At 36.4% G+C, this 72,089-nt stretch overlaps 3 protein-coding genes and 1 long non-coding RNA gene across 5 annotated transcripts; 2 read left to right on the top strand and 2 right to left on the bottom strand.

The window, feature by feature from the left end:
- Positions 1–20,160: 20,160 nt before the first annotated feature.
- LOC149076303 (uncharacterized) lies at positions 20,161–20,811 on the bottom strand. The gene is made up of 2 exons (XR_016194213.1): positions 20,671–20,811; positions 20,161–20,386 (listed from the first exon to the last, which is right to left on the bottom strand). It is a non-coding gene; the product is annotated as an uncharacterized LOC149076303 (long non-coding RNA).
- A 1,061-nt stretch (positions 20,812–21,872) lies between these two features.
- LOC149076302 (uncharacterized) lies at positions 21,873–41,109 on the bottom strand. 2 transcript variants are annotated; one of them, XM_089245521.1, is made up of 9 exons: positions 41,015–41,109; positions 34,163–34,241; positions 33,658–33,816; positions 31,612–31,728; positions 29,117–29,257; positions 27,979–28,116; positions 24,192–24,314; positions 22,208–22,333; positions 21,873–22,099 (listed from the first exon to the last, which is right to left on the bottom strand). In XM_089245521.1, the coding sequence occupies exons 1-9, from the start codon at positions 41,054–41,056 to the stop codon at positions 21,921–21,923; spliced, it is 1,104 nt and encodes a 367-aa protein (XP_089101647.1). In that variant the 5' UTR covers positions 41,057–41,109; the 3' UTR covers positions 21,873–21,920. The 2 variants fall into 2 exon arrangements, with proteins under 2 accessions (XP_089101647.1, XP_089101648.1); XM_089245522.1 differs by lacking the exon at positions 41,015–41,109 and adding an exon at positions 34,525–34,602.
- A 15,979-nt stretch (positions 41,110–57,088) lies between these two features.
- Positions 57,089–59,615, top strand: LOC149076301 (uncharacterized). The gene is made up of 3 exons (XM_089243859.1): positions 57,089–57,141; positions 57,308–57,420; positions 57,765–59,615. The coding sequence occupies exons 2-3, from the start codon at positions 57,372–57,374 to the stop codon at positions 59,462–59,464; spliced, it is 1,749 nt and encodes a 582-aa protein (XP_089099985.1). The 5' UTR covers positions 57,089–57,141; positions 57,308–57,371; the 3' UTR covers positions 59,465–59,615.
- A 9,437-nt stretch (positions 59,616–69,052) lies between these two features.
- On the top strand, positions 69,053–70,993 carry LOC149076300 (uncharacterized). The gene is made up of 3 exons (XM_089243860.1): positions 69,053–69,096; positions 69,262–69,374; positions 69,725–70,993. The coding sequence occupies exons 2-3, from the start codon at positions 69,326–69,328 to the stop codon at positions 70,843–70,845; spliced, it is 1,170 nt and encodes a 389-aa protein (XP_089099986.1). The 5' UTR covers positions 69,053–69,096; positions 69,262–69,325; the 3' UTR covers positions 70,846–70,993.
- The last annotated feature ends 1,096 nt before the right edge of the window (positions 70,994–72,089 follow it).

Genomic DNA, 72,089 nt, shown 5'->3' with positions numbered 1-72,089 from the left:
ACCAACGTTCACTCGTATGTCAGACCGAGTTCTATTCCATTGAAACTTGAGTATGGATTTACGAAATGAAGTAGTGTATATTTCTGGCTGCCCCGGGGCATCAAATCATATACATTCTGCCTCTCTGTTTCGGTTTACATTTCAACATATAAGTATAATGGTACGAATTTTACACCATTTCGCTGTCGAGTATTATCAACTGTCATACAATATTGAGTGTGTCATTAGCGAAGTACACTGAACGACCACTCTCTCTCTCTCTGTCATTAATTCCATTATTCAAAATACTTATTGTATAACGGCGAATTAAATTGCAAGTTTGATTCAAAAATTGACTCTTTCCATAAAGGATTTTGAAAGAGAAAATGAAAAGAAAAAATATAGAAGGAATATATTTCGACAGAAAATTCCGTATCTCCTTTCATACATAAATACGGAAATAATTAAATATTTCAAGTGTTGTCTACAAGCATAAATGATGATGAGAGACACGGCTCCTACAAGGGTGAAGGCTACTACTGCCACGTAACCGTACATGCACCTCGTACACTTTCGCACCTTCGCGGACTTTATAACGAATCGGTATATGCTGGAACGTGCTGTGCCGTGTGAGTGCAGGATCGTAACTAGAGGCGAGGGGGGCCAATGCTCCGGGCGGCAGTTTCAGGTGGGAACAAAGAACACACATGAAATTATATAATTTTAAATTTGTGGGAGCGGCAAAAATCCTAGTTACGGCCCTGTGTGAGTGTATGTATAAAATTGTGTTACTCCGTTTAATGTATGCATGGCCCAAACGTATTTATGTTGTAAGAATTGTGCTTATTTCGTATTTTTGCTGGTGCCACTATGTCTTCCATATTTTGAAGTAAAGAAGATTAATGCTCGAATTTTCATGTTATGTAAGTATCACGTGAAAGGTCTGCTTCTCTACGGTTGAACTTTTTCAAATGTGAGACCAGCTTCCATTTGCGCCTCAAAGTTGAAAAACCGCATAAAACCAACTTCAGCCGACCACCACTGTGCCGCGAAGGGGGTTCGAACCTGTATCTGCACGATGAGAGTCCTTCGTGATGCTCACATGCCCACGTAACCGTAGAGCGGCAAGCTTTGGTAGTGTGCTCCCTCTCTCTCTCTGTCTGTCTGTCTTTCTGATGTTTCTTTTCAATTTTCTCCTGCTATAAAAATGCAGTAGATGACAAGTATGGAAGTCAGATGGCAACACCAGCACGTGAACACGAAACAAGGATAGCTCTGGTAACATATATACGTTAAGGTCACAGATACACTCAGAACACACGTTCTAACATGTTCCAATTTGTTAGAAATTCTGCAAAGGAATATGTGTCTCGAGGTACATGTACGGTTAAGAAGTGGCAATAGACATAATGAGGCCATCATGTAGGTCTCTGCGGAAAAGCCTGGTGATCTGCTCAAGGAGGGTGGTGGGTCCTGCTCCCAATTACAATTTTGTGGAGGGGGGGGGGGGCTCGATTTTCGCACCATTCCACTTTCACAGCAAACATCGATATTTTTGTATGACCCGCAGGTTAAATCTCAAAGATGAACATGATGCAAACGATTAAAGCAATGTATCTACCGTAAAACCTTTTATACCCCGTCCGTATACACAAACGGGGGGGGGGGGTTGCTTTTGTCTCACTGTAGATATTATTTTTTTCACCTTAGGGAGTTTAGCCTATACCTTCTATAGATAGTCAATATGAGTGTTTATAGGAGCCCCCCCCCCCCCGTGTTTATAGGAGGTAATGGTTTAGCCCTGGAATATGGGTATTTTATCGTTGAAGTCAGAGCTGAACTTCCTGAGGTTAAAAAAGAATACCTACAGCGGGGAAAAAACACCCAAGTTTATGTGTACTGAGTCTGAAAGTGTTTAGAAAAGGAAAAAAAAGAAAAGATAAAAAAAAACCTTTCTCTTGATATCTTGATTTCACAGTCTTCAACATTATACAAGACTCCCGCTCAAAAAAATAGAAAAAGTAGGACGGAGGGGGGTAACCCCCCCTAGACAACATAATCATAGCATAATTTAAAAAAAATCCCTAAAACTTTTTTTTTCATAGCACTATTTCAGTATCCTGTAAGACTGACTCGAGTCAAAGCAAAGTGACAGAAATGATGATTACAAAAACAATTTTTGGCCAAAACATGGTGCTAGCAACCATAATAATTCTTTTCTATCTGTTCCACAATATATTTACATTCTTTTTTGGAGTCTTCCACAGTCCAGTTTGTCAACTCTCTTCGACAATGCACACAGAAAATTATATGAAGATATGTAAGTTTTTTTAAGAATATCCTCTTTCGAGACCACTTTTAAAAGCACAGTGCAAAATGTGTAAGTTACAAGGTCCGATGTAAATAAGTCAAGGTGGACCAGATGGTTTTACTGTTTCGTCCATCCCATATTTAAAAGGATTTGTTCAAAATTTTGCGCTCAACACCAGTGTAATCGTTTTTGACAAGTAAAGCATTTTCATTTCTAGGTCTTTGCTGAGCATTGTAAATATTGTATATGTCTCTGCATGCCCTAAAAATCCAGAAGACTATTGAATGGTATTGGGTATCATCAGAGTCATAAAGCCTAGAATGGGCCTATGTATCTAACTGTTTTGCTATGCAAACTGTTGTGCCACCTGTACACAAAATGTGCACCATGATTTTGAATGATGAGTGTTACTGCACAAGACCATAAAATAGTAAGTTTATGTTATAGTTAATACAAATTTTTCTACAAATTTGACTATTCTACTTGTAGACGCCTAAAACTAAGCAAATGAAAAATTAATAAACTTCCAAATGGTCCCCATAAACTCCCCCCCCCCACTTCAAATAACACTAAAAACGATACAATTCCTACTTTGGTAGAATCATTAATTGCAATCTACTGCATTTGCATTATTTGACATTATATTGACGATTCCCTCCTTAATTAAAATCAATTATACCAATTTTGTTGATAGATTTTGTTTAAAAAAAGTAGGAAAAGTAGGACAAAAACTAGAAAATAGGACAAAAGTGAGACATCTTACCAAAAAGTAGGAAATTTTACTAAAAAGTAGGAAAAGTAGGATGAAGAGGGAGTCCTGCATTTTAGTTTCGCATATATCCGGAAATTACCTCACCCTGAAATGCGTAGATTTATAGATATGCAAGTCATTCTTTAAATTATACTGCAGCCAGTTTGGAGATGAAAATTGAAAATTGTATATGCACGTAAGGTGAAGTTATATTTTTCTCATTTTTCATATAATTTGAATATGCTGGCAGATGTCACAATTACCAAATCTTTTTTCTTTTGTCGCAGAGCATATGTGGCTGTGATTTAGCTAATTTGTTATTAATGTTTTGAACTAATAATGTTTTGAATGGATTTTTTTCCTAGTTTTAACATAAAGTTTTCAATACAATTTTTTTTACTATAAATTTGAATCACAAAAAGGATAGTTTCATATATTGGTAAAATAATATTATTTTAATCCAATCATTATGCGAACGATGAATTATTTTTTGAATATTCTCTCCAGCTTTCTATAAGCTTCATTAACTATGAAAGAAATTATCACTTCGAAAAAAAAAACCACTCGTTTAAGGATGAAGGTGAAAAAAAACGCTATTTTATCGTAAAAAATAAATGTGTCCAAACAAAAATGATTAGTTTTAATATGATACAGTTAATCAGCTTTTCAAACCTGCAAGGTAATTAAATATAATAAAAAAACCAAACAGAAATTGAGACATGTCATCTATATGTCATTTAAAACTTTAAAACATCGACTTGGAAGAAAATCTTGAATAGACGATTAATGAGCATGTGACATCAATTATCTACAAGCCCTGGGGTAGCAGTTTCCGGTTTCATATCATGTACACTCAAAACAAAATCAAAGCACATTTATAAAATCAGAAGCGAAATATTCCCTTTTATATATAAAACTCTACTTTATAATTTTACACAGAATAAATATAAAACATATACTTTTTTTACTCGGAATATAAAAATATCAAAAATAAATCTTATGTAACAAAAACTAGAACGTAAAAGAAAGTTCGTTTTACACATAAATATAATACACATCAAAAATAAATGAATAAAAAGTAAAAAAAAAAATTTTTTCTTTTTAAAAAGAAGCAGTTGAAATTTTCGTGAAAATACAGCAATCTCTTTTTTTTTTTAAAGCAATGTTTCTTCACTGCGGTGATTTCCAAGAATTTTCCGCGGACAAAAGCGGAAGAAAAACTTAAGTATGTATTAAAAATTAAGATAAAATTTAAAAAAAACGTGTTTGATAAAAAAAAGACTCGAACATTCCTTTCTTCATATATATTTTGAGATTATTTTTTCGTTTAATGTTCTACTTTTTTTCTCTTTTTCTTGCTCATCACTCTTCTGTATGTTCGGTTCGGAAGTTTTCTTCAGTATAGTGAATTAAGTGCTAGTGAAAAGAAAAAATAATAATAATAAGTAGGTTTTCTCTTTTTCTCTGACAATAACGAGTGGAAAGAGAAGTGAAAAAAAAAATCTGGAAATCAGCAAAGGAAAGGGAAAAAAACGAATTTTTTTTTCCCCCGGAATAAAAACAAACAACTCGGGAACGAAAGTAAAACACAAACAATTTGCATCTTAGAAAAGAAATAAAGTAAAATAATAATAATAAAATACGAGCGGGAAGAATGAATTCATTAAACTGCGTTTCAATTTGCATTCAAAAGCGGCTTAGGTGACAAAAGAGCTAATTGCAAAAATTTAATTAGGAAACAGCAACTCTTCAACACAAACCTTAATTACCTAACTAATTATTGTGAGAATTCTCTTTTTTATGTATTTTATTTCTCTTTCAATATTTTATTTAGGATTTTTGCAAGTATATCTTAATGTTCTTGCGATGTTTTGGTTTCATTTTAAATTTTTTTTGCTCTGCAAATTTAGAGGGAAAAAAAAGTAATATGTTTCTAATTTTCAGCTGCCATTATATTCATTATGTTGATATGTGTATACAAAAAAAAAATTTTTTTTTCACATATGTAATTCGATTAAAATCTTCAGATGTTAATTTTGGATGAGAAATAAAAATTCTTTTTAGGGGGGTGATTTGTTTATTTTTTTCCGGAAGAATAATTTTCAGGCTCATTTGTTTCTTAATCAATGCAATTTTGTGAATAGTCTATAAAAAAGAATATTTTTTTTTAACTTTTCATTTACTTCTAAATAAGATTATTTCTGATGGATATTTTCAATAGATTTTTTCCTATGTTTCTAATCATTTACATGTTAGTGAATTCGGTTTTTATTTTCAATGGTTATTGATGTTATGAATACGCTATGTCCCAAAAGTTTATAGAATCTTGTTTTTTTTTTTCTGTGTAACTTTTGCGGTGTTGGAATGAATTGCAATTTTTTTTAAAGAAAACGAAAAGCGTTTTTTTCAACAATATAAAGAGCATTTTTCATAAAGTAGCAACAATTGCATATATAATTGACAATTTGTTAAAATTATGTGTCCGAAAAGTTTACGGAATAATCAAATACATTATAATTTCTGACAAACACGTGTAAATCAATAGCTCTTAGTTTTTTAATCATTTCGAACGACATCAAACAAGCAATCTGTCATTGAAAGAACTTAACTGTGTAGAAGTTTTTGATCCAAATTATATCATTTGGTTTGGCATGTTTCAAGGCATTCACTGAGCTGAGCTGTCACCCATTGGAAACCTGATAGACTTAATGAGTATATTGCTGAAATCAGGACTCATTGGTAGCCAGTCCTGTAGTCACATTTTTCATTTTGAAGTAGGTTTTCGAAACGTTGAACATATGCATGGAGCTGGAAAAACACCAGTTCTGACTCGTAAAATTTAACCAAAGAGAATAAAATGATTTTCAGGTGTCTATATATTTTTGTGTGCCCTGTCTCTTATCTAGGACTGAAAGTGGAATACCATCACAGAACCTCTACTCAGATGTCTGCTTAAGTATGAGCGTAGTTTTTACCCTCAAATGGTGATAATACCTTGTATATGCATCTGGACCATCTAAGTTACATTCCTTTTCATGAATGAAAATGGCACTAATCCATTTGTCTCCATAAGCTACGTGGTTTCGAACCCACTCTAAACTCTCGAAAAACGGCGCATTGTATGTTTGAATCTTGTGCCTTGAGAGAGCTAGTTGGCAGAGAAGTTTCATAAGAACCATAAAAACAGATTTTTTTAAATCCATCTTAAAGCAGTATCTCACGATATATTCGAATCAGAGGCCCAAGCAATTCAAGCATCACCTGGATAGACACCATTATCATTCTTTTTATCCACCTATCATCGTATAAAGTCGTATATCGAAGTTTTCACGAATGTGATTTTGGATGGTATGGCGACTTACTGTCCAAAGCGTGATATATTATGTTTTTCCAACAATTTAAGGCTATTGAAAAATATTCATTAGACTAACTTTGCAACCTCAATCTCAGTATATTGTTAATCATAATTTTTGTTACATTACATTATCACAGAAAGCTATGTCGCTTTTGCCGTCTTCTGAACGAAAGATTCTCTTGCATCTTACTGAATTTATAGTTTTCAAGCCTTGCGTCTCACGATTACGAATTTCAAATTTGCATGTATTCAGTAGTGTCCATACAATTTTGGGATACGTAATTTTAACAAATTAACGATTATAAATACAATTATCATAATTTTGTGAAAAACCCTTTTTAGCTTATGGTCTGAAATTCAAAAATAATATCCTGTAATATTAAATACATTCATCTCACGCATCTATCAAACATGTAAGTGTATTTGGTGAATTACATTTTTTGCCCATAGCTACATGCAGTATCCTTTTATTTCCCGCCGTTGGAAATTATTCAGCAAGTTTAGCAATATATAGCAACTTTACTTGCCTTTGAAAATTTTGACCGCAATTGGCAACTTTATTCGCTTCTGAATTTTTTTTTTTTTTTTTTTTTTTTTTTTTGGCTGTAAGTGGCAACTTGCCATGAATTGATTGGATTTGGTTTTACTTGCCTTTGACAATTTTTGACTGTGACCACACACCAACTTCGGTCATATCGCCTTACGAGAATCTCTAACTGATGGATTTGGGTGGTGCCATCTATTGGTAGCCAACCCGGGGTGGGTAGATAAAGAACTTGTTGGATGTTCTTCCGTAGTCTGCTTGTGACGTCAGTAAGTAGTCCATTTTCCCTCAGAATGTTCAGGGGGAAAAATTCCCTGCTCGTGCCAGTATCATCGCTGTGTGGAAAAAAAATGATCGAGCTCAGAATTGGTGATTTCTATGTCCCACATCAAATGACTATGCGGTATTTGTGAGGCAATCAGGAAGATTCTACGCCAAAATAAGAAGAAACGAAATTTGATGCTGTGTTTCAAAATGTGGAAAATTTGCTAGGTAGTTTGAATGACGTTTACGGGCAAACAGTGCAGGGGCCTTCTATCGTACCCGTGAACCCTGACGGAAACATTCATGGTGGAAGACGAGCATCTTACCACTTCACTACTCGGGTGCTGATTCTCTGGCTGTAACTAGCAACTTTACTTGCCTTTTAAAACTTTTTTGGCTGTAATTGGCAACTCGCCAAACCGCCAAAAACTTTGACAGTTTTTTAGTATTATTTGGTAACTTAACTTACCATTGACAATTTCTGATTTTTTTTTTTTTTTTTTTTTTTTGTGGTAACACTACTTGCTTATGACATTTTTTTATGATACTTGGCAACTTACTAGCATTTGACAATTTTTTTGCTATATTGGCGATATTCCGTATGAATCTATTTCATCTCGTATTCTTATGAAGGAAATACGATCAGGCTCATTTGTCGTGCTGTGTGTATTGATACATTATACATTTCTACCCGGAACATCTTTCGCGTTCCGAATGAAACCACTTGGCGGGACGCATCTGAACCAAAAGCCGGAGGTTGTGCATTCCTGATATTTGCATTTGGGGAGAAAAAGCGCATTTCATGTTGATTGAAATTTTCGATCTAATGAATATATAGCATCGCAAAAAACCCTGTCTATATAAACACTACGGTGAAGGCACCAAACCATAACAAAAATCTTCCGCTGTGTTTCCATACATAAATAAAAAAATCGGTCATTCATATTAAATCCCGGGCTTATTATCTGGACGCGGACAATGGCTACAAAGCTTCATAGTGAATCCCATTACCCGTGTTTATATTCAAGTTCATCGCATCGAAGCGAAGAAGAATTTGGGAGCAAAAACTTACCTAAAGGCTACGAAACAGGACTAAGAGCAATCACTAAGAAAGAGAAAGTTAATTTTTCAGTAGATGCTCATCCATCACTTGCAGCGTCAGCACTAGAATTTCAAGCCCCCTTAAACCTAATTAAATCAAAAACCTCACCGTATCAACGTTTATAATACCCGGGGGTTAAAATTACTTCTGGAAAGTTTTCGATGCCGAGGAAATGCGGAAACGTAAATTCTCCTCTCTCTCTCTCTTGATCGCGATCTGGTTCAAATTTTTATTTTTTTCATTTTTTTTCAGATGGGGATCCTCTGATGAATAGATAAACAAAAATTTTACATAATATCCGCGGTGGATTTCTTATGGCTCGCAAAATGAATTTAACCCTCCAATAAAAATATTCTCATATAGGGGAGACTGTTTATACCTTGGAACATTATTTTTAAACCTGTTTCTTAAAAGTTTAAATTTTTTACCGTAATACCTAACTAAATTAATTTTTAGTATCTGTATATTTTATGAAACATCGGTTCGCACTTAATTACCCTTTTGTTCTACTCTTACCATGAGATACGGATTTAAGAATGGGCTATAATGTCCAAAGGTACAACAGTGGGACTTCTACCTTGAAATATGGTAAAATTACAAAGATATAAGAATAACAAGCTGATATTTAATATAATACAATTACAAATGTCACAACAGGAAAAATGCCCAACGAGGTGGATGTAAAAAATAACCATAAAAATATACGGATGTCAAAAATAACTAAAATGCAGCAACCCTATATATAAATGAGAGTTACCACACTAAAATACATGCACTAAAAACCAAGACTGTGGTGAAATAAAATACACTGCCCATAAAATTTGCGGTTCGATTATATCCATATTATTATTCCATTTGTGTATATACATATATTTATATTCATGGTTTAAAATTTAATTTATTCATACAGATATGTATAAGATCTTGTATTATAAAAATTGTTTTTCTGCCGAGAGTACGCAGACTTTCAGCGCCATACATAACATGCACAAATTCTGATATTTACAATTTTCACTTCAAAATATATAACATAGATCACAGCACCTGTATAGAATGAAACACGCATAACTATGAAATGTGATAAATCCAATAATAAAGCATAATCGTCGGTTATTATGCATAATCACCCGACTATTTCGGGAAGTTTTCTAAATTTTGCGAATCAATCACTTTTACCAGAAACTATGTACAATCCCAAGCTCGTATCAGTAAATATGATAAATTCTTAATGAATTATTTAAATTTACTGGATATTGTGCTCAAACTTCAGTTTCATTTTTAGTATGTATTTAATATGATTTTATCGGTAAATCTCTGATTTGTTTTACAGTTAATACTTGTGAAGAAAGTACTCATTACGAGACTGATAATATTTTTCGTTTCTGAATTCTTAACTCTTAATTGAATTTAGTTTAATTTTTATAGAAAACTACGCGTAGTACACCCATGACGTACGAAAAATACTGATAAGTGGTTGAATTTTGACATTTCCTTATCATCATCGACTCTTATGTAGAAAAAAATAACTTTCGAAAATGTTGGCGAAGTTTTCTTGTTGGCGTCAGGGGAGAGACAGGAGGAAAAGTTTCCAAGCGGGTTCTTGGGCACAGGGTGTCACTATAATTTTTTTTAAATAACTATATTATCCTTTGCAACATAAACGTATGTAAAGTCTACACGTTATTTGAATATTTTTTCTTAATCGGCAGTATGTCTCTAAGATCAACGGTTCACCAGTAAAATGCCGTGCATGCTGTTGCCAATGCACCCTGTATATATTTATTTGTAAGGGATGTGAACAGAATGTTTTTGTATTGTGAATGTTGTGTATTTTTATTTGGAAGCTGTATCCTTCAGGAAAACTCAAATCAATGCACACTATAAAATGTTTTTTCTAAAATTTTGCCTTGATTTTTAATAAGCATCTAACATGAAGCGTTTGATTGAAATACCATGTACGATTCGTGCCTATATTTAAAGAATTCCTGTATCGTTCAGAAATGAAATGCATTTGGTACGTATTTTGTGCACTTTCAGACTTTGAGGGAAAAAAATAATATTTCAACTATCACACACACACATAAACAGATTATTTTAAATCCATTCTTAAAAAATATTCTAACTCCAACTTAAAAAAAAATATTTTAAATCTATTACATATATATAGGTTGTTATATTTACGCTTCTCTTGACATTTTTCTGGCTCACAACTAGGTAATTCGAAAAGGAATAGAGGTAACTAAAACTCAAACGATAAACAAAAATTTTTCAAAGAAAAAAAGTCTGAACAAATTCTAATACAATATAAACAAAACTATAAAATAATTCAAATTATAAAAAAAAAACAAATACGAATTAAATTATAAAAAATTCTAATAAATACATTCTAAAGTACATTTTTTTTTCTAAATCAACCCACTCTAATGTATGCAAGCTACGAAAACAATGTGTATCGTTGAAATCTTCCCGCTATAAAAAGCGCCGATATTATAAGTTCTATTTAAGACTTTATTCTGCACATAATTCTGAAAATGTATAAAAAAAATCACTAATGTATTTTGGATCTCTCTACCCGTGCTGTCCATAAGAGTTTTACATTTTCTGTGTTGAAATCAAATGAATCATAAGGAAATCATTTCAACGCACCATATAAAAATTATTTAAGAATAGGCGCCAATTGTAAGCTCGACCAGAGCAGAACAGAATTGAACGTTTCCGTCGCCGCTCAGCCTTTGCAGACTGTCTGGCAGCTTACGGATTACCAGAGGTGGTATGTGTGAAGGAAAAAGACAAGTTTGTGCATGTGTGTAAGGTGGTATGTGTAGAGAATGAAAGAGCCAGGAGAGTATGTTTTACAAATCTTTGCGAAATGAGTGCTCATCGAGATAAAACACAGTCGAAGAAAAAAGGGGAAATGTTGCTGATGATATACCAATTATAAACACGATTCTAATTGGAAACTTATACATAATGTTAAAGTTTAGGAGCAACTGACGTTGGTTTTTAAAGTATTTTCTCCTTGAAACTAAAAATATATACGAATACAGTCGACTCCGCTTAATCGGGCAACGGATAAATTGATAACTCGCTTATTCGGATAAAATCTTCTGGAACCAAAATTTCCAATGTTAAATTTTCTCACCGCGCGATAATTTCAAAAATTACCCCGATTAATCAAATATGACGATTCACACGGTAAGTGTGAATCGTCTATAAAATTAACCGCTATTAAGCATAATATTTTCATTATATACAACATAAAAATTAATATTACAAGTTAAGATCACATAAAACCTAAATTTTAGACTTCGTAGTTTCCAATTTGGCTCCAGTACACTCAATTATTATATATATTTTTCTATTTGGCCCATAGAGAGCGCTAATTTTTTTCGATGGAAGTAGAAAATTTGCCCAACGCTGTGTGTGGTTTCACGCAATGTCTTAAATTAATTTCATGTTGATGTTCGATTTATTCCAGAAGCTTTATTAATGCTGATCTTTCCATCAGTTTCCAATATACGAACTATACTGACTTAGCAGAAATTTAATTATTCCCCGCATAATCTAACACCTCGCTTTATCGGGTATCATGAGCAGAAATCGTTGATATCCGTTTCAGCGGGGCCAACTTTATACAGTATTTCATTTAATTCACTTTGTGTTCATCAGCTTGAGAAAAAAGTTTATGTGGGGAAGCACTGAGATAAACAGAAGAACAAAAAAAACTTATGCAGTGGTTATGATATTTATTTAAAAATAGGCAAGATTTCTATTACATAAAATCACAGTATCCTCTATCCATTAGCTTTTAGTTGGTTTTTTTTTTCAACCTATCTTCTATCTCCCAAACAGTTATTCTCGAAGCACATGCACATTACCCGATTTTTACCCATCTCCAGAAAATATCTCTGATACTGTCAAGTTAAACTGGTATTAGGTCTCTCTCTCGTATACTATATAGGTGTGGCTTCCAGCTTCGGCTATGATAATCAAGGAGCGTCGCCAGTGAAATTAACGATGCAAGGATGAAGGGAGAAAAATAGTAGACTCTTGTATTAGATATCAACCTCGGAAATTCCATTAATCGTCTGGAAAACTAATAGCAGAGACGTATCGACGATCAGAAGCTGACGTGAAACGAGTAGTCATCTGTGATTGATGGGAGAAACTTTGAAATGAGAGAGAGCCAGTCCACTGCACTTCGCTTTTCTCAATGGTGGTAGTAATAGCAGCCAATTTTCGCCTGGCTGGAAAATAATGAATTCTTGGCACGGAGGGGTCAGTCGCTTAACAAAGAGGGAAAAACTGGATTAGGAGATTATCGAGACTTTTTCGAAAAAGCCACAAGTAAAAATAAATTATAAAGACTTCTCCTAGATTTTTTATCATGAAAATAAACTCCGACATTATATACAGTGTGATTCAAATCGTTTGATTGTTTGTCCATATGTGACCTATTTCCACAATCCTTAACTTCGGAACAGCGGTGCACAACCTCCAGCCTACTTAAAAATGTATCAATGCACACAACACAATAAATGCCTAGGCTGACCGTATTTCCTTCATAAAAATATGGAAAATCGGTATCCATAAAAGATATCACTAATATATATCACTAATTATCGCAAAACATTTGTCAAATGCCAGTAAAGTGACCAATTCTCACAAAAAAAATATTTAAGACGATAAAGTTACTAATTACAACTAAAAAAATTGTCAAAGGGATGTTAGGCTGCCAATTACAGCTGAAAAAAAAGTCAAATGCAAGTAAAATTGCCAACTATCGCTGAATTTGCTGAAAAATCGTCAATGCGGAGAAATGTAAAGCTACTACAAGTCGCAATGGGTAAAAATGTAATTCAAAAAAAATATTAATTAATTAAAAAAAAATATGCGTATATGTTTGACAAATACTTTTACGATGAATATATTTATATCGCGATAACTGATTATGATAGAGTCATAATCATCATAATATAATTTAAAAATCCTGAAAATAATCTCAATTCTTGATTTAAAAAATTCAAGTAAGCTTTGTCGAAAATAAGGGAAGAACGGGACATTTCACAGAATGTTGGGACGTCCAAAATTGCGAGAATGTCCCTTAAAACATGGATCATATGGTCACTCATATTTATATGCAAGTTTCTGGCCCGCACAAGAGGCAGAAATACCGCATAAATTTTATAATTATATTATTTCATAATTTTTTGGCATGCGGACGGAATAAGTTTTATACCCATTGCTTTAGAAGTTTACATTACGTGGGTCATTTCGTAAGTAAGGCAAAAAAGTGCCAGGGCTGGACAAATCTATTTATTGCCCGATATGCCCAGGCTGTAAAAACTGTGACAGAGTTTTTAATATTTTTCTCACCGCATGCCCGATAAGGGCGTATAACAGGGGTGGTCAACTTCTCACTGTTCAAGGGTCTACATAATGATTACCTGTAGCGTCACGGGCCGCACCAGGAGCAGCACTACAGTGTATAAACCGCACCAGTAAAATGACCCAGAAAACTGGCAGATTTATGTGCGCCATGCGTAATATGATGGAAATGGGCAATTTAGTCATTAAAATTTTACCCTGGGCTCCACATCTTCATAAACTGATTCTTATCCATTATTTTTCTGGTTTCCAGATATGAGCGATACAATGCATCAAAAATTAATGTTTCTTTCGCAAATTAGTCCATTCAATTGCATCCACAGTTTGAATTTTACAGACGACAAACAGTTTTTTATACATTTTTCTGCAATTATTTTTATCCCTTACTCATGATTTGGCAATTGGTGGGGTCGCACGGCTCGAATAAAACGCTTAATCAATTGATTCACGTACCTGTAGACTTCGAGAGGAGTTTTATTATTGGGATGGAAGGCGTGCCAAAAACCAGTCGTGTGAATAGCATTGACCATCATGGATACCATCCCTGAGATCGAACCAAGATAAAATCGACTAGCTTCGCATAGACCAGCCAGACTACCTGAAGATGTGAAAGGATGCGCACACGAACCATTACCTGGTGCTCTTGTATGCCCATGAGAATACACGAAACCATTACATGTATTCTTATTCCTTGAGTTACTTTCTTGGAGCTGAATATCGGTATTTTTGTTTGATAAAGTGTTAGTCTGCTTCAATCCTGCTATGTCGAAGTTCAGAGATGACTCTGCTCTGTTTTCGACACAAAAAAGCATCGTTTCTGAGTATGAAACTATATTGTTCAACCATATGAACCCGACCATCCCATACGACGCGTTTTTGCCTTTTTAGAATTTATTAGAGTATGAGTAGCCAAGTCGGTTGTAATTTCCAAATGTCACTGTGAGTTGACATCTAGTTCGAAAAAGTTTCGTCACTATGAGCAGAACACCACAAATATGCATTCAACTACAAAAATACTGATGCTACAATTTTTTTTTTTCAAAAACAAAACTTGTTCAACGAGTTGGCGGAGAAATGGGGTAAAAATGCCCATTACGAACTTCAATAGCAATACGTGCGCGTATGGAAAAGGAATGTGATGTGAACATAGCTAATAACTATCGCCACTAGAAGTGATAAATGTAAATAACATTAGTGTGTTAACCAGGTCTACTGTCGAAAACTATGGCTTAAATAATGATACAAAAAATCAACTAAAAAACAATAATTGTTACCTAGTCGCGATGTGACCCGTGGGCCAGCTTTTGGCCAATCCCTGGCATATAAGAAAAAAAATTGAACATTTTCGGTTTCATGTTTTTTTCCATCGACGATAATGCGAGTGTTCTTATACCCATGCTTGAAACTTTACAGAAATGCGTTCCATGGCAGCCAAGGCACAAATATGTTGGAAATGTACAGTATTTTGATTAATTTCCAGTCCCAATATTTAGCTGTTTGGTGCGGTTATGGGCTCTCGTATACTGCAACTGGGCTGTTCTGGAAAACGGGAACCTACTTCCAGCAAAATAGTATTTACTAATGAAATGCACGGAAGAAAAAAAGACTTATTAGTTTGCATAAAAACGTAAAAATATATACATTATTTCCCCCCAAAAAAATGTGTATATACAATCGCATGATCTGGTGACCCTGTCTTCGGCCCGCACCGGTCCAGTACCGTAAATCGATTATGATTCTGTGTAGTAGGAAAATCGGAAACATTGATTTCGTAAAAATGAATAACCTTTTGGGTTAGATAATACCAGTGCAGACCAACGTATGTCGACCCAAATTTGCAAAAAGGAACCACGGCTAAGCGCGTTTCGGAACTATAAGAAGTTCCTTCATCAGTAGCAAAGAAAGAATAGTGAAAATATTCCTTTAAAGCGGGAGTTACTCGCTGTTGTAGACAAAGTGTCGAATTCTAGGGAAGAGTCGACAAGAGGGAATTTGACTGTCTACAACAGTGAGTTTAGATAGTTATAGTTCCAGCTATAAGAAGTATTTCCACTATTCTTTCTTTGCTACTGATGAAGGAACTTCATATAGTTCCGAAACGCGTTTAGCCGTGGTTCCTTTTTTGCAATTTTGGGTCAATATACGTTAGTCTTCCTTGGTATCATTAATTTCGTGCTATTTGCTCCTGCTTGCTGATCGGCAACAATTCACAATGGTTTCTAGTCTATAACACATAGAAATGCCAATTATGAAGGTCGTTTGATTATATAGCAGCACGATCACTTTCAAGTTGCTACATCTGTAAGTATTCCCTAACGTTTTGAAGACCATACCTACAGAGGACAAAGACTTGGTTGAAGGGGGGTGCAGAGAAGATCTACGCATGATCTTACCATGAAGAAAGACTTGATTTCTTAATTATGTTTACATTGGAGGGACGCAAGTATCGGAGGGTATATGATAGAGATGTTTAAAATTTTAAACGGGACGGATAGGATGTAGCATAAGTGATTTATACACCGTCAATCAACTGCTTAGACAAGGGGACACCTGTATCGTTTAGTAAGGGTTCCAGGTTGCGGTGTCGTACAGGAGTTTTTCTCCAATAGGATAGTTAATACACGGAACAGTTTACCACCGAGGTCGTGACTTCTAACACAGTTGTCACGCGTTAAAAAAAATTAACCCAGCCTTAAAATGAAGTAATCGAATTCTACAATTGTAGAGGTTTTTAAAAAGACACGTTAAAAAAAACTAACTAGGATAAACATAGTGGGATAATTCGAGAAGCTATTGTGCTTCTAACAAGAAAACCATAATCTTTCTTATGGGTAGTGTATTATATAGTATTAATTATTATTTTTGGTGGTATATACTTTCATATTGGGTTGATGCATTTTGGTTTTGACATCCGTATTTTTTACGGGCATCCTTTATCAGCCACCTCGTTCGGCAATTTGCCTGTTGTGGCCTTTGTGTTTTTATGTTCAGGGAATTCCATCATATCATTCATTGAGAAGGAATATGTAATTTTATTCAATTATTTAAAAATAAAAATGAAAACCATTGTATTTTTTTCAGCGTCAACAATGAAGTAAAATATTATCCGATTTGAACTTCACGCGTTCCTACCATTTCCTGTTAGAATCAGAACTTGTGCTGTCATCTAGTGGCGTCTTGCTAAAACTTAAGTACCGATGTTTTCACCTAGATGGAGGCACTTTATGGTAAAAAAATGATATGTTGATTCGGGGACCTTGACGCTGTCATTGGAATTTTTCGGTAATTCTTGACGACACGTTCCGAGTTTTCATTAACAGATGGCAGCGGCGTAGCTCTTTGATTTGTTCAAAATGCTTGTGATGATAATAGGGTTACTAGTGTAGTAAACTGGGAAAGGAGGACGCCTGCGAGCACACCCTTGGTGACGTCACTTGTCCCAATTTTTACAACAGATGGCGCCACTATTCAGAACAATAAAACCGGCCACAACAATAATTTTTCCCAACTCTAAAACAGAACTGCTTAAAAGATGCAAAAACAGAAAACGTTCTGGCAATTTCGACGGCTATTTGTGAATTCGTGAGGGGACAAACCACAAAAACACTCATATCAATGTAGGGCCTCACTTACCAGACGCGGGGTCGGGTGCGAGAATAATAATGGGCCAGTGGAGTCTCTAATTTCGTCGTCCCTTGGCCCGATTTTATAAATATTCTGTGGAAAAGGGGGAATCAGCGCATTCAAAAAAACTTCCTACATTATAACAAAATATACAGGAGTGCTAAAAAACTTCCATACAAAAAAATATAGACAGAATTAAATTTTAATCAACAAAACAATTGAATGAAAATTTCTTACGAAAAAACATTAAATTGATGAAAGAAATAATTTCAAAACCAATTAACATTGAAACTTAATGAAAGAAATTGTCTGAAAACTGAAGAACTTCAGAATCGATGAATCAAAAACAGTCCCTCGCTTTCCAAAATACACTAAAAATGGTATATATGTATGCAAATATATATATATACATACATTGAGTACATGTGCTTTGCCCCCCCCCCTACCGGAAAGAAGTTTGCCCCCCCCCCCCCGGAAAAAGTTGAAATGACGGCCCTGATCAAAAATGACAAAAATAATTAACAGAGATAAAATCCCATCACACCCATGAAAATTCATAATAAATGAAAGAAATACTTCTGGAATTGAGGGAAATTCTGAATAAATAAGAGAAATAATTCCAAACAGGAATTTTCATCATTTTGATTTGATTGACTTTAAATGATTTTTATCATTTTCATCCTGAATTTCTTTCATTTGTTATTCTAATAAATGAAAGAAATACTTCCACAATTGATGAGAAATTGCAGAATTCCAAGATTTATGAAAATTCACAATTTCAGAATTTATGAAAATTCACAATTTCAGAATTTACGAAAATCCACAATTTATTAAAGAAATTATCATTACCGTAATTGCGGGCGGCACCAAAAACGCGGGGCTCCGTGAGACTGCACCTGTCGCACACCCCTAAGGGCAGCTCTGTGTATCAGTGAAGAAATATTTTCAAAGTGGAAAAAAAAATTTCCCAGAAAACAAAGAAAAAATTCCGGAAACCTGAAAAGGAGGACATGTTTTGCCAAAAGAGGACGTTTGGTAACCCTAGCTGAGAACGACCGTATTGTATCCCTATTTTTCACGGATGTTTCCTGTATTTTCCCAAGCAACTTCTTTTTAAATTGTTTTTAAAACAACTAAATTCTCGTGTAATATTTTACGGGAATGTAAAATCTGTCATTTTAAGTTACATGCTCAGTTGGGCAGGAAATTTTGGAGATTTGTTCGGCCGTGTTAAACTATACTTCCGATAAACTTATTCCGCAAACTTGTTATTGAATGAAGAGTTAGCAGACTGTAGAGCTCCGAAATGAGGAGGCAGGCAAATTCTTCTCTAGCAAAATGTTATTTAACTATGTTTACAACTGCCGGAACCACTATATACCTACAAAAACAAACTACTATATTTCCCTGCGTGCAGTCCACTGCGGTGTTTTTTATACTGTTCTGCAAACTTCATTCATCTATAATCGGGATGGCCATGCGTTTCTTTTTTTCCGGAACAGTCCCGGGTTTTTTGTTTTTTTTTCTGGCCATCCCGACTTTTTTGCAAAAAATGTCCAGGTTTTTCCCATTTTTCAAACACAGCCAACTTTTTATTCTTTATTAAAACCAAATATTATTTTTGAACTCACGAATTATAATTTGATAACTGCAACTATGAATACGAATATTGATCTCTTGTTTGTCAGGGTGAATGTTTTGTTCCGTGAAATGAATTTTAATCTACTGCAATTCGCAGTAGTGCTTCCTTTTTCATCATTGGCGATTTTTCAATCATTTTAATAGTATTTACACAACTTTTTGCTTACTTTTGGAATCTTTTTTGGCGATAACATGCAATGTTTTCATATTTTCCTGTATTTGGAATCATAATCTCCTGTATTCCTTTCGAGGATATATGATCAGCCGATCTGTAATAAAATCTTTTAAGGAAAGGACTGAGTTGTTTGCACTTTTTTTTTAGAATAAATACCGATTTCTCCACGAACATCTATGCACGCCATCCATAAATCTTAGAAAAATTATTTTTATATTTAAAAATACTTATTCTGTTTCAACCTCTCAGAAAAAAAAACGGGCTATAAGACGTAGCGGTATACAATATGCACTAAGAAATTTCAAATATTCCATAAAGTATAATCCACGGATTTTTTATACGAAAAAAATGCAGTATGTCTTTATTCTCTGTGTCTGAATATTCACATCCTAATAGACGCATAATCGCCATAATTATATTTTCTACCTCTGACAACTATGAACCAACCTTTACTTCCCAGAAGAAGCTGAATCCATCAAATCTTAATTTGTAATCAATCATAGGTTGGTATATTATCCACAAAATTAAGAACCAAACAATTTTTAAATTCTCAGAGATTATAATATTTAATTCTCCGTCGGGCGTAACTAATCTACAAGTCATATTCTTCACATTTTATTTTCTCTCTCCTTTCGTAGATGGCACTGGTACTTTCACTATTGAGATCCATACCGGTATGCATCATAAAAACAAATAATATATAGTTTCATAACACATTTTGCCTATTTTCATGCTGCATACCGGTTTGAAAACAACTAACTTTATTCAAATCTATGGTTTATTTTTATTCGATAGATGACAGCAAAGGCCAATATATTTTTGTGTAGAAGAGAGATGTGTACAAATATTTTTTGCAGTTTTTAGAAAATTTCTTTTATCCCTTTCGAACACTATATCCTATATAATAGCGTCATATATTTTGGAAATAGTTACCGCAGCGTATAATGTGTCGAGATAGATATTAACTTTGCTACCGTTAGAGCTATCGATGTTCATCTTTCAAAAATTCCAAACACACTATGAATGTAGTCAGAAATTTTTCTTTATTCCATCATCAATAATCATTGTCCATAATCAGGAGTCGGATAAGGAGTCTTCATTTATGAGAGTTGTTCATCCATATAATCATACATCTCATCTCTCAAGTACGTACAATGGCATTCTCGATTCTCGGTGCACGTTCCTGACAAAAATCCAGCGAGCATGCAATGGCCTTCGCACGAGTATTCGTCATCGCAGTCGTCATGAAACACTGGAAGAAAATTTTTTATAAGCTAAATAACAGTGAATTATACAGTGTATATCGTATACATAATTGTTCATATTGAGCAATGAACGGGAGCTAATTAATTGAATATTAACTTCATACTTGATTCATTAAATTTTATTAAATTAAATGAAAGAAGTGACAAAAATTAATTGTATTTTGACAAAAAATATATGTGACAATATGGATTGGAAATCATGTTAAAAAATTATAAATTTGTTGAGAAAATGAATGAAGCGAAGAAAACATTGAAGCTTATCATTAAATACCTGCTTTAAAATTGTCCAACTTGTTACAGATGCAAGTAGTAGAGTCGCAATCGCCGTTATCGAATCCAATCATTCTACAATGGGATATGCACTCGTGTTTTCTGTCTGGACAACCAGAGTGATATGAGAAGTGTTCATACGCTAATTAAAAAAGAAAAATACAAAACTAATCAAAAAGTATTAATGGGTGAAATGAATGACATAATCATAATAGTAAAAATAAGAAACTGCATGTATATACAAGGTGATTCCATAACATCATAGGATCCTAGAAAAATACTTTCAGTTAGAAAAAGTGTCCAAATAACGCGAAGAACTCAGGTGCACCAATGATATTGCAAGGGGGCTGTATAGTAATTGAAGTAAAAAAAAAACCTTTTTCATACGGACACCTTGTCCTCGAAAACCCATTAAGAAAGTCGTTGCCCTAACTCACTTGATGTAAAAAAACACGTTTATAAGTGCGATGTTCGCAGAGATATTCGAATTCGAAAATCGAAGAAAATTTTGGAAGGAAAGGCATGAAACTAACAAGGACTACGTTTTCTTTATCGCATTTATGCCCTTCTTTCACAACTTATATCCAATTTTCGAATTCAAATATTTCAACGAATATTGTTTTTGGATTTCAAACATTTCAACGAATACACACTTAGAGAAGTGGAATGTTTTTTTTGGCCTTAAGAGAGACAGGGCAATAACTTTTTAATAGGTCTTTTTGAGGACAGGATGTCAGTATAAAATGCGAATTTTCATATTTTGATAACTATACAACACCTGCATTCTCACACCCTCATTATGTGTATTTCTTCTATATTTTGAATAAAATTAATCTATGTATTCCATTTGTTGACACCGGTGAGCTGTAAAGATACATATACAGTAGTAGTTCATGTGAAGTTATGCATTTAGCATTTAATGCTAGTGTATTAGCTATGCCCTACAACTATTTCGCCGGGAATTCCATACAGGGCTGGAACAAGGGTTTGGGGCAAAAGGGGGGGAGGCAGCTTATCCGAGTGAAAAAATTTTGGGAACGGCAAATTGTAGGGGAAAAAGAAAACACCTTTATGAAGTCATCGACTTTTACTGTGGTAGGGGTGGAAAAATCATGCCCCCTCCCAACAAAAATCCTAGCTACGGAGCTGCTTCCACACACTGAATTTCTCATATATATTTCAACGGAGAAAATATGCTGCTACATTATGATTTGGAATTAAAAAGGATGATTAAATGCGCTGTATACAAATCTAAAAAATTGAAGGAATAATAAAATATGTGCTTTTTTCTTCTGGTGTCTTGATGCATCTACATCTGTCTCCATCATCGCAGTAACCGTCTCGGAAATTCAACGATATGCAAGTTGCAGCGCAGATGTGATCATTTTCCGGGCAGCCATATCTTTTAGGAATCAGACGCAAAGACAGTCCTATGACAAATTAAAATATAATTATTACCTTAATTACATTAAGAGGTATCAGAATGAAAGCGACGTTACAAATATATGAGTCAAAAACTATTCAACAAACAGACTCACTTTCACTTCGGCCAGAAATGCGATAACATGCGCAATTTTTGTCATCCATGCAAATTCCTGACGTGAAGTTTTTTGCTTTGCAGCGCATGGCACAAAACGCATCGCCACAGTCATCTTCAAGTTCAGCTAAATGGGGAAAGAGGGGTCATATACATGTGTTGTTTCAATTTGTTGCAACCGTTGTTTTTAGAAGTGCAAAAACTAAGTTTTTTCCTAATTGTAAAACGTTTTCAATTGGCCATGCGGTTTTTTAAACTAATTTTTTTAAGGGTCGTATGCATAAAAGTGTAAAAAACAAACTTTTCATACTGCCACCGTGCGTCAATTAGTGAAATGTAGAACTTGCTTTAAAAGGGCATTTGCAAAAAGATCCAAATTTTTAATTGCAATAAATACTCTTGCAGGTATTTGACTTGGAATTTTTTTCATCATTTATCTCCAATAAGGGTCAGGTTATTGGGAACTATAATGAAGAGAATATATATCGTGTGGTTCGAAAATTGCAAATATGTAAATTAAATTCAAAGTGTAAAGCATTCTGTACGGAAATGTGTTAGTGACTAAAAAAGTAAAACAGTTCAACTTTTCAGTAATTTCAGTAGCCGCTGTAGTGGTTGGTGGTCACAGTGACGGACTCGCTTCCAAGGACCCGGGTTCGAACCTCACCGTCGCCAAAGTGGTGGTTGGCTGAAGTTGGTTTTGCATGGTTCCCAACTTTGAGGCGCAAAAGCATGCCGATCTCCTCGTGAAAATGTTGAGCAACAGGCAACAAGAAGTACAAATTATTCAATCATAAAACTTCACTCATAGTTCGAATTATACTAGATGGCCGCTCTATAACAAACGTTACACAGAAACAAACTTCACGATAGGTTCACAACACGTACACGCATATTCCAACATTACCGCTTTGTTAGAAATTCCGCAGAGAAACAAGGACGTCTTCAATACATATATAGGAAGCCGGAAAAACTAGTTTCAAAAATATATTTCGAATTGTACTGCTTTCACAGGACAGACCCTTAAAAATCGAATATAAAACAAATGTACTGAAGTAGTAATAATTTCCAAATATATAATTACTTTCTTTGTGATTCAAACTATATCGTAGTAAGATTAAAAAAAAATTGAATTGCAAACTTGAAATTAAAAAAAAAACAGAAAAGAACAAAACATTTTAACAAATCAGTGAAGTCACAGCCACACATGCTCTGCAACAAACAAATAGTTGCTGTCGTTAATTGGGACATCTACCAGCAAATTTTGAAATTGGTGAATTCAACTTATGCGCAAAGGCGATTCTGAATTTTTACCTTTAAACTGGCTGCAGTAATGAACGTTTAAAGGACCCTTTACGCATATGCGAAACTATGAATTTAAGGGTAAAGAGTATGAGATTTTTCGCAAATGATATTTCAAAGCGTATTTCAACAAGTAGAAGTTTTATTACCCGGGGAATGCATGAAAACTTTTTTTTTTACTTTTACTTTGTACACGACCAGAAAAATAACATGTTAAGAAACTGCATGTCATTTGAGAACTTTTTGTAACTAGGAGTACACTTCCGAATTCAACGGTTGCAGAGAGACAGTCCTAAGGACAAACAAATTGAAACATCCTGTAAAAATACGAAGAACATTAAACAGGTATATTTCTAAATAATCTTCTTCAACATGATTCCTTATGAGATTCATTAAAACCGATATTAATAGATATCAACTCTTAAAAATTCTGAAGTTTTTATAAAAAATTTATTGATTTCTTGAAAAAGTTTTTCTACTAATATTTCAATTTACTACTGTCATTTGAAGACAACACTAGTCACCTACAAGAATATGTTAGTCGTCTGTATTTGAGGTTCAAAATCAATACGAGAGTTTTGATTTTCATAAGAATATGTTAAAAAAAATGTTCTCAACCGGATTGATTTATTTCACAATTTATGCGACAAAAAAAAAACACAACTCATGATTAAGTAACTTACATCTATCGTGGCATACGCAAGCAGTGTTCTGACATTCCCCACTTCCATAACCAACGTTCTTGCATATAACATCACAATGATCCAATGGTCCAGGACAAAAAGCATAATTTGAGAGTCGTAACGCTGTAGAAAAATATTTATAAAAATATCAGACTGAATAAAGAATATAAGTATTGGACATTCGTTATAACAACCTCCCTCTTTTCACAGAAAACGGCCGTTATATTGAGAGGTCGTTATATCGAATATTTGAAAAAAAATTAGCTTCTAAAGACAATCCACATGTTTTGAACAGAATTGTATCATTTATTTTGGTTGCAATATCTGCGGTTGCTGCAAGAATGAATCAGGTTAGAAAGTAATGGAAAAATAACTATAATTAATTATATGCACGTATTTATGTAGGCCTACTGAATTCTTCAATATCTAAGGTTAATGTGAAACACAATTCTGTCACACGAAAAACACGGATTTTGTACATTTCTTTGCCGGAGATGAGTTAGGAAGTTACATTGGATTGATTGGTCTTTGTAGGCGTGTTATATTGAATGAAAAACAAAATGCGATGAATAGGAGAAAAATTGGAACTTCTCACATCAGTCGTTATGATGGAACAGTCGCAATATCGCATGATCGTTATAACGAGCGTCTACTCTATTTTGCTGTTTCTTATTCAAATACGTACTTAGAACTGAGGTTAGATAATGTTTATTTCTCTTTTTTTTTCAGTTAGGAACATTTTCTATTTCATAGAGGATATTCCACACGGTCGTCTTGCCACTATTTTATACTTCAATTATTTCTTTTTTCATTAAGTCACAGTAAAAATCTGATACTCGGTATTACTGAATCATCTGTAATGTAACGTAAAGTCCGTTATAGAAACCATTTTCTGACCTGTTGTGAGTTATCGTTATAACAGACCAATGCAGATACCCTGTATAAGCAGTGTAAAGCAATGCTTTGAAAATTAAAGTTGTTTAACTGAAGTGGAAACATATATATATATATTGATATACCAGGAATAACACAGAGTTTATGGATATTCTCGACTTGACATGTACGTGTTCAACTCATTTAACGATCACCGACGTAATATTGCATACAAAGGAGAGTGGAATAAATTCAAACAAGTTCTCTGTGTTTCCTTTCCTCTCTGTTCACTATCGCGAAGCTTTATTAGTAGCCCTATCAGCCAAAGTTGTGTTTTCTTTCATTCCTTTTTTTTTCTATACTCCTGTTATTGTTTTTCCCCGCATATAATGCCTCTTTCTGCTATATGTATGTAAGGGCGAAGGAGAAAACGTAGAAAGAGGGCGAAAAGAGGAATCTAACAAACAACTCTATTTATATATATTTACCTCATATGTTATATACTCTTTCCTTTTATATTTTTTATCATTTTCCCTTCCTTTTTCAAACGTGGGGGTTAGGTTAGGATGAGATTACCCGATATACCGCCGATTCGTCAAACAGAGATGATCCAAATTTGTTGCCAAAAGCTTGTACCTGAAGTGGTTAAAGGACTTAGGGGTCATTCACGTCAACATCGATAAAGGGGGGGGGGGGATTTCGGATTTGCTGGCTGGCTTTATGACAATGGGGAGGGGGGTTTGAATGATGCTTATGTCATCAACCACCCTTTTTAAAAATATTAAATTTTTTTAATGTCATCTTTACTGATTACGCCAAAAACGAGAAAAACATTTCCCAATTTTGTGGGCACCTGGACTAATATTCGCCCAATTGATAAATCCTCTACACAGCCACTTTTTCATTTTAGTGATCTCTAAATGTTCCGCGGATCCTGCAAGTGATCTGGAAATATGTCCGGGCCACTCAAGTGGTGTAGAAATGTATCGCTGGCCTGCTGTATCGCGCGTCATTCAAGTGATCCGCCAGTCACTTGTGCGATGTAGAACTTTATTTATTTTATTTATTTATACAATATTGTTGGCCCTGGGGCCTATACAAGAGAATGCGATTAAAAATGACGAAGATATTGTTTGATATTGGACAAAAAACTAGTGATATTGGGGGATTCGACAATAGAGTTTGAATTCTGTTCCATTCACCAATGGTATAAGGAAAGAAGCTGTACTTAAAGCGGTCAGTGGAAGCAAAAATAGGTATTATTTAAAGGGAATGGTCTTCGAGAGATGTAGGATGGTTTGGCTAAGATACCTGAGGTATCTATGTTGAATTGATCATGGAAAATTTTATATAACAATTTTAATTGAGAAATAAAACGAAGAGTAGAGAGAGGGAGGGGATGAAGTTCATTTTAGAGTTCGGGCAAGGAAACGAAAGATGACCAGCAGTCGTGAGCAAATCGGGCGGATTTATTTTAGATTGATTCGAGCTTGTCGATATTACTAGAGGTGAGAGTCCCAGATTTCAGCGGCGCGCCGCAGAAATTACGCCGCGGCGTAAGAATAAACTAGGGAGATATAAGTTTGGTAACAGATTAGTCTGACATACCGAGTGGAGTGATTAAGGTTGCGGCGGAGGAAGAAAAGTTTGTTAAGACACTTCTGGTAAACGTAGTCAACATGTTTATTCCAACGAAGGTAGGCTGAGATTATGACACCGAGGTATTTGATTTGGGAAACTCGGGATATTAGTGATGGAGTAAGAGTCTTCAAGAGGAAGTAATTAACGGGTAAAACTTTCATGTGAACAATTTTTGAGATATGCATTACCATTTGCAGTAAAGAATACCAGTCCGCGATGGAAACCAGATTATGTTGGAGAAGTTCTTGATCAGATTCATGCTGAATGATACGGTGAGAACTGCACTGAGGGCCGTTCAGGTGCCACTCAAGGGATCTCTAAATGTGCCATGGACCGCTTAAGTGTTCTGCAACTGTGTCGCGTGTCACTTAAGTGATATATGAGTGTGCCACGGGCCTACTTCAGTGATCTGAAATGTGCCACGGGTCTACTGGAGCGATCTGTAAATGTGCCGCTTTCACATTTTAGTTCATTTTCGTAAAATTAGGTTTGAAGTAGCGGACCACATCAGATAACCACGAGGGCCATATTTTGTTCACGGTCCACGGGTTTCTTAAAAAGAAATTTCGAGTTCGAAAAGCATTGAAATTAACATAAATTTATTATAATAACATATATAAAAGTGTTTCCTTCCGAAATTTTAATTTTTAAAGTATTTTTTGCATCAAAAAGTAAATTTATGATCATCTAGGAAAAGGGGTTGGAGAGCATAAGTCCCCGTATGCCTCCTCTCCCCGTGTACGTCTCTGATACTAACATGCGTTAGGAGGTGGGGGGGGGGGGCAGAGCTGACAAAATTTTGCTGACGCGGAGAGGAGGGTTTAAAAAATGGCTAAAACAAAATCTGCTGACGTAATACTTGAACCAGCCCCCTTACGCAGCCCGCAACCGCAATCATGAACGAAATGTGACCCTAAAGCAGGGAAGTGTGTGAACCCATGGTCGTATGTATTAAAAATATTTTTCGAAATTTCGGTAAAATGAACTCCTGGTTCATCAATAAACTAATATTGAAATATCACAGTTTTCTGAAACACCTGGAAAAATTTAAATGTTCCAATCTCAGTGAGCTTCTTGTTCGCGCAGGTGTAAACGATGCTGTCATGCGCTACATCATTGGAATTACCCTGAATTTTTCATATGATGACAGATAATGAGGTTTTGTGCGAAATACCAATAGTCAGGTGAATCGAATCGTTCAGGGAAAATATTTCTCAAAGTTTTAGAAACAATTAACAATGGATAATTGGGCAAGAGAAGACTGATTACTCACGTTTGCAACATGGCCTATTGAAACATGTGCAGCTGTCGAGAGCACAATATCCACCTTCGAAACCGATTCCCAAACACTTCTCTTGGCAAGGGATTTCTTCAACGGGGCAACCAAAGGACGAGGAACGGAGTTGATACCCTTAAAGGAAGAGAATTAAAATTGATGGTCATTATTACTAAATTAGCTTCTTATACGGAACATAATTAACGATTGAAAACCTTAAAAATATCCTTGAAAAACATCAGTTCAATTTGATTTGGATATATCTTTCACGAAAAATGTGCAAAGTTCGGTTATTGTGCATAATCGCCGACCATTTTGGTAAAATTGATGAATTTCCCTAAATTTATGACTTTTACCGGCTATTATGCACAATATCCGAGCGTCGTGGTAAACATGGTAAATCGTACTCAATTTATGACATTTGACAGTTATCATGCATAATCGTCATTCCGTATTGGATATGATAAATCTGCCTCATCATCGTGATATTTATTATTTTGATTAGTCTGAAACAGATAACTCTGATTTAAATTATTTTTCCAAACATCCGAAGACCTATTTTACGAATTGTGGAATCGGACATCGGCATAACGCACTCTAATTTAACAAATTGCACGATCGTATTTGGATATAACGAACTTCCATTAAAAAAATTTTTGTTCTTATACAATCAGGCCCCAATGTCAAAACTATTTAACGAAATCTACAAACGAACCCCGGCATAAGTAACCACTATTTGACGAATTCTACAATCAGACCTCGATATAACAAACTCCCATTTAATAGATTTATACTATTGTACTCCGATGCAATGAACTCTCATTTAAAATATTTCACGATCCTACCCTGATATCACTATCTTTCTTATCAAATTATCAATTTCTCTTTCTTTAGCATTTATCAAATTCACCAACGACACTTGGGTATTACGCATAATCACTGATAATAATGATAAATTTATCAAACTTGGCGAGACAATGGGTGATAATGCATAATAACCGATTCATCAAATTCACCGTAACACTGGTGGATATTTTGCCGTAAGTAAAAATTTGCAAATTTTAATATTGTTTTGAAAACAACCTGATTTTATCTGCATCCATTTAAAGATCGATAAGAACAAAAACGCGCTTACTTTCCTCTGTGGTCCTCGGGAAGCACATGCACACGTCGTCTTGGCAGTAGCCGTAACCAGATCCAATAGCAGTGCAAAAGCTGTTACACTTCGCTGCTGATCCTGGACAGAAAAGGTATATGTCTTCGGGAAGAGGCAAAGCTAGGAGATGTGAAATCGAAACAAAATTATTATTTTGAAAAAAAAAAAAAAAAAAAAAGATTTTCTCACTTGTTCAAAGTCATTTCATTTATAATCATAACTTCACGTTTTAAATAATTTAGGTATTAAAAATATTCTGAGTTTCGTATATGACAATAATTTGAGCTATTTCAGTTCAATTTTGAAATTGATCAAGTGAGAAAACGAAGGCATTCCGACGAGCTCCGCGAGTAGAACACACTAGAGCTGCAGCTGAATCATAATGTTTTTTCAAATATCCTATCCTATATTTGAAACAGTTTTAAGCCTTACCAAGGTATTGACGACAAATCTCGCCTTACTTGATGCCTTGTATTTCGGCAATCACGAGCCATCTCGCCTCCTTAAAACCGAGTTATTTCGGCAATGACAAAGAATATGACCCAGTTTTATTAGGCATGCCGCAAGGTCCTAGGTTCAAACCCCGGGGAGAGTATATTTTCCATAACGAGCTTGCGCCAACCACCGATAGATGACACCTTAGTTTCCAATCCAACTCATTATTAGCAGTAAATTGCAATATAGCGATATGGCCGAAGTTGGTGTTTGGTGAAGTAGTTTTATCAGGCAGTAACTCCCTTACAGCTGCATTGAGATATATCCGACTAATTTGATTCCTCGTAGTTCGGCATAGGCAAGATATCTCGCCTAACTTTATGCTTTGTATTTCATCAACCACAAGATATCTCGCCGAACTTTATGCTTTGTATTTCCGCAACCACAAGATATCTCGACTCATTAAAACCCTGTTATTTTGCCAATAACAAAAATATGACCCAGTGTTCACCCCTAGAGTGGCAATGGAGAGATAGCGGCCTAATTTGATTTCACGTACTTTGACATTGACGATATATATCGGCTGATTTGACGTCTTGTATTTTGGCAATTACGAGATATCCCCTAATTCAATTCCTCGTATTTCGACATTGACGAGATGTCTTGCCAAACTTGATGCTTTGTATTTCGGCATTCACAAGATATCGCGCCTCCTTAAAACCCTGTTATTTCGGAAATGACAAATAATATGACCTAGTTTACCCTTAAAGCAGCATTCACAAGATATCTGCCCAATTCGATGCTTTGTATTTCGACATCATCGAGATAACTCACTGAACTTCATGCCTTGCATTTTGACCAAAACGAGGAACCACGCCTCCTTAAAACCTTCTTATTTCGGCATTGACAAACCCAGATACCTCTGTAAATAAGCTTTGTTCGCAAACATGTTTTCCACCCAACCCCCCAAGCTGTCAGATCAACTCTCAGAGGGCAGAGTAAATCGTTGTTCAAAGTTTGGTTACAGAAGGAGAGATATTGACTTTTTTCCCTTCTCTTCGGGTAGTTTGTTAATATTCGAACAGTGTGTAAATGATAGAAAAAGGCAAGAGTATTTCTTTTTCCTTGGTTTATTGTTCTCGGAGTATGGAGGAAAGCTTTATCACTAGCACAAAATATTCTATTTTCCTTGAAAAAATATATGGCATTTTTCTTTCTGAAAGAGATTAGTAAATCACTGCGTGTTATTCGGATTTGGGGAAGATAAAACTCCCCCAATGAGATAGTTGTAAACCTTTTAAGCGGTTTAAAGTTTCTCTGATTAGCATTATGACTGCCACAGTGTAAAAATCAATCAACAGAACTTCTAGAAATTGCCACACTTATTTTCAAAAAGAATATTTTTTCCCCGATTTTGGCCATGATATTGTCATCCCCCCCCCAAAAAAAAACAAGACTTATAATAATGAGAAGAAAATGAAGAGAAAAACTATATATTTGTATTATTCATACTGTACACATATTCCTATACTACTCCGAAAAGAAACACCGTCTCTCTTTCATTCTGTATCAAACTTTGAAAAAAAAGCTGACTCCGCTCATTGGCATTTGATCTGACATGTTGAGGTGGAGGAAGGAAAACATTTTTGACTGTAAAAACAACTACAACGAAGTATCTGAGCTCATATATCAAAAGGTCTAACATATACAATTTTCAGTTATTTATTAAATAATTATTATGTATATATTTTTTAATTTTCTCAACTCGATGGAATATTTCTGCAGTTGAAATGATGACGGAACGAAATTAACATAATGAAGAAAATACCAAACAATCTGCAGTTCTAACAATTTGAACAATTTAACTTTACCGTAAGTTAGGAAAAAAATTAGTACAGAATTCAAAAATATATTTAGAAAATTTTATTCATAAAAGTTATGAAATTATTAATTTCAATATTAATGTAATGAAATAAATTATTTACTTCATGATTTATGGAATAAATGCACATATTTTCCTGAAATGAAAATATACATACGGTGTTCATGAGGACAAATGCACTGGAGTCCGTCGCAGTATCCGGTTCCCCACGGAAGACCAAGAGTAAAGCAGAATTGGCGACATAACTGAGAATCCTGTGGGCAGTTCTGTTCGTCTACGTAAAAAAAGGTTATCGTGAAATAATTTCATAGTATTATTGATAAAATGAATTTGAAATCAACTTCTTGGAACTGTGAAACAGAAAAAAAGGCAAAATAGAAGTCTAGAAACAAAATCAGTTACAATTATAAATGAAATCTCACTCTATTTCAATTAATGGAAATCTTGATTGTAAGTTGGAAAGGCAAAGCTGAAACCTATAAAGTAATCTGATTTTAGCAAAAGCATTTGATAAAGTGTTACAAGTTAGGCAAAGCAACAGTTTTCTTTCCTCTGCGGTTTTTTTAGGCCTTTCGGTCTTTTCCTAGGTGTTTCAAAAAAAGCTCATTCAAAAACAGCATCTTTACGGGATATAGAATCTCACCCGAGATAAAAATAGCAAAAAAGAAAAAAAAATTAGCTCAAAAAGTTCTATAATATTGCATTTCATCATTCAGACATGAATAACGTCTTATATCAACAATATCAATACATGCTACGAGTTTATTTCATATGCAAAAGGTGTTTCGTGAAACTTTCGAAGAACACCCAAGGAACAAACATGAAGGAGGTTTTCTTACTCACTATACGTCTATTTTATTCGTTACCATAGTTCACACCGGTTAATGTGATCACGCTGGAACTTGAGGTTTTGATAAAAACAACCGAATGATAATTGTATCCGAGAAAAGTCCTGTCTGCAAGCATGTCCATGAATCCCGTTTGGTGTAACAGGACGTATGGTATACTGGTATAGGTAGAACGGGACAACTCTCCCACATAATTGGCTGCAAAATATGTTCAACCTTTCATCTGTTTATTTATTTTTTATTCTTTCTTAAACGAGATCTTTTTTCCCCTTAGAGCATAGTTTCCCAATCGCAAGGCCCCAACGCAATCTAACCCATAGGATCCTTCGTTATATTCGTAGCTTCTACCGCCCCCCTGGAACATTCCATCGCCCCCAAGGGGGCGTTAACGCCCACGTTGGGAATCACTGCCTTAGAGTAAAATCCTGCATTTTTGTTATTCAGTCACTGTAGGCCTTAGAATGGAACAGCCTAATTTGTAACAAGAATTACCATTTTCTTTAATTTTTATAATACCAATCATAGAGACGTTGAGAAAGTCGTTCGGACAAAGAAATTTGAATCTGATCATCTGAAAGAAACTGATCAAGAGCTGAAGGAAATGTTTTTCCTCCGTCATACACTTGCTTTGAGGAAGGCCATTTTAAAAGCGGTACTCCACACGTACATGGATCCCAGCGAATAATACTACGGACTGATTACAACATTAAGTATGGGAATGTTTATCAACAAGGGTGGAGGGGAGAGAACATCTTTTAGCTTCCTACATGGTCCTGTAGCCTGATAGCGATAATTTATAGGGGAAAAAAAATATGTTTGGTTAAACCTTAACTGCAGAATGTGCAAAAAAAATTCTTACAATGGAAAAAAATATAACAAGTCCCTATCTATATAAACGAATTTTTCCATGTAGAGATATTGGTCAGTTCCGTTCTTTGCAAATGTGATAACAATACCTGAATTACAACATTATTTGTGATTCTAATAAGCGACCTTGACGGTAGTAAGAAAGAAGTGTAGATCCTTTTCACAGTAAATTTCAATCTCCAACTAAGAACACTGCCGAACAACGTCCACCACCGCCTTCGACAGCGTTTTCAGTCATTCGTTCCCTCGTGAATATACAGAGGTAGTAGAGAGAGAGAGAGAGAGAGTTCATCTTTTATATTCTTTATTTTCATTAAAGTTCAAATTTGAGCTTTAAACCTTCCTGTACACAGTGATCCCAGCAGTTTTATTTGAAATGAAACTTGGACAATGTATGAGATAAGTCAAAGAAAATATTATTCTAGGTCAAATTATTTTCGAACACAAATAATGCCTGCCATAATTAACAAAAAAATAAAATAAAATACCTGGAATGTCTGGGATATCACCGTCGTGTTTGCATTCGCACAGTTCGCCTTCACAAATACCACTCACGAAAGAATGGGCCCGGCAATACGACAAGCAAGCATAGGGGTTCTCTGGGCATCCCCAATTGCCAACAATTTCTGATTCAATTGGTTTCACGACTGAAATTGCAAAGGTTTAATTGTATAAACATATGAGGGTACAGGGAGAAAACGACTTTAAAGCAATTTTTTTTCGAAAATGAGATAGCAGTGCCATCTTGTAGCTTTCAAGAAATACTATCCCACGTAGACTCATTTTTGGAGTAGAACGACGTTGAAGTCGTAAAAAATGGAGATAAATTTTTGGTATACTGGGGTGGAAACCTTTATTCTCAAAACTTTCAAACTCGTTTTTCTCAAAATCTGATTTTTGCTGTAAAGTCATTTTTTCCCCATAAGAATATAAGAATTTGTTTATACTCTGGCAGCAATGTTAAAATATTCAGAAAAGAAAAAAGTAACTTACGGAACACCGCCAAAAGACACGGAACAAGAAATGCAGCAACGCGTATAGACATCGTGGGCACAGATTCAGAAAATTTCACCTAAATGAAAAATCCTTGCAATGTAACAATGTATAACATACAACATAAAATTCACATCCACCGATGGTTTATGAATGAAAAGCATTCGGAAAGTCAAACACTTGCTCAAGTCCTAAGTACGATCGTACGCACTTGCTTAACTTAAGATATTAAATTTTGGGTGCTTTTTTTAAAGATAAATTTGTATTATTTTAATACAGAAAATTGAAAGAAATACATAATTAACTTGAATTATATTTTCAGAACACATTATATCTAACGAGTTTTTACAGTAATAACTCACTTATATGAAAGAGGATATATTTTCCATCGAGAATGTTTCGACTATACCCAACGACTAGACAGAAGCAGCAATGAGTGCTCACGGTCATGGCGTAATCGCAACTGTTTATATTCTAGAATGTTCGGATATTTTTGGCTTTGTGCCTGCTTACTATATCCATGTTCAAGCCAAGTAGTGTTACCAGACATGTGATTGCAAGCATGTTTCATCGTTATACATACATATGTGTATGTATGTATGCGTCTGGAAGAAAAACAAAACGGCACCAGGCGCAGCACGTTCGAGTGTTTTATTTATTTTACTTTTTTCATTTGAAAAAACAGTCAGTGTGATTTTATTGAATACAAGTTCGGTGTTAAATACGCTCTTTTCTAGGTTGACGAGAACATTTTCTGAAACTTCATGAAGAAAATTATCACGACGTTAATCATTTAAAAAATTGTGAATGATAAAATCAACCTCAACATTTTCTCATGGAATAAAGTGCTAGAGAAAGGACAACCGAAAAACCTCTGCATCTTGAAAAATTGTGCATGAATTTGCACGAAAATTTTAGTGACTAAAAGTGACAAGTGGAGCTAAACATTCTCGACTGGAATTGATTTTGGCGAGTGCTGCCCCTTTTCAGGAAAAAAAATTGAAATTACAGTAAAGTTCAAAACTTGGATAAAAAGTACAGCAGCGATTCTCGATAATCCGGCCCGTTCAGTAATCCGGCATTTTTCTCCTAAAAGCCCATATGAGGAAAATATGTTATTGCATGTCTATACACAAAAGTTTATAAGGTGCACGCCGCTTACTGTTATCGCATCGGGATTCGCGGTAATAACCGTTGAATAACTATTTTTATCCAAAAGAAATCCATGAACAAATAACATGACCCTACCTCCAGTTAAATCAAACGGGAAAACTCGGAACAAAACCAACTGTTTGCAAAATGTTCAATCTGTCGTTTTCTTTTCCCCTGACGTTCTAAAACAGGATATTTTTTAGCTAAAATCCTGCGTTTATTGTTATTATTCAGCCATTATATGAGGAGTTTGAATGGTACCGTCTGATTGATTCTGCAAATCATGATAATTTTTTAAATGACCTTAATAAGGAATATTTAGTCAGAGTTTTTAATTTCAGAAATCACCCCATGGAGTCTAGGAGTTCGATTTTGGGTGTCGGCTGAAAAAAAAGGTTAAGAACCCCTCTGCTCTAATTTGAACGATCAATATTGTGTTTTATGTGTATTACAGGGAGAAAGAAATATCATACGTATAAAAACAATTACAATAGCAAACAATCTTTAACTCTATTTTTTTTTATAACATGGGCAAAATAAGTTTTTTTAGACTAAAAGCAATTCGGTGATATATGTGTTACAGTAATTTGATAAATCGGTTATTATGCATAATTACTAATCGTCTTGGTAAGTTTGATAAATTCATCACTTTTACCGGAGGTTATGGTTAATTATACCGAGATTAACGGTTTGCCAGTAATACCCAAGCGTCATCGGTAAATTTGATAATTACTGAAAACATTACCAATTTCACCCGCGATTATGCATAATAAAATACAGTTGGCAAATTTGGTAAATACTTTAAATTTATCGCCTTTATCTGTAATTATGCAGTAATTGCTGCGTGGAAAATGTAATCGGTGAATTTGATGAATATAAAAGAAATTCCAAATGCGTTTAGTACATAGGTTTCCCACTAGTGTTCCGGCAAACGACACGAAACCTATAAAAATCCCCAAACCCGGAGAACTTTCTGAGAAGAAACTTCCTTGTTACTATTTTTTGCAAATTTGGTCATTGTTTTAAATTTTCACGAGATAGCGCTTTAAAAAAATCAGCCTATTGAAAGAACGATATTAGCCCGTTCAGTTTTCCGGACGTAATATTACGTCGGAAGTTCTACGGAAGAAAATACAAACACCATTATTTTGCTTGCTAAGTATTTGCGCCGATTTGAGATAAAAGTGTAACCTTGAGAATTTTTTGTGCGAATGTATAAAAACACGTTTTTTTCACTCAAAATCTTTTTCTTTTCTAGCATGGTTTTGCTTGAGGGGGTCGTACTTTACAATAATTTCGTAGAGAGAGGATTAAATGTTCAGTACGTTCCATAGAACCCACGAGAAAGTCTTTCGGCCGAGTAACGGGGATCTGGTCTACTGAAAAAAACTGCCCAAGATCTAAAGGAACGGCTTTTGTAATTACTTTGCATTACGGGGAAAAAAATTGATGATATAAATTGAAATTCAGATTAACTATTAACGAATTTTCTTCCCTATGTTCTGATATTGGTCCGTTCAGTAGTTCGCATAACTCTTAGCAATATCCAAATGATAACATTATCCATGATTCTAATAAGCAGCGTCTATTTTATTATTCAAAAGGGTTTTTTCAACTATGACTCCCAACAATCCGGCGATTTCGATAATCCGGCACACCCTGGTCTGATAGGTGTCAAATTAGCGAGAGTCTCTACTGTATATGAACAGTTAAAAATTATGTGCAAACATTTTGTTTTAATCAGAAGAGACAAATTTTTTCTTAATAAACTTTATCTTTCGGGATGCATTGATAGATAGAAGTCATTAATAACTAGTTGTGTAATCGTCTCCTAAGCTTCTTTGATGAAAGAGCAATGACGTTATGTTTGTTTTCGTATTCCGTACCATTTCTGTACGCTTTGTGAGTCAAAATGTCACGCAAGAGAGTAGAAAACTCTTTTGTGAAAAAGTTCAGCACTCTCATCAAAATTATTTTCAGTGGAAAATTTTAAGTTCCACTTGTAGTGGTCAATCTAAAATTTTCGTGCACCTGAAGGCATAAGTTTGCAAAACACAGTGATTTTTCGGTTATCAAACGTTTTTCCAGCACCTTATCGAATGAATCGAAATCAAAGCTGCATTACGAGTTTGCATTGAAACTTTCAACCTGCTGCGATCGAAATACATATCCTCATCATTACAGAGCAGTGTTTCAAACCCTATTCCCCACTGATCAGAGGTGGCCGTAAAGATGGGTATTCAGGTGGAAGATTTGGTAATTTGATTTTGATTGACAAATTACGATGAAAAATTGATCTATAGTCTCTACAACAGGCATGAGTAATATTCTTATGGGTTGAAAAAAAAATTAGGCTTTCATATTTAGAGTGGTCATATTTGATCGAAGAAAAAATACAGGAAATAACGATTTTAAGTACGGAATACCGTTAATTGACACTAATAAATAACTTTTCTATACGTCCCGTATTTCCCGGGACATTACCGTATTTTATTGTAATTTTGGTCATCCCGACTTTTTGTAAAAAAATGCCCTGTTTTTTCACGTATATTTTCGACAAAGCCTACTCGAATTCATATTCTTTTTCGAAATAAAAGATTGAAATTAATATCCAAAACTCATAAATGTTAGTACAATATATATGGCTGCAAATAATACCTTACAAATTACGGTATAATTATATGGGGTGGTGATTATAAAAATGATTGTATTGCTTTTATTTTCAATCCAAAAAAAGAATTTTCAAAATTTTGAGTTGGGGTCAGTCTCATTCTTCTTCAATTTTTCAGAAATCTTCCTCTACTTCCTTTGCGTCATAATTTTCTTTTCCGTATTATTCTTTTCTTGAACCGTAATAAAAGCTTATGCAATTGAAAAGATGTATCTGAGAGAAGACCTCATATGATTTATCGTATTCCTACTTTTAGGAAAGAAATGTTTCGTAAACATTTCTATTATTTAGCTCCAAAACCATATAATTCATTACCACTAGAAATACGCTCATTATATATGCTCACTCACGTTACATTTAAAAAATCATTATTTAAATTATTAATTTTAATAGACGATGTAGACTTCTTTTGATCTTTAGGAGAAGCGATAATATTTTACCCAATAATTGCTTTGCCACTTAAGTTATGCATATTTTTTTTAATTCAAAAAACTTTGCTCTGGTTTGTGTTGTATATGTATGTACGAATTTCATTTTTTCTTGTCATACATTAAGAACTTTGTCTTTTTCTGTGTTGTGCGTACATTTGTTCTTTGTTTATTTTTATTATTACGTTATTTATTTGACATACATAATTTTGTCTTATTTATGTTGTGTGTGTGTCTTTTTTTAATGTTTCTATCATCTGGTATCTTTTATTTTATTCTTTAAATTATCAAGTAAGTTTTCTATCATCTGTAAAGAGATCATAGTCTCTGGATAGTAAATATGTTTTAAATAAAGAAACGTTAAATCTTTCTGTAGGCATGAAAATGAATAAATTAGATTTGAATAATATGAATATGTAATACATATCAAACATTTTTTTTTCGTAGAATTTATTTTTATCTACAGCAAAAAAAGAAAAAAAAAATTGAGGTAGTGCATCATTTCCTGCTACTGCTGATTTTAGTGATTTTTTGCAAAAGTAAGTAACTTTGCTCACTTTTACCATTCTTTTTGTCGATAATTGGTGATGTCCCGTATTTTGCAGTATTTTTCTCAAGAAAATATGTTCAGATTACCAATAAATAACACTTTCAACAAAATTAAAATTTCTGCAAATAAAAATAAACAAAAACGTTTAAAAAAAAACTTCATTGTGACCATGGAGACCGTATATAAACTGAAGAGCCAAAAAAATTGGTATACATGCATGCGGATGCAAATAAAGAGATATGGAACCAATCAGAGTACGGCGCTGCGGTCGGCAACGCCTATATAACACAACAAGTGTCTGGCATAGGCAGGTTATCGAGATTTAAGTGAGGTTGAACGTGGTGTTATAGTCGGCGCACGAGAGATGGGGGCATAGCATCTCCGAGGTAGCGATGAAATTTGAATTTTCACGTACGACCATTTCACGAGTGTACCGTGAATATCGGGAATCCGGTAATAAATTAAATCTACGACATCTCTGCGCCCGCAAAAAGATCATGCAAGAACGGAACCAACGACGACTGACGAGAATCATTAAACGTGATAAACGTGCAACCCTTCCGCAAATTGCTGCAGATTTCAATGCTGGGCCATCAACAAGTGTCAGCGTGCGAACCATTCAACGAAACATCATCGATATGGGCTTTCGGAGTCGAAGGCCCACTCGTGTACCCTTGATGACTGCACGACACAAAGCTTTACGCCTCGCGTGGGCCCGACAACACCGACATTGGACTGAAAACACGTTGGCGTGATATGGGACCCCCCTGATACGTCTAGATACGACTCTGACAGGTGACAGGTACGTAAGCATCCTGTCTGATCACCTGCACCCATTCATGTCCATTGTACATTCCGACGGACGTGGACAATTTCAGCAGGACAATGCGACACCCCACAAGTCCAGAATTGCTACAAAGTGGCTCCAGGAACACTCTTCTGACTTTCGCTGGCCACCAAAATTCCCAGACATGAACATTATTGACCATATCTGGGATGCCTTGCAACGTGCTGTTCAGAAGAGATCTCCACCCCCTCTTACTCCTACGGATTTATGACAGCCCTGCAGGATTCATGGTGTCAATTACCTCCAGCAGTACTTCAGACATTAGTCGAGTCCATGCCACGTCGTGTTGCGGCACTTCTGCGTGCTCGCGGGGGCCCTACATGATATTAGGTAGGTGAACCAGTTTTTTTGGTCATTTGATCATTTGATCATTTTTGTCGCACCACGGTCATTTTCTGCACACGAGGGCTAATTAGACCGGGACCAACAATTTATTGCTGATTCCGAACGGCAGGCTTGTTTTTTATACTCGTCGAGAGGTTGGTGCGCTAACCCCTTGATGGGGGACTCCCTGCGGTAGCAATTTTTGCTGCGGTCATGTCGCCATTTTTGTTGTACCCCTGTGTCAGGAAAGTTGTCTGACAAGGACGAACCGGGTATCGAACTCGCGACACCTGTAAACATCCTTTGGTACTTTAGGCGAGTATGTTACCGACCTGGGCTACCGCGCTCCAAGTTTTTTTGGCTCTTCAGTGTATATATCGTGGGCTATATGGTCACCCTACTCAGGTTGTGAATCAGTGGTCCGCCGAATCTTTTGTCTTTGTAACTCAGAATTTTCTGCAGCACGAACACCCCCTCAGGTGCAATGAGCTTATATCACGTAAGTGACAGGTCCTGGTCATGCTCGGTCCTTTCTGTTCTGTCCTTTTATTTTATCTAATTATAATAATACATCATTATAAATACTATATATATATATAGTAGAAACAATATGTATAGTTGATTCATATACATATTATGAAACAACCCCCGAACCAAAACGAATGAGAATTAGAATTTTATTTAATGTAATTGTTCGAATGTGTATATATAATTACGTACACAAAAGCGATCGGGCAAAAAACCCGCGAACTTGACAATCGCTTAAGTCGACATGTTTGTCGATACTTTTGGGGTGTCGAGTTACCGAGAGCCTACTGAATATATTCCTCATTTACGTATGGAATGCCTATATTTATCTCAATAGATTATTTGGAATTACATAAACAATTATTTCCATTGCACAGCCCACTTCTGTATCCATTGAACAAGCACTCCGTTGTGCATCTAAAAAGTTTTTTTGCCTGGTCCTCTGGACATCCAAAATATATGCTTTTAGGCAACTTCCACGCACCTAGAATGAAAAAAAAAACCGGTTGAACTAATTTGAAGAGCAAATAATTTCCCTTCACAAAAACAAAACAAAGCTTGACATTAAAGAATAACTTATTTAAATTTTTATGAAGAATCTTCAAAATATTTTAAAATGGTTAAAATCCGGTTATGCGGAAAACTGGCTATATGTCCTATGTAAATCCTAATACGGTTTTCATCTCATCAACTGTTCGTCATAGAGGTATGATTCTAATTTGAAAAATGCTCAAAATGTGTTCAAGAATCACTGTGTAGAAGTTTCGAGAGTGGAAATACAGTCTATCACAGAATAAAAAATCTATATTTTTATACGGTCCCCCCCCCCCGCCTTCTGAATTTCAATTAGAAACTTAGTGCTTTGTCTATCGTGAGGCAAACAAAAAAAAACCCAACGTTTCTAAGTGAATTATTCGCTGGTATATTTGAATTCAATAATCGGAGAAAAATTGAGAAAGAACAGCATAAAATCTAACAGATATTTCTTCTTTCTTTCGTTTATGCTGCTCTTTCCCAACTTTTGTCCGATTTTTGAATTAAACTATCTCAGCGAATATTGCACTTAGAAACGTTGGATTATTTTTTGACCTCAAGAGAAACACGGCAACAACTTTCTATTTAGAAGTTAGAAAACAATGTGACCGTATAAAATTTTATGAATTTTTTTGTATTATGGGACACAATGTATTTTCTCTCTCGGAACTGGTAAAAAGAGATTCATGTACACATTTTGAGCATTTTTTTGAAAAAGAAATTCACCTCCTTCTCTCCACAGAGACTCTCAAACCCTGACTTCTCGCATGGTTGACAAGTGCGCCACCACTTTGCTATAAAAAATCGAATCTTTTTCCTTCAAGAGTATTTGTTTTGAACGCCACGGTGTGCGATTGACAGTAAGAACAATCACCTAATTGCTCGTAAAAGCTATCAGGTTCACCAGATACAAATACAAATACAACGCCACAACAGGCAAAATACTCAACGAGGTGGCTGAGAAAAGATGCCGACATATATGCAGAGAAAGATGGCCTCTTTATTTCTAAAAACAAGATATGTGGAAAAGTGGCTACACGTAGAGATACTGATATTTTTCTCCTCTTTTTGAAAAGAAAAAATGCATCTGTGTGCCTCCTAGGGGATTTGAACCCCTAACTCATGTTCTATTAAAACCTCGGAAGTAAGGTGCTTTGCATCAGTCCGGGGTTGTGAGCGGTTCTATCTATCTATTAAAACCTTAATGTATCCGTGTACCCGACGGATGTTATATAAATATCAAACTCACCTTTTTGTTTCGGTTTCAAAAGACAAACGCATTTGTTCTTGGCACAGTATCCATTCGTAAAACTTTGTATCTTGCAATTGGCATCGCACTCAGCATCATCGTTCGGGCATCCAAATGAGTTCGCAGGGAACGTTACCGGATAAGCTAGAATATATAGACAAACTATAAACAATTTCAATCGAAGAGTTTCATCAGCAACATGATTATAGATTTTAATTCCCCAGAGACTTAATCAATCGTTTTGAATTATGATTTTATGCGATTATTGATACACAGTCAAACTCGGTTACAATAACTTTAGTCGTAGCGACACCTCAATTAACGTCAATGACAATTGGCGGTATGGGCCGCTTTTCCACATTGAAAAGTCTCGCCACAAAGAGCAAGCGGCCCGTAACGATACAATCATTACACTTCACTCATAATTATAAAAACGGACGGCAGACGACAGCACCACACAAAGCAAGCATTACGGAGAAACAAACTTCACGTTTTGTTCACAACACATACACGCACAGCTTCCAGCCTGGCCCAGGTGTTCGACCACCTGCTAAAATCTCGTCATTGAAACCGAACGGCGGGCTAGTTTAAGAGGAGGAAAAACGGGCTTATTACCATAGAAAAAATAATTTTAAATAACCCTGCTGATAACAAGCGGCGGCTTAAGCGATGGTGCAAGAACTGCGGGGTACCCGAGAGGCAGGCTGTTGGGATGGCAGCCTAAGCGAGTGTGTGTGTATGTTGTATGTGTTTGGGTAGACACATTACTTAATTAAAATTCCCACGGCATCACGTGCTGGCACTCTTTTGAGTCATACCTTGACAACGAAATGCTGCGAAAATTCGAGGGAACAGACAGGTCCTTCGGTCGTAATACCAGAAACCAGAATGGACTCCATCACACGGGGCAAGTGTAGATTGTTTGTACCCACCCAGTAATTTTTCGGGAGTGAAAAGAAATAATTTACATTCTCACTTGTCCTTGGCCTGGAGCACCAGAAATTCTTCGCAATCCCCCACCCCTTATGGCACTGGGAATCTTGGAGCGTTAGCAAGGTTCAACTGTATTAAGAAGAAAATTAACTGCTCTGAAGAAAATTATGATGGCGCATCAATAGGTGCTATAATGTGGTAAAAATTGAATGGCATAATTAAAAGTGAATATAAAAGGCTATAATTGAATTAATACTCGTATAAGGGTATAGTTCATTTGGGGTAATATAAGCTTTTAGTTCTGAACCCAATAAAAAGGGACAGTTTCTCTAAAAGCGGGGGACGTATGATCCAGTGCATTTTGGTGGTTGAGCAATGGTGCGAGGCTTCGGACGGGTAGAAAATCAAGTTTATAGCAGAGTCCTCTTGACTAAAGCTCTTTCAGCCTCCCAAGTCTTTTTAATAACCCAGATTGACTGTATCTATATCTATGATCGTTTTCATTATCGATAATAATTATAATTGTTCTCTTTCGTTCTCCTCAGCATTCATAAGTATCTGATAGAAGATACAGATGTCTCACAAGATAATAATAATATCAAAAAAATTGTATTAAACTTTTGAATCATCAGTATATCACTCAACAAATTTATCAAAATTTTTCTTGCGTAATGAGTAAAAATTTTTGTCTGAAAGAATTATTATATGCACTTGAAAGTAAATTACGTATAAATTCGCCAATACAGGGTGTCCCATGAATCCGTAAAATTAAAGGTATTCGTAAATTGAATGCGGTTTGAGGAAAAAGTTATTCTCAAAAAGCGGGATTTTTTTGGTATAAAAAAAAAATTATTCAAATTTTCATCAGTAGAGAGCTCTGCACGAAAACAAATCGCGCGTTTGAAGTGAAAATTAGAGTCTTAAAATGTTAATAGCTCATTTTTCAATTTCTCTCCACCTGGTGGTTACACAAGGTTTTTTATTGATGGATAAAGCACTATTGGTGAAGTTTCTTAACCTCATCCACACGAATTGGAACGATGAAGCTTTACGATGTTTCGGACACAAGAGAATATACAAAGGTTCAAGTCTAGAATTATGTTATTTGCTGTCGTGCGTTGTCCTAATTGGAAAAAAAAATTCGCAAATCGCATTTGAATAAGAAAATTCTTTCAGTTTTTATGATTTTTTTAATTATTTACGAATTTATGGATCACTATAGATATTAAGTATATAATATGTCCAAAAATTAAGTGATTGTGCTAAGTTTGTACTTAAAGATTTATTGATATTTCGGGCTCACAAATTCGATGAAATGAATATACGGTATGATCTTCAAGTTTTATCTTTTTTTTTCCAGTAATAGTGACTTTTTTTAAAATTATGTTGGTTATAAACTCTTACTCTTTCATTCAAAAATGCTATAATAATAAATTCGTTGCTTAATACAGAGATAAAAGTTTTCGTACTTCCACTTGCAGGCTTTTTGAAACAAGAACAGACTTTATTATCACAGTATCCATAAACATTCTCATTCTTCAAGGCCCTTACGCAGCTCAAGCCACATCTTTGATGGCTATTTGGACATTGGGGATAATAGAGCAATTTCACAGCTGAAATAAGAGAATATTTCATGTATATGGCTATTTCTATTGAACGTGATTTTTTTCAATTATTATGCTATATGATTTCTAGATTTTGTTGGTTTCATTTATGCATATATTTATTTATTTATTTAATTCGAAAAAAATGCCACTTCAAGAGTTCTTCTCGAACCTTTTAACTTGGTGAAAAACTATGTTCCACTGGAAATTATTATAAACAATATACTATTTAACCATTGATTTATTTCAAATTTGGTACACATATATATTTAATTATAAATTCTATCTTATGCAGTACAAGGGTTTACATATATCTCTCCAATACTTGGTTTTTCGCAAATTTTCAACAATAAAGGCATTATTAACACCTCACGTGCATGAACAAATAGCATGATATCTATGTAATTGAATAAAAATTGATACAAAATCAGGAAAACTTTTCAGTTTATAAGATGATGAAAATTAAGGACGATGTCATTTACAAAAAAAAGAAAAAAACATTTATAAATGCACTATTAAAGGATATATTTGACTTTAACGTTTTCAGCATTTATCACTAATGATTGAGGGGACTAGTTTGCGAATTGCTAAACGTAAATTTAATTCGAAGTTGTAAAAAATATGTAATTGTCGAAAATTCAATTTATTGTGAATAAAAAAAAACGAAATGTTTGAGTTCATTCTATTTGTGTGCAGTCCCTGAGAATGGAAACTTTAAAGCCAATGAAAACTTAGCAACGCAGTGACAAATTGTGGAAGCATAGTGGTTTTGTATAATTATTATCTGGATACATAATTGCATTTAAAAATATTAAACAAATTTTTAATTGACTTTCCCGAGCTGGATCTACATTTCAATAATTCAAAATTTTAGCGCACGGCTGTATAAAAATTTATTTTATTTTTTCACATATGCGACCCCCTTGGAAAATGCGAGACATTTTGAGTAACCACGCATCATTTGACAGAGTTTGCGATTAAAAGTATGTTTCTATAGTAAACGGCTGTAGAGATGTCTCTGATCAAGCAATTTGGGGAACAGCCTGTATATATTTCTACAATAATTGTTATAATTAATTTATGTTTAAAACATAGGACAAATGCAAAATTTTATCTTACTTCCAGTTGCACTGATATTCGCGCAATTACACATCTTCCCATCGCAATAACCATAAACAAACTTTCTTGATCTGCAAATCCAAGAACAGCCCACTTTAGAGTCATTGCAAGGCGTTTCAATTCTGTAATGAAGATCATCTGTAAAATCAATAGTAACAATTAATGCGGCTAGAGATGCGGGTGGACTCATCTTCCGAGTTGCTTATCGATATGACTCGTATACGGGCTCCATCTAATGCAGGGATGCACAATCTCAGGCAAACCAAAAAGTTTCATCTGTCCCCTCTCCCCCCCCCCCCCGCGCGAAATGTTTTCCAGTAGGAAAGTGTCACACATCACTCTATAAATGCCTAGGCTGAACATATTAAAAAAATACGGCATATCATCGATTATAGAAAAATACTTCACTCTCAAAATTGCTAATTAGAGCCAAACAATCGTCAAAGGCAAGCAAAGTTTCCAGATACAAAGAAAAACTTGTTAAAGGCCAATCACCAAAAAAAGGTGTCAAAGCCAAGCAAAATAGCTAATTAACAATTGAAAAATTTTGTCAAAGCGAGCAAAGTTGTTAAATAGAGCCGGAAAAATTTGGTTGCGATCGATCGACACAAATATTTCCACATGGGCAGGATTCGAATAAAAAAAATCATTAAATCATGAAATTCACTAAATGGGAGGTCGTTATATATCGGGCTACGACCACTTTTTTTTTAACATATTAGACTCATATTTTGGATTTTTTTCCTATTTATGAAATTCACTAATTACAACGCACAATCACAAGCAAAAGCGATAAACTTCAAGTATTTATCAAATTTACCAACGACGCTTTGGTATTGTGAATAATTATCGGTAAAAGTGATTATTTTTTTATTATTTATCAAATATTCGAACGGTGCTTGAGCCGGTTAAAGTAACAGATTTATTGAATCTATTGAGGTGGTTGGCGATTATGAACAAAACCGATTTGTCACATTTACCATGATATATTATTCTCATAGGTGTGAAAAATGTAATAGTCATTACTTTCAAGAAGATTAGTACTACTGCATACACAGGTATTTTCTTCGCAGTTTCCAGTTGCAAATTCCAAGAATTGACAAGTTTCTGTGCAGTAGTCTTCTTGCTTCGGGCATAAATTGGTGTTTTCTTGAAAATACACGCGTATTTCTAGGAAAAAAATGAAATTTGAGAGAATCATATTTGATCTTGAATTTTATTTCTTTTTTTTTTTGGTGAATGATCATACATATCAATAATACAGGATGAACGTTACTGTTCTGCCAAACGAAAGAGGGGAGAGGGGGGGTGATAGACGAGCCCAAGTGGAACATTAAACACCCTACCACAACTCTGTTCTATTAAGTACTGTTTTCGAGTTATGGTGAATATTCGATTTATGGGGGGAAAAAAGGTCAAACATGAAAAAAACCCAAATTTGTGAAGTTTCTGAGACGCGTGCACGCAAAATAAACACATATTTTGAAGGAAAAAATCTTATAAAGTGACATCAGTTTCCTCGCGAAATATTTGAATTTTATGGCGAGCCACAAGTGCAAAAAGATTGGCGAAGTTCAAAATCAAATTATCGCCAAAATGTTTTCACAATGTAAATACTCTTCTCCCAAAATGTTGCGTAATGACAATTACGCAAACACCCTTAAAGCTATACAATCGGTCAAATTACTAAAAACTTGCCCATTGCAACAGCTTTTGAAAGAGCAATTTAGTCTTTTGTTTGCAATACATCACTGAAATCTGCGTTGATCAAAGTAATTTTAGTAGGTTTTGGTGACAATTCGATTTTTCACTACACCAATCTCTCAGCGCTTGAAGCTTGCATTAAATGTAGATATCCTGTAGATAGACGTAATGTCGTCACCTTATTGGATTTTTTTTTTCTGTTCTTTCCAAATATGTGATCATTTTGCGTCTCTTAGAGACTAGGTTTTTTCGGACTTGACTCATTGTTTTTTTCCACAATCGATTATCCACCAAAAGTTGTATATATGCAAAAAAAAAAAAATGTCTCCACGTAAAAAGAAAACATACACCGAAGTCCTAACAACAAAAAACAAATTTCTCCCCATGTTTCGATATCGTACCGCGCCAACTGAACGGCAACAACAGTAGTAAATTAAACATTGTTGATGATGATTATATTTAATTGTGAAATATATATTTTTTTTTCTTCAAAAAATTTAAGAAATTTGATTAAATTTGTAGAATGAAGAGGTAAAATCTTGTGAGCACATTACTACAATATCAATAGGATAAACGCTAAAAATATGCACTTATTCTTAAATTTTTGTTGCTTTAGGCATTTATATGCCATGACTATAAAAAGTGTTAAAATAAGGAATTGCATAGGCACTTATGCACTTGCATATAATCCGGTCTCTAATGATGATGATTAATTACATAGACGTGAATAATACTTACTGTCTTTTTTGGATACATCGAAACAAGAGCATTCATCATTGATGCACAAACCATTGGTGTTGTTGCCCATAATGCAGTCCACGGAACATTCTGATATCAGACAATTCCCTGTTTCTGAAAATAAATGTGATGAAAATGATAATCATGTGATTAAAACATTTCGATATATTTCAAGTATTTTACTTGGTGATATACAGTCGAATCTCGTTATAACGAACTCCAAGAGACCAGAGAAATCACTTCGTTATAATGAAATTTCGTAATAAAGGAATTCCAGGTTTTAGCATTGTTCCTATGTAAACTTATCTGAGGGATTAGAAAAGTGTTCGTCAAAACGAGATTTTCACTATAACGGTATTAATTAAAACGGGATTCGACTGTACTAAATATATGGTCACCGCAACTATAAAGTTTGCTTATTTATTTTGAATCAATTCCCCTACATTTATGTAAATATATTTTACGTGGACTTCTCTCTTTACCTACGAGTACAACGTTGAATGAAACAATGCCAAATACAAAGACCCAAGTGCTGCTGGATAACATCACAGTGAAATTCATGTGCCTTAAAAAATAAGAAAGAGAAATAGAATTTGGATATGTAAATCTATAAACTTCACACAATAATGTACATTTGGGGGGAATCAAGAAATACGACCCGTGGGACGAATGCGAGGTTCGAACCCCAACGTCGCCACAGTGGTGGTCGGCTGAATTTGGTTTTCTGTGGTTCCCAACTTCAAGGCGCGAGTGCGAGCCGATCTCCTCTTTAAAAAGTCTCTCAACAGAGAGCAACAGACCTACAAACAGTACAAATGTAATTCAATCATAACACATCACTCCTAACGCATTCCGTTTTGCATTTTTTAATGTATATTTTTTCTTTTGTGATATATTCATCTACAAGCTGTGTAGATTTTGTTGCCCTTTTGAAATTTGAAAATTGACGTTTTCATTGAAGTATAATACAAATTTGCAATTCGTTTTTTTATTATATTTAAAATTTTTGAATGAGAGTTTTGCAACTACCTTCTTTCTGATTGAAACTATAGTAAAAAAAATTTGGGTTGCAAATTCAGGTTAAAACGAAAAAGAAACGCAAACGTAAATTTGAACAAATCAACGAAATCACATCCATGTATTACGCTCTGCAACAAACAAAGAGTTATTCTCGTTAATTAAAACATCTACCAGCAAATTCAAAATATGTAATGGAATAAATATATATGATCTCACTTTTCGGGCAATGGCAATCCTGAATTTTCATCTTCAAAGTGGCTGCAGTAATGAACGTTTAAAGAACCCTTTAAACATATGCAAAGTTACTCATTTTGCCCTTTATATGCGACATTGTGAAAAGTGGAATAAGAAGGAAGTTATGATAAATCAAAATGAAAACATAAATAATAATGAAAATATAATAAATATAAACAATGACAATAATAAATAGCTATCACGTAAATTATTTGGCAAGTCAATTTATTTCTAATTAAAGACAAAGGAATTGACAAAGGATGAACAAAATTTATTTCTAATTAAGTGATCGGTGCAAAAAAATCCACGAAAGCCGTCAGAACAATACGTGTAGCACCATAATCGTCGCCGCAGGACGCTGACATAGAAAGATCTCACAAGTAATTAGCTGTACATTTGGTAAGCAATGGCACATCATGGCCTTCACAAAGGTAAGGCTCCAGCATGGCGTAACTAGGATTTTTGCCGCTTGGGGAAAACATGATCTTGCCACCCCGGATAACTTAAAATTCAATAATTTTTATTATGATGTTCTTTGATGCAACCAAAAACTGCCACCCCTAAAGTTTGCCGATAGGGGCAGTTACCCTCCCTCACCTCCGGTTCCGTCCCTGGAACCCATGAAATTACCATCATTTTTTGTTTTTTCTTGCTATAAATTAACTAAAGAAGGACCCGTGAAAAGAGTCACGGGTCCTAAGCCCTGGAACAGGACTTAGGGCCCTGTTCCAGGATGTAGAGGCCATGTGACACCTCCCGTATGTTACGATAAATGAGATTAATTCGGAGATTATCAGCGGTCATTTTACGTAATCACAGACCCTTTCTAGTTCTAGCAAGTTCAATAAGTGCCCGAGTGGCGTGGTGGTAAGATGCTCGTCTACAGCGATGAAGGTTACCCTCACGATCCCAGGTTCAAATTCAGGGAAGAATATAGATAAGATAATTTCCCTATAATGAGCTTGAGGCGTCCCCCGGTAGATGACGCTTTCATTTCTAACCTAACTCATTAATGTCCGTAAATTTCAATATAACGATGTGGCTAGAGTTGTTGAAGTAGTAAGTTTGATAAATTATGTTTAGATATATATATTATGTTCATATATATACACTGAAGAGCCAAAAAAACTGGTACACCTGCCTAATATCGTGTAGGGCCCCCGCGAGCACGCAGAAGTGCCGCAACACGACGTGGCATGGACTCGACTAATGTCTGAAGTAGTGCTGGACGTAATTGACACCATGAATCCTGCAGGGCTGTCCATAAATCCGTAGGAGTAAGAGGGGGTGGAGATCTCTTCTGAACAGCACGTTGCAAGGCATCCCAGATATGTTCAATAATGTTCACGTCTGGGAATTTAGGTGGCCAGTGGAAGTGTCTAAAGTCAGAAGAGTGTTCCTGGAGCCACTTTGTAGCAATTCTGGACTTGTGGGGTGCCGCATTGTCCTGCTGAAATTGTCCACGTCCGTCGGAATGTGCAATGGACATGAATGGGTGCAGGTGATCAGACAGGATGCTTACGTACCTGTCACCTGTCAGAGTCGTATCTAGACGTATCAGGGGGGTCCCATATCACGCCAACTGCACACGCCCCATACCATCACAGAGTCTCCACCAGCTTGAACAGTCCCCTGTTGACATGTAGGGTCCATGGATTCATGAGGTTGTCTCCATACCCGTACACGTCCATCAGCTCGAAGCAATTGGAACCGAGACTCGTCAGACCAGGCAACGTGTTTCCAGTCCTCAACAGTCCAATGTCGGGGTTGTCGGGCCCATGCGAGGCGTAAAGCATTGTGTCGTGCAGTCATCAAGGGTACACGAGTGGGCTATCGGCTCCGAAAGCCCATATCGATGATATTTCGTTGAATGGTTCGCACGCTGACACTTGTTGATGGCCCAGCATTGAAATCTGCAGCAATTTGCGGAAGGGTTGCACGTCTGTCCCGTTCTTGCATGATCTTTTTCCGGCCGCAGCGATGTCGTAGATTTAATTTTTTACCGGATTCCCGATATTCACGGTACACTCGTGAAATGGTCGTACGTGAAAATCCAAATTTCATCGCTACCTCGGAGATGCTATGTCCCATCTCTCGTGCGATCTAACAATTATGCCAGACACTTGTTGTGTTATATAGGCGTTGCCGACCGCAGCGCCGTACTCTGATTGGTTCCTTTATTTGCATACGCATGCTTGTACCAGTTTTTTTGGCTCTTCAGTTTATATATATATTGATCATGTGTAATCCTTAGATCATGAATGTGATAAATAGTCAATGAAATTGTTAAAATTTGCAGCGTTTTTCACGCAAACTTCAGTCTGAGGTGATGAATTCTATTAGTAATGTTAGTTTTGTTCGCACACGGTGATACATGAGAAGAAAGTCATTAGAAGAATTATTAAACTGAAATGAAAATTATGTTCACATCTATTTTCCCTTAATTTAATTTTTATGGCACGATGCGTGCAGTTAAAACTAGGAAAAACGGTTAAATTAGGAGAAGAAAGAGGATAATATTTAATCATGAAAATTAACAACTTCATTTAAGAATCCGTATATAATCGGCAGTGAAAGTGATAAATGTTGCGAAATTTATCAAATTTACTGAGAGGATTGATTATGTTCTTAATTGATCCTGCGATTTATACATAAGAATTGATTTATCATATTGATACCTTAACATGCATATAAATTTTAAACCATTTCCATTAGATTTAAAGATTAACAGAAATAAATCGGTAGAATAATATTTTTCCGAAAAATTATATTTTCACCAATAACTTTGGAGAGAAATAGAAGAAAATCATATTATACCTATTAATTGCACATGCGATAATCCTTTAGATAATTTCTTTTAATGCTTTTTTATGAAATTTATAAAATTTTAATTATTTTTTCAAGAGCATGGTGAAGCTATACTGAGTAAAAGAATTTTATGCAGTATTACAATAGAATCCCATCGCATTTTTCTCTCTTCACAATGTTGCTAAAAAATATTGAGAAATATTACATCAATCACGACGAAGTTTGCGTTATCATCCATAAACAATGAGCATATTTCTTTCGAATGATTCATTCCCAGAAATCGGCTACCATTTGTAAATCCTTACATCTGCTTAAGAATAGACAAAAATCATACTCGATGGGAAATTAATTGTTCTATTCTATAAAATAGGACACGTTATGTGAAATTACGAGTGGAATTTTCCTTATCAGGAAGGAAAATGTCTCAAGTAAATTGCGATTTATTTGAGGTTAAAATTTTCATTCATTACTTTTAAAATGGATGGTACCTTCGATACGTTATGCGCAAAAGCCCCCCTCCCCCCCCCCACACTTTAACTGTTCGCTTTTTCTTCGCATACGTAATAAGCTATGTAAGATGCGCATGTACAGTAGACTCTCGACTATCCGGCCTAGTTGAGTAACAATAATAATTCTGTGTGAGAGAAATGAGGAATAATTTACTTTGCAAAGGCGTTCCAAGTGTCATCAATTTGTGTAGCATTTATGAATGAACAGTTAAATAAGTTTAAATAGTTATTGTAAGAATCAAGTGTGCATTAATACAGGGAAACCTCGATATGACGATATTCTGTGGACATGGAAAAATTATCGTTGAGGATATTGAGGGATTATCGTTTACAGAGAGGCAACATTATCATCAAGTGCCACCAAATGTATGCTTCTGTTGGCATCTTTTCTAAATAGATATACATAGTTAATACTACCAAAAAATTCACTTTCGCGAGTACTGTCTTTATTCGCTACAAAACAATTTTAAATGGTTAGTTGATAAACAAAATTCGGTTGGATGTATTGTCCCTGCAAAGAGGTTCGTTTCAATACACTTTGGTGTATCGCACAAAAAGTAGCGATACTGGAAACTTCATCAACGCTTTGCGGTGGTACCAAATACCGATGTTATTAGATGTCTTAGGAAGAACTAAAATATGTGAAGAGTTTAAAAATAAAACGAAAGATATTTCGAGCGAAGTAATAAAAAATATCGATCGGTTTTTAAAATCTCCTAAAAATATATCATTATAGAGCATCTGTAGAACTCCGGCCTATCCGACTTTTTGTTACCCGGTCTGCCTTTCTGGATAGTCCAGAGTCTACTGTACATACATTAACAGGCATAGACATGCTATAATTATCTAAGTCTTGTCAGACAAATGAGAGTTATTACATGCTCTTAAATAGACTGATTAGACTACGTAACCTTGAATTCAGAATCCGTTTCACGAGAGAAAGTGCACAATTTGGGATCCACTGTTGCCAACAGTACCCGCTGTGGTGATAGTAACGGACTCGTACCACAATCGAACTCGAAACTTCACAGCTGAAGTTTGTTTTCTGTAGTACTTAACTCCGAGGCAGGAATGCTAGCCTATCTCCCCGTTAAAAAGTCTCTCCATAGAGAGCAACAAGCCTTCAACAGTACACAAATTCAATCATTACACTTCACTCACAGTTTCAAGCACAGATGACAGCACTGAAAAGTTCGCCACAATACTAGATTCGCACTTAGAATGTTAGGCACACACAATTGGTTCCAGACTCTTCCACGAAGCTGAGCTGGAGGAGATTTTGGCAACAGGAATGAGTCCGGCGGCAGAATCCTGAAGTTCATCCATTTATGTTGCCAGCAGTAAAAAACTAAACAAATATATATATATTTATTTATTTAATTCACATTAAAAAACAACTAAAATCGGGATCAACAACTAGAAAAAAATGTCAGTTATACTTCAATTACAACCATTCAGTAACTCAGTTTGCTTTGCAACTACTTCGGTATTTTTTCCCTACTAAATGACCGAAAAAACACCCGATCTAGTTGGAAAATGACAGTTGCCAACACTGTTGTCATGGATCGCAACAGACGGCATAGTGGCGGTCGACTGACATTGGTATTCTATGTTTTTCTTACTTCGAGGCGCCAGTTTAAACCGGTCCTGTTTTTGAAATAATCTCGTCACAGTGTGTTACATACCTGACAATGTTTAAATTGCACGCAAGAAAATAATCATCCACTTCCGATTAGGAAGATAGAGATGCATCACCTGAATACATAACATGCACTGCACTTGCATAAATGTCCATGTTATTATCGACATAATGGTCTGTGATTATGCCACCGGATTTATCACATATACCATAACATGCAGTGGTCTGTCTATCCATTCAATTTAGTATTAGCAGTTACTCATTCTAAATTAGGGAACTAAATAGCAGCTCAAAATACATTATAACTAAGATTACTTATAGTAAGATTACTTATTAGAGGGCGATCAATATTACGTCAACAGATTTTTGACCATTTTTGAGTCCCTCCCCTCCACTTTGAAAAATTTTGTCAGCTTTGCCCCCGTTACCTCCTAACGCATATTGGGATCAGAGACGTACGGGAGGGGGCATGAAACCCTCTCGACGACCCGATGATCAATTTTTTTATGCAAAAAATATATTTTGAAAAATTAAAATTTCCGAAGAAAATACCTTTATTATATTTATTATAATCCACATTTCTGTTAATTTCAATACTATTTGAACGCTAAAAACTCAAAATTTATTTTTAAGAAATTCATTGCAAACCACCCTCTAAGCCATCTATGCTAAACCCATGGCCCGCGAGCAAAATGTTGACCTCGGTGTTATCCGATGTGTCCGCCACCTCAAACCTAATTTTGTAAAAATTAACTAAGCGGCGGCGCATTCACAGATCACTTGAGTGAATCGCGGCACAGTTCCAGAACCCTTAAGCGTACCATCGTGAAGGTTGTGGCAGGGTTCCGGGTTCGAACCCAAGTGAGGATATAGATAAGACATTTTCCCTAACGAACTCGAGGCGACCACCGATAGACAGCGCCTTCACTTCCAACCCATCTCACTAATGGCATCAAATTGCAATATAGCGATATGGCCAGAGTTGGTGTTTGGTGAAGTAGAACACTTAAGCGGTCAGTGACATGGACAACAGTTTTAGAGCACTCAAGCGGCCCGAAGTGTAGTTCTACTTCCTTAAAAAGTCTCGCCACAGAGAGCAACAGTCCTACAAACAGTACAAATATTCAGTCACTACACATCACTCACTTCACTTCTGAGATATAGATGGCAGCACTGAAAAATCATACACAACACTAGATACGCACTCAAAACTGCCAGGTACACGCACTTACACTTCCGGCACAACTCACTAGGTAGTAAATTGCCTATGGCAATAGACCTGAGTTGTGCTCGGTTTGAAAAAAAAAAAAAAAAGTTCTACTTCCGCGGCTTAGTTACGGATCACTTGAGTGACGTGCAGCGTAGTTCCAGAGCGCTTATGCGAGCCGCGACACATTTATAGAACACTTCAGTGGCCCGAATACATTTCCAGATAACTTAAAGGATCCACAAAACATTTAGAGATCACTAAAGTGGCTTGAGTGAACTCTAATGTTCACTCAAATGACAATAGAGAATAGTTCAGGTGAACACAAACTATCGAAAGGGTTTTCTCGTTTTTGGCACGCAGAGTAAGATGTCATTAAGAATATTTCATATTGTTATAAAGGGTGGGTTGATGACGTAAGCATCATTCAACCCCCTCCCAACCCCGTCATCAAAAGTCAAAGTCAGCAAATCCGAACCCCTCCCCTTACAAATGCTGGCGTAATACTTGAGTGACCCCTTATATGTAGATTTGATTCGCACAAAAGAGCAAAATTCCGACATGGTTTAACTTCTTCGTGGATCAGACGATAATGAAATAACTATTGCGATAAAACGTTATCGCAAATATATATTATATATTATTATATATGCAGGTCGGTCAATGAAGCCGTCTGATCACAAACTTTCCTTATTCCATTTTATAAGAATTTGTTCCTCTGACATCAGAATTTCTAAACTAAATATGTATCTTGCTATAAGAAACTTCAATATCTTGCTAGGAAAACCCCAATAAGATTTTCTATAAGTTTTCTTCGTAAGTTCAATACTGACTCCTTATTTCGGTTTTTTTATTCATGATTTAATAATTGAATTATTTCGTTCACCGCATTGATTCTACGCTAACACAACTAGTTAATATTTAACAATTTTATGGTTTATTGTACAACGTCACATGTAGTCACAAAAAAGACACACACACACACACACACAAAACAGGTGCATCTAATCTGGGATAATGCCATTAACGAATTGCGAACAATAAGATAATACAATTACGTAGCAGTTTTCCTTGAAAAGCGTTGCGTCAGTTCCTCAGTATAAATACATCATCGTCTCAAACATCGATTAATTTTTGTCAAGTTGAAAACTTCATCAGGATAAACTCATAAATGGTTTTGGGTAAGAACTTTCGTCTCATTTTTTAAATAATTTTAATTTTGAATTTTTAAAGGTTATTTCCGAATATGTTTTTGATGCCAAAACATAGAATATTTCTTCAATACTTGTTCACTTAATAAAGAAATGTAAAATTACTAAATGATGAATATCACTTATATTGCTTCAGATGATTTTGTACATTGTTGGTGATATTTTCCCGCATCATTGGCTGAGCAAAAATATACGGCAAGATGAAGACATCGCAGATATTTCTGTGCTTCGTGTTGCTCACAATTTTAGGTAATGACTTCATTTTTTTCTTTCGTGGCAACAATGCGATTTCTTCAGTGTCATTACTATGAATATATTTGTGTTTAATTTCAGCTGAAGTCACTTGCATATTCCACAAGAGTTTGCAAATAAACGTTTTTGAAGTATTTTCTCCTACACTCTCGAATACATTTTTACAATAGATAAAATAAACGCAGAAAAAAGCTAGACTAACTTACTTGGAAGAAATTTTGATTATTTGTTACATATAATTTACGTATTCACATTAGTTTTCGATTTGATCTCGTATTTTTTCTAGCTTAAATATATTAATTTATTAATTCTTTTGTTTTTCCTCTCTCACTGAATTTTAGAGCCAGTATTTGTCAACGGCACTTTCCTGGATCTTCTTCAATCAATTTTTGGTCTCGGAGGTGGAAAAAAACATCACGATAAAAAACATTCATGTCACACATGTCCTACCACTCCCGGTCACCATCCCACTTCACCAACTAATCAATGGCCTTATCCACCACCATGGCCACCCAAACCAACGTTCCCTCCTGGTCCTCCTCCAGGCACTTTGCCACCACCATGGCCACCCGGTCCCGGTCCTCCACCAGGCCCTTTTCCACCATCATGGCCAACCATGCCGCCCTTCCCTCCTGGTCCCCCTCCAGGGCCTCTTCCAGAACCATGGCCACCAAAACCACCATTCCCTCCTGGTCCTCCTTCAGGCACTTTGCCACCACCATGGCCACCCAAACCACCATTCCCGCCTGGTCCTCCTCCAGGCCCTTTTCGACCACCATGGCCAGCCATACCACCCTTACCTCTTGGTCCCCCTCCAGGCCCTTTTCCAAAACCATGGCCACCAAAACCACCATTCCCTCCTGGCCCTCCTTCAGGCACTTTGCCACCACCATGGCCACCCAAACCACCATTCCCGCCTGGTCCTCCTCCAGGCCCTTTTCCACCACCATGGCCAGCCATACCACCCTTCCCTCCTGGTCCCCCTCCAGGCCCTTTTCCAAAACCATGGCCACCAAAACCACCATTCCCTCCTGGTCCTCCTTCAGGCACTTTGCCACCACCATGGCCACCCAAACCACCATTCCCGCCTGGTCCTCCTCCAGGTCCTTTTCCACCACCATGGCCACCAAAACCACCATTCCCTCCTGGCCCTCCTTCAGGCACTTTGCCACCACCATGGCCACCCAAACCACCATTCCCGCCTGGTCCTCCTCCAGGCCCTTTTCCACCACCATGGCCAGCCATACCACCCTTCCCTCCTGGTCCCCCTCCAGGCCCTTTTCCAAAACCATGGCCACCAAAACCACCATTCCCTCCTGGTCCTCCTTCAGGCACTTTGCCACCACCATGGCCACCCAAACCACCATTCCCGCCTGGTCCTCCTCCAGGTCCTTTTCCACCACCATGGCCAACCAAACCACCATTCCCTCCTGGTCCTCATCCAGGCCCTTTTCCACCACCATGGCCACCACAACCACCATTCCCTCCTGGTCCTCATCCAGGCCCTTTTCCACCACCCTGGCCACCCAAAACACCATTCCCTCCTGGTCCTCATCCAGACCCTTTTCCACCACCATGGCCACCCAAACCACCATTCCCTCCTGGTCCTCATCCAGACCCTTTTCCATCACCAATATGGCCACTCGATCCACAATTATTTCCTGGTCCCTATCCAGGCCCTTTTCCACCACCCTATCCGCCATTCCCTACTGGTCCTCCCCGAGGCCCTTTTCCACCACCCTATCCACCATTCCCTCCTTTTCCATCACCCAATCCAAAACCTAATGAACCGTGTCCTGATAATCCAACCTGCCCTCGTCATTGTCATTGTGTAAAAGATCGGGACTCCATGGCAAGATCGATGGAACATTCCCATAACGATACTGAACTGCTATTTGATTCACAACATCGCTCAGATTTTGGTTCAGAATGGACTTTAAATACTACTCAGTCAAGTACGCAACCTCACGAAATTGAGCGGGGAAAACGTCTAAAACAGAGGCCAAGCGTTTTAAACGTTACCACTTCGGCTGCAGCATAGAGCAGACACAAGAAAGCGGACGTACTAGCACACCAGGCATCGAAGCGCCATCGTATCTTGTCAACTCTGTACTGGTATCTTGAAATAGCTACTATAACCAGAGCTCACTGTATTTAATATACGAAGTAAAATAAAAGATAGGTATATAATATAAGAAGTGTGTTTCTTTTTGGTCTTTTTCTTGTTTTTCATTTAAATCATAGAAAAATATATTATATGGTGAGAGTGTTTCCTTACAAATACGAAATGCAAGCTACACAAAACCTTATATTTCATATCCAATAATCCATCAATATGTTATCCTGATGCTACGTAGTCAGAATATAAAACATATTCAAAGTTTAACACTTTATTAATATATAATTAATTAGGAGTGCAATAAGGAAAACGAAACGTTTACATGTCAGCAGTACAATTAAAAAAATACGGGGAGTGTGCCATCTACACGGATTAAGATGCACTACAAAACAACTATATACAGAATGAAAAGCGTAAAGGGCGTGCGCCATCTTTATGGACTAATACGCACTATTATGTTATTGTATGTTTCCTAACCTTTTGAAGTTCGCGGCACCCTCGGGAATAGCGTTGACAACTTGGGGCACCCTCCCTTGAATACAGAATGCAGTTTACTACAACAAAAATCACCGAGTGAAAATACATCAATTAAGTTTTGTTCGGTTAATCATTAATATGAAATTTGTGATTGATGTTTAGAACACAGATACTTGAAACCAAGCCTTACAGTTCGCAACGAAACATGTAAATTGTGCTGAAGTTCTTGCAATCTATTTCTTGACAGAGTAGGCAGCACTACCCATAACAAGCATTACGCAAAAACAAACTTCACGTTAGATTCACAACATATACACGCACATTCCAGCATGTACCAATTCGATAGAGATTCCATAGAGGAATGTGCGCAAGCTGCATGAGTAGTAGTAGTCTATTTCGTAGTAGCCTACTTTTATTTTATTGTCGCCATAGCAGAGAAATCTTGCTCGCACAGGTATGATGTTGAAAAAGGACAAAAGTGCGTTAGATTAGAATACTCCTTTCTCAGTCCAAGCTAAAAACGCAGCCACCCACTCCTCACTCTTGGTGAACTTACCTTTGAGTGTGGATTCGGCGCACTCGATCAATAATTCATCTCGTTTGCAAGCAGTGAAATCTATTTCCTCTGCACTGTCTGCGAAATCGAATATTGAGACAACTCAGTCGAGATTCTCAGTGGAAAGAGATGAGATGGAAAGTACATATCTATTACATCTTGCAATCTTAAGTGTTGGCGAATGAGGTCTTTCAGCTTATCCAAAGGTGATGTCACTCTCCGCTATTACTATGAAGGTTTCGACAGTTGGCTGATGCTAAGATGAATCCAAAAAAGAAAATTCATCTGGCCGGGTGAGCACCCAAGACCATTAAACTACAAAGCCAATGAAGCCTCTTTCCTTAAGCTCGTGTGCGCTGAACGAACACCATCTGTAGCAGAAGTCCTCCGCGCGAAGCTTTGGCGTCACTGAGGAAGTCCATTTCACCTGCAGATATTGGATATAGCAGGTCAACGCATGCGATATCTTTCCATTTTTTTCGCAGTATATCCAATGACCATGGCCCCCACATCCTGAAGCACGGCCCCTAGGCTGGGGCCGTGCTTCTTTTTTACGGGCCTCTCGACTAGACTTTCACGGGGCCCCCTTCATTATGAAATTATAGCGTGAAAAAACAAAACAATGATTAAAATCCTCCCGGGCCCCAGGACTGGAGCCTTGTCAACCCACCCCTTGTGGGGGCCATGCCAATGACTATAGATGAAATGGACTTCTTCAGTGTCGTCACGAGCTTCGCACGGAGGCTTTCTGTTACAGATGGTGTTGGCTGAACGGGACCGTACATAGACAGCTAGACGTAACGAAGGCGAAATATCACATTGCTGACACTGCCATCAGATGGCGGCTTATCCGATGAGTCTGTCATGCATGAGAGTAATTAATTCGACTTAAAAACTTTTTTAAGACTTGAAGTGAACTGTAATATTTTTTGATTTATCTCCATAATAATTCGCGGAACCCTAGGGTGCCGGGGCACACCGGTTGAGAAACACTGGTATAGGATTTCGGTAACCTCAAAGTGATGTAAATTGATACAGGGTATGCACGGAAGGCATTTCAACCTGAAATAAATTGAGAACTGGGGGTAAAGGGAGATACACAGCTGTGTAACTTAGATAACGGTTTTGTAAAATGACCATACCCGATCAGATGCCGCAAAAAACAGCGTGTAAAATAATACGGATCAGGACACGACCTCATACATTAGACCCATCCAGGAGGTCGTGGTCATGGTCTAGCCAAAAATTTCTTTCGGAAGGGGACCGAACTATGACTTAAACATGTGGTTTTATATGCATCAATCATTTTCTAAATGTTCGTGGGAAGGGTCGGACCCAACAAGTCACACGCCTTCGCTACGGCCTTGATATAGAAATATGGTCATGAGCAGAAATATAACAATCAAATATATTGATTGTTATATTTATATATTGTCTCTAATCTCAAAACAATATTCGGGAGTAAACCTTGGGCATCATACTGTCAAGACTGTAGTCACCACGTGGTGGACGCAGCCAGGAGGCTGCGGTGCTCTTTTACTGGGGGCCGTGGGCCCCCAGTAAAAGAGCCTACATAGTTTCAATTCTTTAAACTATACTATATATTTTTTAAAAATCAATATAAGGATAAGCCCCGTAAAAATTTTAGTTCGAGATCTTATCAAAAATCAAGGACCCATCTGTAGTCATCGGTTCGTGTCTATATGCGTGTCGGTTAATGAGCTAGGCGTAAGGCACATATTTCTCCTATGACAAATGTATTGTTATGAAAAATATTGGTAGCGCATTTTTTGGAAAAACCCTCGGAACAGTAATCTCCCTTTGCCAAACCGGAAGTGTAAAGATAAACAATCGAATCGTGTGGAAATATCATTGAGCTATAAGGAAAGCTATATTTCCTTAGGCTCAGTGGGGAAAGATCAAGAAGGTCTTCGTTGCCCTCCGTACGGTGGCACCGCCAGATCGGTACTTCGGTAGAATTTCTGGAAAATTCGATGTATCTTTAAAAATGATGCGGGGAATAGATAGAGTAGTCAGAGCTGTTGACGCTTTATCCTCAATGTGAGATTGTGAATAAATGTTTTCGGTGAATAAATCTGTTACGTCCTGAAAAATTGCTTCATCCTCTGATCATTTCAAGAACTTCTGAGACATTTTCCGGAACAATTTGGTATCAGGAGAGGGATAATTCAAGGACTTGGATGGGGAAAACTATAGGGATGGAAATGGACGAGATGCGAGAACAGCTTAACCAACTGAGGTCTGTGATGGGACAGATGAAAATGGGCATTGTGAACGAAATAAACACGTCCATCGCTGCCGTCAACTCCTCCATTGCCGAAATCAAAGAGGATGTCACCATCATGAAGTCGTCTATCCCCGAAGTCAAAGAGGATGTCACCATCATGAAGTCGTCTATCCCCGAAGTCAAAGAGGATGTGGCCACTGTGAAGAAAGACATTGCCATAGCTGGAGGAAATGAAGGATGACATCGCCACTGCCGTTGCTGGAGTAAAAAAACTCTCTCAAGAAATGAATTACATCACTGAACAGGTGAATGCTGTCGACGATAAGCTCACAAATAGGATAATGGAGCTCGAGTAGAAAATCCAAGAGCCAAACGTCTCCCGCGGATGCCCCCCTTCTCTTGCCCGCCATAGCTGACGTCAATCGGACGAATATCAAGCCATCGACATACGACGGAAAGACATCGTGGTCGATCTACAGGACCCATTTCGAGATGATTCCCTCCGCGAACGGATGGGACTGTATGCTCAAGGGCTTCCATTTAGCCGCGGTGAAGTGGCCGAGGTTCTACAGACCCTCGCCGCTGGAGACAAGCTATTCAGCCAGGGCCGTCATTTCAACTTTTTCCAGAGGGGGGGGGGGGCAAACCTTTTTTAGGAGGGGCAAAGAACATGTACTCAATGTATTTATAATTATATATATATATATATATTTGTATGTATATATTATATAGGGTGTCCCTTATTACACAATGGTGAAAAATTTACTTAACATTTTTTAAGCACCCACCCCTTAATTTTTTTCCTTTTACCATGTGAAAGTATACCTAATATTTCTTCAATATATAAAGATTAACACGTGCCCTCATCGAACTTTATTAAATGAAGATGCAGGAGAAAAAATTTACTAAAACTTAAACATTTGAAAATGTTTATTTATTACGGGAGAAGAAATAGCTTTGGCTTTTCATCCCATTAAAATCTCGCATCAATTTCACCCCTCTTTCGGCTGCGCCATTAACAACACTGAGATTCCGGAATGTTTCTTGTTACTTTAAATAAGAATCGTCCTTATATCAAAGATCTGTACTGAGATTCAGAAAGCTAATATCAACATCCAATTTCTTTAACAAATTTAAACTTTTCTGACAAATGAAATCTACTGTTTTTTTCTGAAAAAAATAACAACATTGAACTAATTATGAGATAGGATATCTAAATTCTCTCTCAATGACTTAATTTGTAAATATTCATTAGAAACCCATGTTAAAAATTTGATAAATGATAAAAACTGACTATCATTATAAAATCAAAGGTGAATGTCTAATAAAAGTACAGTATTCTTAATAAATAGATAGTATTAAAATTAAAATCTTACCTAAGAGAAGGGGAACTTCATTAGGATGAATAATACATTTTCTTTCAGTATTAAGATTTTTCCGTTTCAAATTCTCTATGATGAACTTTTTAGATGCAATAGTAATATTTTTATCAATAATTGTTAGAATGTTTGACTGTTCATTTAAATACCACAGGTGATTGCAAAATTTTTCAATGCAACTAAACAAATGTCCTTATTTATGTTTTCGTATTTCTCTTCAAACCTTTCAAAAACATCAATGGAATGGCGATGAACTCTCCAACCATGCTTTAACATACACCGTTACAACAAACAAATGTTCTTCAGATATTTTTAAAGACAATTGTTGTCTAAATAAAAACATTTTAAAGGAATAAATTGCCTTTGTCATTCATCAAGCATGATGTAAAGCCCCTGGTAGCCTGATTTTGATAGTCGAGTCTGAGTTCCTTCCAATAAAAACTAACACAATTCAACGAGCTCCAGATAATCATGCTTCAGTTTTCCATTTTTCAGTGCATTAAATAGATAATTCACATTACTCAGTATTTCGACAAATGTAATCGCACCGTTGATACGACCAGTGTTGGAACTGGTTGTGTCAGAACAGGGAATTTGAGCCTTAGCCCAATCCCCAATCTTTTAGAACATTCCCTACAGCCATAGCTTGCTCCTTCCCTGAAGAATTTTCTAATTTTGGCACCTGGAGTAATTTTTCTTGACCTTTATATGTAACAATGATAGGCAGCCCCTTTCACTTTTTAAATCTCTCACATTTAAAGCGGGTAGCAATTTACCATCTCAATGAACGGATACAAAACTGGGATCATTTTCTTTAAATAATTCGTTAATCTTAGTAGCCTTCGTCTCACAAAAATACAAATACAAATACAACGCCACAACAGTCAAAATGCCCAACGAGGTGGCTGAGATAGATCTGATAAATCTTCCAGACATCTTTGGATCGTATTTTCGATTGATTGCCAATCCATCTATGTTGTACCCTAAATATTCAACTGCGGCTTCGAGAATACAAACGGCATTTCTCTGACTAATGTGGCATCAATCGAGTACAACCATTAATTTTGGAGTTAAAAACAATTCATCCCACGTACATTTTTCATCTATAAACCTATCTGCGCATCCATGTTTTCCTCAGGAGACGTCTGGGTAATGTTTGATGAAGGTCCAGGTTGATCATAAATATCCTTTCAGTGCCTGGCGATTCTTCTGATGAATCCATGAAATTGCCAGCGATCTCAGAACTACAATGAGTCTTAACCCGTCTGTTTTCATGTTCCTTGACTTTCAATAATGACCGTTCTTCACGCTTTGCTAGCTTCATATCGACTTCGCCCCGGCTATCTTTGACTCAGTAAAAATTTTCTGTGTTCAATTTTTATAATTTCCAAAGCATTAGCGTAAGCAATATCAAATAAATTATTCAAATTTGATATAAACTTACGTTCACGTTCTTTCTGCGTGTCTGACGTACGACGGGCATTATTTTGAAGATTGCGCCAATAAGAAAGAGAGTATATCTCCATATTTTTTTCTACACAATGAGGTGTCGTTCTTGTAGGAATCCTTGCCTTTTCCCAAAAAATTAGTCATTCGCGCACTACTAAGTTGGCACTTAGTGATAGTTTAACCTCCCGTAAATTATAAAATAGCACCGATAGTACTTGCCTGTTAGATAAAAGTTTGCTTCTGATAATTCGGTGACACTCACTGTCAATTAAATAAATATCTCTATCATCACTTCTCAAATTAGAAGCAATAATTTATTACACTCGTAGTTGGCTCGGACAGCAACTAGAGCAGACTGAGGGCCAGAGGCCGGTAGAAGGTGAAGCGCCACATGAACGAACAAGTCACTGCCTGCACCCAGCAAGGAGCTTGAAGAATAAACTGCCTCAATATGCATTGGAATCCAGATGATATAAAGGAGAAAGAATAAGCATAAACACCAAAAAAATATCGTAAGTTAAATATAATATTAAATAATTTAGCCTTGAGAAGGGCTTTTTGATTTCATAAATTAATTTAAAAAAAACGGTAAAATTGAAAATGAAATGAGATGGGAAAAACAATATCAATCACGTGGAAAGAGTAAAATAAAGTAATGGACGCCACAAAGAAAAAAAGGGCAGTTGAACAAGCGCAGTGAATCTTTAGTATGTTATAGTATTTTTAGTGATTTATAGAAGTTTTTATCCTCTCGCTTTGGTGCAAGCTTACAACCTGCTTCGCCATTGAAGTGAAAATGCTTTACCTTCAAGCGCTTTGGCACTCACTAGATTCTCACTTCTACCGCGATGAGGCACGGGTTCCCAAACTTTGATTTGAACAAATGAGTTTGGAATGTTTCTTGGAATAAAAGGAAAAAAAAATAGGGGGTGGGCGAACTGAAATTAAAACATAAAAAAATAAGGGCCACCCTAATATATATATATACTGTATATATAGGCTATATACCATTTTTAGTGTATTTTCAAAAGCCGGGGGGGGGGGGCGACGGACTCCCTAACCCCCCCTCCCCCAAATGTCATGGATGTGTATTCCCCCAGCAAATGTATTCAGCTCTGACAAAAACGCACTTGAGCTGAGGTTCGCAGAGAACCACCTCAAGGACTTCCACCGGCTGCAACTGAAAACCACGCAGCGGAAAGCTGGCGAAACATCAAGAGCTGACCATGGACATCGAGAGGCTCTCGCAGTTGGCGTATCCTGATTGCCCCCGGATAACAGGGATGGACTGACCCTGCAGAGTTTCGTCGAATCCGTCAAGGACCCCGACATTCAGCAGGCGTTGCGTCTGGTAAAATACAAGAACGTGAAGAATGCTGTGGTCTACGCTATATGAATTTCGAAGCAGCCCATCAAGCTTCAAGGAGAGAGCGACGAGTAGTCCGCGATGTTGTTGCGGAGGACGCTACGTCGGAAATCATCAGAGAATTTAAAGAACTCCTGAAGAGTGCCATCAACGATCGTGTGAACCGGAAAGACAAGTCACGTTTGTACTGGAAAAGCCCTGAAAAAGGCTACCAGCAGAGCGCATGCTCAGTCATAGCTACCGGTACGGGAAATACGCTATGCCGAGTGTATCACGTTTCACAGCTGCATGGTGGAGACCAGGGACTAACGTGAGAGGTGAAATTTGTGGACTCCCATGTAGAATGGTAATCGACACCGGAGCCAACGTGAGTATCGTCAGGACGGACCTGGCTCAAAATTTCCAGCAACGATTCCTCTACGTACCATCACGTTGACGCTGCAGACAGTCACGGGAGAGAAAACGACTGTGCGCGGAAAATTTTATGTCTCGGTCGGGAGCACGTGCAAAATTCAAAGCAATCCAACTTGAGGGTAATCGACTGAGCCCCAGCCTGATGGATGTTTGTTTTTCTTTCCTCACAACGATAATTTAATTTTTTTTTACATAATATATTAAATGCGTATATGTATTATACATATTATATACGCATACATATCGGTCCTATACTTCGAGGAGCGAATGCGAGTCGATCTGCTCGTTGAAAATCACTGACAACAGAGAGTAACTATACATATATTCAATTACTTGCTCTTATCAATACTACATTTCACCTACAATTTGAAGCACAGATGACAGCACCGAAAAATCCGCCACAATACTCGCACTTAGAATGTTAAGTAAACACACACTTGGTTCAGACTCTGCCATGAAACTGACCTGGAAGAGATCTCGGCAACGGGAATACGTTCGGCGGCAGAGTCCTGAAATTCATTGATTCATGTTGTCGAAAATAAAAAAAATCAAACTATAACTTTTTAAATCTGCATAAAAAACAGCTAAAATCGTGATCAAACCAGGGAAAAAAGTTGGCAGTTATGTTTCAAATACATCCATGGTACACTCGGTCCGACACCCTCGACACTCCTCAGCGTAACCGAACTCAACAGTGCAAATGGCTTAGTTTACTTTCCAACTAGTTTGGTATTTTTCCTACTTAATGACCGAGAAAAGACCAGATCTAGTAGTAAAATGACTTACTTGGCAACACTGTTGTTATGGATCGCCATAGACGGCACAGCGGTGGTCCACTGACAATGATTTTCTATACCATGCTTTTCCTACTTCGAGGAGCCAGTGTGAACCGGTGCCGCCTATGAAATAATCTCGTCACAATGTTTACATACTTGACAGCGTTTAAATTACATAAAAGAAAATAATTATCCGGTTTCAGTCTCTCAATGCCGATTAAGAAGATAGATCCAAATTGGGAAGCTAAATAACAGCCCAAAATACATTATACGTAGAGTTGCCTCGCACAAAAAGAAAAATTCCAACACCGCTTTAACTTCTTTGCAGGTGAGACGATAATGTAATGACTCTATTGCGATAGAATGTTGTCGTATGCAGGTCGGTCAGTGAGAAGCTGTATAATAACAACGTTTCCTTATTCCATTTGTAAAACTTTATTGCTTTAACATGGGGATTTCTAAAATAAATTTGTATCTTTTTATAAGAATCTTCAATATCTTGGTAGGAAAACAAAGATTTTCTAATAGTTTTCTTCGTAAGTTCAATACTGATTTCTTATTACGGTTTTTTTACTCATGATTTCAAGAATGAATTATTTCGTTCGCCGCATTGATTATACGCTAACACGATTAGTTAATAGTTAAATTTTTATGGTTAATTGTACAACGTCGTACGTAGTCACAAAAAAAACCACACAAAAAACAGGTGCATCTAATCTGGGATAATGTCATTAACGAATTGCGAAAGATAAGATAATACAATTACGTAGCAGTTTTCCTTGAAAAGCGTTGCATCAGTTCTACAGTATAAATACATCATCCACTCAAACATCGCTTCATTTTTGTCAAGTTGAAAACTTCATCAGGATAAACTCATAAGTGGCTTTGCGTAAGAACTTTTGTATTTTTTTAATAATTTTACTTTTGAATTTTTAAAGGTTATTTCCGAATATATTTTTGATGCCAAAACAAACAGAATATTTCTTCAATATTTATTCACTTAATAAATAAATGTAAGATTACTAAATGATGAATATCGCTTTCATTGCTTCAGATCATTTTGTATATTGCTTGGTATATTTTCACGCATCATTGGCTGAGCAAAAATATACGGCAAGATGAAGACATCACAGATGTTTCTGTGCTTTGGGTTGCTCACGATTTTAGGTAATAACTTCATTTTTTTCTTTCGTGGCAACAATGCGATTTCTTCAGTGTCATTAATATGAATATATTTGTGTTTAATTTCAGCTGAAGTCACCTGAATATTCCACAAGAGTTTGCAAATAAACATTTTTGAAGTATTTTCTCCTACACTCTCGAATACATTTTTACAATAGATAAAATAAACGGAGAAAAAATGCTAGGCTAACTTACTTGGAAGAAATTTCGATTATTTATTCCATATAATTTACTTATTCACAGTAGCTTTTGATTTGATCTCGATTATATTTTTATACTTAGTAAAACAATGAATGCATTGATTCTTTGTTTTTATTTCTCTCACTGCATTTTAGAGCCAGTATTTGTCAACGGCAATATTCTGGGTCTTCTTGAAGCAATTTTTGGTCTCGGACATAGAAGAAAACCCAATGTGAAAAAACCATGCAAATGGTGTCCACCACATTCATGTCACTCATGTCCTCCCACTCCCGGTCACCATCCCACTTCACCACCTACTAGTCCACAGCCTTCTTCAACCTCAAATCCACCCAATCCACAACCTCATCCTACACCACCTAATGAATGGCCTTTTCGACCACCAATTTTCCCTTGGCCACCTTCTCCTCCACAATCTTTTCCATCCTATTCACCTAATCAATGGCCTTTCTTACCACCCAAGCTTTGGCCGTATCCTCCTGTTGAACCAAACCCTTTCCTACCATCCAATCCACCATTCCCTCCTCGTCCTCCTTCAGGCCCTTTTCAACCCCCCAATCCATCATTCCCTGCTCGCCCTCCTCCAGGCCCTTCTCAACCACCCAATCCACCATTCCCTGCTCGTCCTCCTTCAGGCCCTTTTCAACCACCCAATCCACCATTCCCTCCTCTTCCTCCTTCTGGTCCTTTCCAACCACCCAATCAACCATTCCCTCCTCGTCCTCCGTCAGGCCCTTTTCCACCACCCAATCAACCATTCCCTCCCTTTCCTCCTTCAGGCCCTTCTCAACCACCTAATCCACCATTCCCTCCTCGTCCTCCGTCAGGCCCTTTTCCATCACCCAATCCACCATTCCCTCCTTTTCCTCCTTCAGGCCCTTTTCAACCAATCAATCCAGCATTCCCTCTTCTTCCTCCTTCAGGCCCTTTTCAACCAGCCAATCCACCGTTCCCTCGTTTTCCTCCTTCAGGCCCTTTTCCATCACCCAATCCAAAACCTAATGAACCGTGTCCTGATAATCCAACCTGCCCTCTTCATTGTCATTGTGTTCAAAATCGGGACTCCATGGCAAGATCGATGGAACATTCCCATAACGGTACTGAAGTGCTATTTGATTCACAACATCGCTCAGATTTTGGTTCACAATCTACTTTAAATACTCCTCAATCAAGTACGCAACCTCACAAAATTGAGCGGGGAAAACGTCTAAAACAGAGGCCAAGCGTTTTAAACGTTACCACTTCGGCTGCAGCATAGAGCAGACACAAGAAAGCGGACGTACTAGCACACCAGGCATCGAAGCGCCATCGAATCTTGTCAACTATATACTGGTATCTTGAAATAGTTACTATAACTACAGCTCACTGTATTTAATATACGAAGTAAAATAAAAGATTGATATATAATATAAGAAGTGTGTTTCTTTTTGTCTTTTTTTTTTTTCATTTAAATCATAGAAAAACATATTATTATATGGTGAGTGTTTCTTTACAAACACAAAATGCGAAGCGACAAATAACCTTACGTTTCGTATCCAATAATCCATCAATATGTTATCCTGATGCTACGTAGTCAGAATATAAAACGTATTAAAAATTTTATTAATGTATAATTTGTTAGGAGTACAATGAAGAAAACAACACTTTTACATGTCAGCAGTAGCAGTAAAAAAATACGGAGGGTGTGTCTACACGGATTTAAGACGCACTACAAAACAACTATATACAGAAGAAAAAGCGTGAAGGGGTGTGCCAGCTGTTCGGACTAATACGCACTAGTATGGTATTGTATAGGGGGTTTCGGTAACCTCAAAATAATATATATTTATACAGAATATGTACGGATGGCATTTCAAACTGAAATGAATTGAGAACTGAGGAAAAAGAGAGATACAGCTGTGCAACTTAGATAACGACTTGTCAAACGACTATACCCGATGAGATGCCGCAAACAGCGCATAAAATAATACGGGTCGTGACACGACCTCATACATTAGACCCATCTAGGAGATCGTGGTCATGGGTTAGCCTAAAATTTCTTTCGGAAGGGGCACCGAACTATGTTTAACCATGTGATTTTATATATATCAATCATTTTGTAAATTTTCGTGGGAAGGGCCGGACCCAACGAGTCACACGCCCTAGCTACGGGCTTCATATGGAAATATGAAAATATAGTCATATAACAATCAGAATTCATAAATTGTTTTTAATCCCAACAATGTTAGGGAGTAAACCTTGGGCATCATACTGCCAAGACTATATTAACCACAGGGTGAACACTGACAGGACACTAGCCGTGGGTCCCAGTAAAAAAGTTTACATAGTTTCAATTCTTTAAACTATACTACGTATTTTTTGAAAATCAATATAAGGATAATCACCGTAAAAATTTTAGTTCGGGGTCCTCTCAAAAATCAAGGACCATCTCTAGCCATGGGTTCGTGTCTATATGTGTTTTGGTTAATAAGCTAGGCGTTTCGCACATATTTTGCTATGACA

This window comes from Pholcus phalangioides, unplaced genomic scaffold (assembly GCF_987345545.1).
Source record: "Pholcus phalangioides strain wild (caught in Gottingen) unplaced genomic scaffold, Ppha-v1.0 ptg000015l_1, whole genome shotgun sequence".
NCBI classification, from domain to species: domain Eukaryota; kingdom Metazoa; phylum Arthropoda; class Arachnida; order Araneae; family Pholcidae; genus Pholcus; species Pholcus phalangioides.
Note: the sequence above shows the minus strand (reverse complement) of the source record. Positions and strands in the feature narration are given on the sequence as shown.

Coding starts and splice junctions, on each gene's coding strand:
- LOC149076301 (XM_089243859.1), top strand. CDS start 57,372: ATGAAGACATCGCAGATATTTCTGTGCTTCGTGTTGCTCACAATTTTA. Junction 57,421..57,764: donor CGTGTTGCTCACAATTTTAG/GTAATGACTTCA, acceptor ACTGAATTTTAG/AGCCAGTATTTGTCAACGGC.
- LOC149076300 (XM_089243860.1), top strand. CDS start 69,326: ATGAAGACATCACAGATGTTTCTGTGCTTTGGGTTGCTCACGATTTTA. Junction 69,375..69,724: donor TGGGTTGCTCACGATTTTAG/GTAATAACTTCA, acceptor ACTGCATTTTAG/AGCCAGTATTTGTCAACGGC.
- LOC149076302 (XM_089245521.1), bottom strand. CDS start 41,056: ATGGATACAGAAGTGGGCTGTGCAATGGAAATAATTGTTTAT. Junction 34,242..41,014: donor CAATGGAAATAATTGTTTAT/GTAATTCCAAAT, acceptor TTTTTCATTTAG/GTGAAATTTTCTGAATCTGT. Junction 22,100..22,207: donor CATTTCTGGCCGAAGTGAAA/GTGAGTCTGTTT, acceptor AATTTGTCATAG/GACTGTCTTTGCGTCTGATT.